Genomic DNA, 71669 nt, shown 5'->3' on the forward strand with positions numbered 1-71669 from the left:
GGTTGTCGAGATCTCGGTTGCAGAAACCGAGATATCGGTAACCGGGCTGGTCCACCTTCTCATATGAACACTTCCAAAATTTTACAAGAAAATAGGAGTGAGCCGAGATCTCGGTAACTGGGCCAGCCCGGTTAACCGGGATCATATGAAGAGGCCCTTAGATTCTATAAATTTTACTTTACATAAGTTGAGACTGTATTGACATTACTTCGCTTCACTTCAGTCCTTTCCTCCGATTTGGGAAATGGACCGGCAATGAATCTTTGTTATGCCAACCGGTCACGTGCAACCTCTGCTGCTTTACTCCGGGTTTAAAACCCAAGACTGTCCTTCCTTCTCTGCATTTTTGCGCCAGGTCTCTCTTGGTCTACCACGTCTTCTCCTTTCCTAAGGATCCCAGGTTAATGCCGTTTTTAAGGTGTTGGAATTGGTTGGCATCCATTCTGAGGATATGGCCAATGAACTTCCAGCGCCGCCGATTGATTTGCTTGTTGATGGTGCTGATGTTAGCCTACGGATCTCTTCGTCAGATACTTTCATAGGCCAGTAAATCTTCATAATCGTCCTCAAACTCTTATGTAGAAACACGTCCAGTTTTTTTATTTTTTTTTATTTTTTTTTTATTGAGAACAACAAATTTTCTTACAATACTAACATTACTTACAATACCACAAATTACTTAAACAAAACTAACATTACTTACAATACTAACATTAACTACATTACTTACAGTTACTTACAGTACAAGAAAACATTGTTAACAATACTAACAATTCCTTATATCCTAATAAAACACTGGTGTTACCTACCATATTAACATTACTTAACTTACAATACTATCTTTGCTTATTACTTATTTAAATCTATATATATTTCTCTCTTTTTCTTTTCTTTTCTTTTTTTTCTTTCTTTTTTTTTAATTGCTTTCAGTGATGCTAACAATGCCTCATGCCACAATTACAGTGCAAAAAAAGGAAAAAAAAAAATACGGCAGAAAAACTATGCATGTATACAAATAACAATGACGCTACAGCAACTACTTAGTAAAGAAAAAAAACTATATAATGGCTGGATTGATCTATAAATAAATTTCACATTTGAAAAAAAAACTAGATCAACACATGGTTTACAGAAACGAGATTGGTGGATAAATCAAACGGAAAACATGGAGATAATTTATAGGGAAAAAATGTGTAGAGGAGATTAACAGAGAAACATCTTCCACTTGTTCGTGAAGGCGGTCAAACGATTACTATGCAAAGCAATTTGTTTTTTAATTTGAATAATGGAATTCAACTTACTCAAGAAAACAGACAAACAAGGAGGCGCTCCGCCTAATTTCCGGGAGTAAATGATATCTCGCAATTAGAAGCACAAGATCAACGGCTGTGTTAGTCGGGATTCTTGAAAGCCCCATCAAATGGAGATCTGTGAGAACAAACTCAGTCCCAAAGCCCTTTTGAAAGAGAAATTGTTTAATATCTTCCCAAAAACATTGCGTTATGGGACAGTTCAAGAAAAGATGGACGATAGTCTCTGTTTCTTTTGCACAGAAGAAACATTTATTTGAAGGTATAAGATTGATTCTTTGCAGAAAATCATTCGTGGCAATCCTCCGATGTAAGAATTTAAAATGGAAGGTTCTTAATTTGGTGGACGCCGTACAATTAAAAGCAATTGTGTAAGCTACTTTCCAGTCTACCTCACAGTCGTTCTGAACATGAAGGTCTCTCAGCCATTTTACTTGGCTTCCAATGGGTGGGATTTTTTCTCTCTTTAAAAGAGAGGTATACACAAAATGATTGATCTTACTCTTAGAGGTAAGATCAGCTAAAGATACTCCTTTCATAATGTTCTTGTCTGGCGTCTGAGGATTATGTAGCTTCCTTATAAAGGACCTTATAGCTGAAAGAACGGCAAACAATTCAAACCATTTTAGCTCGGGGAACTTAATCCTCAGCTCGTCGTACCTAAGCAGGGTGCCATTCTCGTCCAATAAGTGGGAAATTTTGCAAATTCTGTGGTTCAACCAATGTTTATGGAAAACGGGTCGGTCGTTTATTCGAATAAGAGAGTTGTACCAGATGATCTGGTCACCAACATTTACATCAGTGATGTCAGTGACATCCGTAAAATGTAACTCTGCCCAGGCTTCCAGTACCTCTTGGACGAAGGGGTTACAGACCCCTAATGTGGGGGTGTCGTCTTTGTGAAGATTGCAGGTGAAAATATCCCTTCCTCCATGCTTTTTAAGACTGTCCTCGAAAACAAATTTCCATTTCCCATCATTTGTCGGATCCAGGTATTTTTGGATCCAGGAGACTTTGAGAGATTGATTGAACTTGTTTATATCAATCATTTTTAGGCCGCCTTCCTTGTAATCTTTGGTTATAAATATCCTTTTAACCTTATCTCCTTTCCCATCCCAGAGAAAATCAAAAAACATTTTATTGACTTTTTTTAATGCTTCTACGGAGGTGGTTAGCGGCGTTAAAATATAGACCAGTTGGGAAACCAGGAGACTTTTAATGATAGTAATTTTTCCGATTAAACTGAGCCTCCTAAACTTCCATGATTCAATTACACTTTCTATCTTTTTTATTCTTTCCTCGTAATTGCAGCGGAGCATTGTCTTCCTGTCTGTTGCAAACCAAATTCTAAGTGCAAATACTTTTCCTTTTACCCAGGAAATTTCCGATTTGTCACATTTTATTGGTTCTCTCTCTTTTGCTGAACCCACCCATAGCACTTTTGTTTTCTCATAATTCACCTTGAGCCCAGAGCAGGGGGGGGGGGGGGGGGAAGAAACGAGGTCTGGGACCGAGTAGCGATGCTCTCACAACTTGCAAAGCGATCAATTCACGATGTAGTCAGCGGTTTTTGGACGATGATGCAACACGCAATCTTTTCCCGCGAAATGGAAGCTGCTGTCGTGGAATCACTTATTATAAAGGGGTTCAATTCTCTTAACTAAAAATCTAAAAGCAGCGTGTTTAAATCCGAAAATTTCGTCATCGTCGTGTAGTTTTAAGAACGCAGAATTTTGTGATGCCGTGCTACTTTTCAGTGCTGAAATGCAAATGTTTGACATGTTTGTACCACGATTTTCAACTGGCCCACATGGGGATTGTAAATGAAGTAAAACAAAGAAAGACCAAGTCAACAAACAACCTCAAACAATAGAGCAAGAACAATAGCTCCGACCAGCGCGGGAATATTCGGTCGACACGTTTTCATTACCATTCCCGTGATGGTTTTATTTCATAACAAACACCACATATTGACACCAAGAACCTTTCCGGAGAAATTTTCGCTGCTTTAAAGACAAAACTTAGAAATTCTTTTTTATTACTACATATATAAAAAAATCGAACTCTCTCACTGGTCCCATGTTGTTTTTGTTTTGGCAAGTTCACAAAGAAAGGAGCCGCTCATGCGCCTTAGAGACATCCGCTGACTACCGCCCCGATGATTGCTTTGCAAGTTGTGAGAGCATCGCTCAGATTTCATATAAGAGAATGTATGGGAAGTTGCTTCTCGCCTTCGTTGTACCACCGAGTTTTAGACCGCAAGATGGATCCCTTAGTTTTATATTCATAGATTTTTTCTAGGCTTTCTTTTGCCTCACTCAACTGTTGACTAAGTTCTTCTTTCAGTTGAGGGGGAATGGGTTCTTCAACTTTTTTCTCCAAGTATGCCACCTTCGCATGCAGATCGCTCTCGTCCTTACGTCTAGAAATAGCTTTCTCCTTTCCATAAAAAATTGAAGCTTCTCTTACCTTAAGTTTAATCATCTCCCATAACAAAGCATCATCGACATTGTTGTCATCTTTGTAATCTTCACATGTCTGGGAGATAACTGTTTTGACCCGGTGTGTAAAATCTACATCTCCCAGGAAGGAGGTGTTCAGTTTCCATAAGCCGGGACCTTTGGGATTTTCAGTGACACTTAGGCTCAGGGTAATCATAGAATGGTCAGTTTTGTATCCAGGAGTAATGTCAGAATTCGTTACTTTGCCATATAGCCCGCAGCTGATCAGGAAAAAATCAAGACGGCAAGATATTTCGGGGTTACGTCTTCTCCAGGTGTATCGCGTCGTGAGCGGATTTCGGTCCCGCCAGATATCGCCTACGTCGAGATTTATTAGAGCTTTTCTAATTTCAGCCAAAGCTCTTTTATGATAGGTGTTGGAGTTGCCCCCTTGTTTGTCTAACTCTACATTTAACACCAAATTAAAGTCTCCGCCTATGACAATATTGTCGCAATCAAAATCACGCATTCGATTTGTAATATTTTGAAAGAAACTAGGGTCATCCTTGTTTGGAGCGTACAGATTAACTAACGTGAAACACAGGCTGGCGGCTTTAATATCTAAGATAATGAAGCGGCCTCCTGGATCAATATACTCCTTGTTTAATATAAAATCGAAATTTTTTTTAAATAGAATAGCCACGCCGGCTTTTCGACTACTGTCGCACCCGAAGAGTGCTTTATAGCCCCACTCGTTTTGCCACAGTTCTCGTTTTTCATTTGTGCAATGCACTTCTTGCAAAAAGAAAACTTGGAAATTTTTCTCTCTTAGCCATTTGAAAGTTTCTCGCCGTTTGGCTTCCCCTGATAAACCTCTAACGTTCAAAGAACATATATTTAAGAAGTGTGATGGTGAAAACAATTATCCTGCTTTAGAATCCACTCAATCAAAACATAGCAGCCATCATATAGAGACACTGATAATACACCTAATATGAACAATATAAACAACTTGTACGAAAAGAACAGGAACAAATAATAAAGTGGACAATAGCCATTGATAATTAACACGTATACCTGAACCTTACGCAGGACTAACATAATTACTGCAGTAATTAAAACAGAACTTTAGAGTAATGGGCGTGCGGAATGATCGTAACTTTAAGCGCGAAGCGGAAAGCAAGTTTAATATGCTAATTCGAGACTCCGCAACAAAAATAAGAAAATAATCTAATGTCCAAAGGATACGAGACGAAATTAGCAAGTTTGTAAGGACTGATCCTGTAAAGGACTGTTCGTATAGTACCTACTTGTCTTGATGTTGAGCAACATTCGATCGCCATTTCTTAGGAATCTTGTCAAACGTGTCATTTTCCAGGCCTGGAAATCATGGAATAATGGTCAAAGTTTGATCATGGAAAACTTTAAAAAGTTATAGATAACATGAGACATCCTGAAGGCCAGTCGTTGCATTACTGTAGATCTTCTGCCTCAGATTTAAATAAACACGTTGCTGTTTATTCCTTGGGCCTCTCCTAACCGGTTGCACTCTTCCATTCCACAAATCTGAAATTATCCTGCCAAGAACTTTGCTGTCAAGGGGACTGGGTATGTTTTCCATGTACGAATAACAAAAGAGAATATCAAAAGCTCAAAAGAGTGCGAACCCTAATTAATGTGTATTTTATTTACCCAAAGAAAACCTGGGAAATGTCGCGTGAGTTTTGAACTTACCCTATCATGAGATGGATCTGGCCGAGCCACCAGGTATTACTTCCCTAATCACTCCCATTAGGCTATTGGGGAACAGATGTATTGGTTTCCCCAGATGACCCCCAAGTGTCTTCTTGCTTCCAAGCTAGATAACACTAGAAGTAGTTCTCACTAACATTGCCCCCGCTTTTGGCTAATCCTGCTTTGAATTTTATTTTGCAAATGCCGATTATCTTTTTGCGGCTGAATTTTGCAGGGAAACTTATCATTATCCATCCGTCTTCGGGCTCATTTGTGAATTTATTTTGGGTGTTCCTGAAAAGGGCTTTTCACCTTAATTAAGACAATTAATCTTACAGATCTTACTGTAGGGTGCATTAGCCGTGAGACAACATTTTAGATAAACATGTAAAATTTTCGTTTTCAATGTGACTCGTAGGCTATGCTGTCGACAAGAACCAAACACACTTGTTTGTGGGGGTATTTTAAATTACCAGGGACAAAATTGATCATTGTATATCTCTAGTTGACTAGTCTTGAAAGTGGGCCAATTTTGGTATAAATGCTAAAGGAAAATATTTATTAAATCACATACTTTGGGTATCATCTGTAGCCTTGAGGACCATTTGATTGTAAAATTTGTGCCTGCTGTTCCCACAGACATACCATATCGCCAGGTACATCCTCACTTTCCACCATTGTGAAAATCTTTTTTAGGTCAGTTTAATCTTCATTGGTCAGTTCCAGGGCCTCTGATGCAAACTATTCTTTCCAATAACTTTCTCTGCTCTCAGCATTTCTTCTCTTCCTGGTTTCCTCTTTCAATTTTCTCCACTACCTCGTCTTTGGATAGGAATCTCTTATTGCAGTTGGTTGCAGGTAGAGGGGGCCGCTTTTCCTTTCTTGACTTCCTTTGGTTGTTTACCTTTTTCAACACTTTACAATGTTTGCACTGAGAGTCAGTACCAGTTGAAATGACTTGGCATTTCATAGAAAATGCTTGTCTCCGTTTTGAGAGTTGAATCTGACAAGTCAGTGAACTGACCGGTCAGGTTTGGATTTATGGTAATGATGAATTCATCTTCTTTGAGTGGGATTCCACGACATATGAAAGAACTCTCCAAATACTGGATCACCTATGTTGTCATATTTCACACTCAATGTACTTGTATAACAAGAAAAAAATTCCAACCATTTCAAAGAAATTATTAAAAAGGTTTTCTAACCTTATTCAAAAAAATTCAGGTATAAACATAGACATTTCTCTAAGTCAGTAAGGATTTTTATGAGAAATGTAGTGTGTACATACATTCAAATGACCAATCAACCAGAGTGCATGCCTACAAGAGGCTCTAAAAAACCTAATGACCCAGACAAAAAAGAAAAAACTTGTGCCATCCCGCATGTTTACTGGAACAATAACGTATTTGACTGCCGCAGGCAACCGATTTAGTATACCTATCCTTTTTATTTTGTACATTTTGACATTCATACAGGTGTTTTTAGTCAGACACTGATATGTTGGTAAGCAAAAGCTCATACATGTAGATCACAATTCTTACAAATAAAGTTCTTGATTAGTACCAGAAAAGCTACATGTAAGCTCATGGTGCTTTGCGTCCAATCTGAAGCTCATACTTGTGCCTATTTATCCATTTGCACATCTAACCTATCTCCAAAACCACGCAGGGGTGACCTTGAAAATTTGTTGAAATGTTTGTACTGCCTGTCTGGTGTTTCCTGGAATGCATCTGCTTGGACAAGCAGATTCAAAATTTTTAATAGATCATTTCTTGTGGTTTTAACAAAATGCTTCCCAGACCTTGTCATCAAATTGCATTCTTTTGACGCATTGTTTACTGTTGCTTCTGCAACAGGTAACATGCGAACTACCCTTGTTACAGCTTCATGCGTTAGATTAGGGCCAAGCTTCCTAAGTCCTTCTTTGATGGAGTTATTGTCCTGTTCAACCTCAAGGTCCAAGGAAACGTTGTTTCCATTACCCCCATGATTATTGACGCTACGGTTCCAGCGTTGTTGATAGGCCTGTCGCAGACTCAAAATGGCCCGCTGCTGCAGCTGCAGGTATAACGCTTCCAGAGCATATTTGGTGGTTCCTGTGTCAGAATAGAAATAAAGTAGTAGAAACTTCCAGCAGTGCATGATGCGGTCCCCATCTCCTTCGGCTACAGCGTCAGTGAAGTTCATGTATAGTAAGTAGGCTATGGTCCATAAGACTACACTGTCAACAGTTGAAGTCTGCACACAGCTTACACATCAATGAAAAGCCCATGTTAACTCTCATGTTTGCGTCGATGCTGTCCATCATATCTACAAAATTAGACATGGGAAAATCAATCATACCAAAAAATTCTCCAAATTGTACAACAATTAAATTTAATATATGAAAGAGTTATTAAGAAAGGAAAGGGGCAATGCAAGTTCTCATATTTAAAGCCTATGTGTTAAACAAAAAGGTTTCAAAAAATATAGGGGTGGTCAATCAAGTTACAAATACAGGGAAATACAATTTTGTGCTTTCCAATTACAGATCATTCAAAGACAAAAATTTAAATAACTCGACATAACTTGGTTATGTCATAGTGTCATAACCAAGTTATGGGGTTATGTTTACTTGGCACTCTTAGGAGTTGAATCAAGGGATTGAACCTGAACCATTCTATTCCAAAGTCTAATGCACTAATGATTAGGGTGCCAGGCTTTCCCTGACATTTAAACTGAAGTTTATCATAATGTTGACAAAAAATTGTTTACCGAAATGTCTTGTTGCATTATATGATGTACATGTATGTTGCAGAAATATTTTTAACCTTTTAAAAAATATATTTTATGAAAAGATTAAATATTACCGGGTATGTAAAATAATAATCTTTCACAATAATATTATTCTAGTCAAATCAATATAGCTTACTTCTCCATTATACAAATTAATTCTGAAAAATATAATGTAATTAATTACTCATTGAAGTCATTTTTAAAGGTCTGAAACTTTTTTAAATTAAGTCTTTATTTTCAACACATAAGACCCTTCCTCGCATTAACATAGTTAAGTGCAGAATATTATACTGGCACTAACTTGTTGGTGTCTTTCCTTTTTGGCCACCTGTATTTGCCATCCTTTGATCTTCTTAAGTAAGTTATACTGACTGCGTCCTCCTGCGAGTCCAGTATGCAAAATTCTATATCAATATAATTCTTATCAATTTAGAGTCTGGTAAAATAATCAGCGTCCACCTACTGGCCTACACTTAAAAATCCTCCATCATAGCCCTGCAAATCACCTAAGTGTAAGGAAATACATGTATTGCAATTATCTCTCAATCAATTTAATAAACAATCAAGGACAGATCTTTTACTTCAATGGGGTTAAAAGATTTTTTTTGCACAATAAACGAAAAAACCTAATTAGGTCATTACCTTGACAAGGGACACAATCTTTCTCTGCATTGGTAGCCTTTATTAGTTTTTACAAAAGAAAAATAAGTTCTAATTATCACAAAAGAAGTCATAAACTGTACACGTTTGCAAAAAGCCATGATATCAGCGAGCAATCCAGCTATATTTGACAGCTCAATGGCGGCGCGCGATGCTGTTTTGGGCTCAAAGGAACTAAAGTTATCCAAGGATTCAGCCATGTCTGGTATCAAAATCTTTGTTGACAATTCGGCTATGAATTCTGGGATATATGCAGTGTTTTTAGTAGCAAAAACACACCAGCAATTGCCGCCCAGTTTGCGCGCATTTTGAAATTTATTCCAAATATCTCGGGTTTGCTTTTCATCGTTTTATAAAAGGCTTTTAAAAAGCAAAGCGCAGTGCCAAGGCAAGGCTTTCAAGACTCAAAACTATTTCACAATTGTTCTCCACATTTTGCTTGGATTTCGTATCATTTCGAGACTTGTTCTCAAACATTCAATCCTAACAAACGATTTAGAAGAACATGAACACGAGGGACTTGTGGTTGGTGATGACCTTGAACTCCTTACCATTAACGAACAGGTGGAAGCATTTGATTGCCCAGTACATTGAGTGGGAGTAAGCGGCCAACTGGCATAGTGCAGCGGTATCACTTCTTTGGTAGATTCATCTTTTTGGGTCAAAAACATCAACAAAGATGGAAGTAGGTTTCTTGGGGTTGAAGTATCCCAGTGTCATCTTGGTAGATAATGCTGCTTGGAGGCCTTTAAAGGATAACTGTTCCTCTTGTGTCCACCACCACTTGATGCCGTCACATGTCAGCTGCCTGAGAGGCCTGGTTATTAGAGCAAAGTACTTAATGAACCTTGAGCAAGATGCCGCAGAGCTGAGGAGGCTTTGCACTTCTGATACATTAGTTGGTGGGGCGACGCTTGAAGTGCTTCGACTTTTCTTGGGTCAGGTGACATGCCCTTTTCAGAGAATACATGGCCGAAAAAGAGCATGCTTGGAACGCAGAACTGACACTTAGGTAAATTAATGGTTAGTCCATTCTCATGGAGTTGATGAAATACTTGCTGTAGATGCTGGTCGTGAGTGTCCTTGTCAATACCGCCAGCATAGATGTCATCGCTGATATTCTCTTTACACAGGGTATGCCTTGGATTGCATCACTCACTTTCTTCTGGAATATTTCTGCTGGGCATGAGATACCGAATTGGAGGCGCCAAGAGCAAAACAGGCCGACATGGTTGGAGAAGGTAGTTATCGGCCTGGAGTCAGGGTGAAGTGGGTTCTGGTTATCATTGGTTGAGATCAATTTTTGCTGAATACGTTGCACCCATAAGGTCGGCCACTTCATCGTCGATGGTGGGAATGAAGTCTTTGATCCTTAATTTATTAGAATAAAACCACTTAACAAAGCAAAAGTAGAATGATATTCTAGAGAAATAAATCGAAAATATTGTGTTCATGTACATGTTTGACACTGATAATTTTCCATTTTTAATAGCTTTTGACTGTAATATTTTTATATCATTACAAATTTCATAATCTTGTGAAGGCGATCTGACATCAATGCAGGTCATTTCTCTCAACATTTTTCAGACACCTTGGATTTGTGTATTTTCCTATGACGGTTAGTTTTCTTTTTTCTCCTGTTGCAGAGACTAGCAAGCCACAGTTAAGCACTCCTATCATTTTTTGCCACCTTTGCAATTTTTCGCTTTTTCTTACAGGCTCTTGTCAGGTAACACATGGAACAAAAAGCCAGTTGCATCTTGGTTCCAGATGTCTTTCATTTCATATTCAGATATTATAAACCCCAGGCACTCCTTCCATTATGCCACTGTAGCCTCTGGGACTTCTGCTGATTCTCCACAATCTGTGCTGAGAAAGGATATGTCTCTCTTTAAACCTGGTAAGCCAGGCACTGGAAGCCTTGAAATCGGCATTGCCCAGTTTCACAGCTGCTTTTTGTTCAAATTCTTGGCTCATCAGCCCATCAACTGGTACAAGCTGGTTGATTAATTTTTTATACCATTCACAAACAGAATCATTTAGGCTGGAGTACTGGGGAGTATTAAAAATATATAAAAGTTGACACTGGCTAAAATATTTACAGGACGTTTCGGCTACTGCTGTAGCCTTCTTCAGCAATATGTAAATTTAAAACGGCGTCCCTGGTGTTATAGGAATAAAAAAACTAAAAAATGCAGAAAAAGGTGATAGGGAATGTACTGAATAAAAAGGGGGTGGAATTCTAAAAGCGTGACTAAAAAGGAAGAATAGGGGGTGGTATGCAATTAAAAATTGTTAAGTTTCTTATAAATGTTCGGGAATGCTACGTGTTCATTAATAGCGTTTCCATCTCGGACTGAGTGCCACGCTTCGAGGAAAAGTCTTTGTCTCCAAACTGAAGACCAGTCGATAATGTCAACATTTTCCAGATCAATTTCATGATCGTTGAGCAAATGGTGTTCGGCCAATAGGGAATTTCTGTCCATTGTTGTTATCGCTTTAGCATGTTCTTTGATACGTGTTTTTAGTGCGCGTGAGGTCTGGCCAATGTAAACACACGCACAGTCTTTGCATTTGATTTTATAAACAACACCTTTCAACGACTCTTCGCTGATTTTATCTTTGGGTTTTTTCAAAATATTGGCGATGGAGCGAATGGGCTTGTGAGCCACTTTGACGTTGAAACCTTTGAGAACTCTTGAGATTCTTTCAGAAAAACCCTTGGCGTACTGTAGAACAACCAAGCCTCGCTGTTCAGCAACGTTGTCACCACTTTTTTGTTCGGCATTAGATTGACGACCATTACGAATAAAATTGATAGGATAATTATTCGCTGCCAGCCCTTTCAATACACGTTTAGATTCAGATGACACTTCCTCCTCAGTGGATGGGATGTTCTTAGCCCGATCCATGAGAGTGCGTACAACGGAGTGTTTATGTTGCGTATGGTGGTGTGAATTGAAGTCTAGATAGCGGTCGGTATGGGTGGCTTTTCTGTAAACAGAAACGGCTATCGAACCATCCACTTGCCTCGTTGTCTTAGTGTCCAAGAAAGCGATTGAACCTTCTGTTTCCACTTCGATGGTGGATTTGATGTGCTGGTTAATCGAATTTAGGTGCGAATGAAATTCATCTACAAATTCTTTTTTCAGACACACATGACTGTCGTCGACATATCTAAACCACCATTTAGGTGGGTGTGGAGCCGAAGAGAGGGCCTTATCCTCAACGTATTCCATGACCAGATTGGCTAAAATGGCGCTGACTGGTGATCCCATAGGGCAGCCAAAAATCTGTTTGTAGTTTGTTCCTTGGAAAACGAAGAAGTTACTGTCAAGAACGAATTCTAAGAGTTTGATGATGTTCTCTATGGATAAATTTGTTCTTTCAGATAATGAAGAGTCGGAAAATAGTCTCTCTTTGACGACTTCCACGGCTAGATTGGACGGGATACAGGTAAACAGAGATACAACGTCGAAAGATACAAAGATCTCGTCAGGATTCACTGTCAAGGTGCGAATCTTCTCCACAAAAAACACACCGTTCTTAACTGTGTATTTGTTGTTCTGAAGCGGTGACAAGACGTTGGCGAGGTGTTTGGATAATTGATAGGTGGGGGACCCAATGGCGCTAGTGATAGGTCTGAGAGGGACGTCTGCCTTGTGGATTTTAGGAAGCCCGTAAAACGAGGCTGGTATGGCATCGGTACTGTGGAGTTTGTAGTAAAGTTTGGGGTCCAGTTGTTTCTTGCTGCTGTCATGTGGAGCTGGTTGATCCTTGATCTGCAGTAGGAGTTTGTTTAGGGATTTCTCAGTGCTCGATGTAGGGTTTCTTCTTTTGTCTGTTATCTTCTGGTAAGTGTTTTCATCATTTAGAAGGCTTTATATTTTATCCGAGTAATCGCTTGTGTTCATAACGACTACGGCTCGGCCCTTGTCAGCTGGTAAGATTGTGACAGAGGTGTCATTGGCGAGGTTGTTAAGCGCTTTTTCCTCTTTGTTGGTAATGTTACTGGGGAGTATGGATTTGCTTTCTTTCTTTTTTTTGGCAATCCCTCTTCACACTCTTTTCTTATTTTTTCTTTATTCCTTAAAATGTTGCTCACTTGGGTCTTATCACACACATACTTTTCAGCAAGTTGACGCACTGGCACTGAGCTATTTTCTCCTTTGTGTCCTTCTATGATTCTTAAACGCTATTCTAGTGACAGCTCATTCCTCTATTTCTTTAAGTACTTAGTGGATTTTTCTGCTGTCATGGTATTGGTAAAAGCTAGAAAACGATAAATGTTGTACTCAATCGAAAGATGCAAGCACACAGCAATTATCTGTACAGGCTAAGTAAAGAAGTTGTCAGAAATACCGAAAATAGAGATTACTCCATGAAAAAATGCGCATGTACGATTTTTATTCATGATTTAAGTAGTATCAGAAAACAAACGAGTGAAGTAGTGAGTTTTCTGATACAACTCAACAAGGGAATAAAAATCGTAGAAAGCATTTTTCATGGTGTAATTTGTTTATTTTATAGATACTAAGATTTTTGAAAAGCAAAATTTCTCAATCTTACCTGCGTGTTTAGGGAACCCATCGAAGTGCATGTATACGTGTTAAACTACAGTTGAACCCCTATTAAGCGGCCACCCTCGGGGAAATGTCAACTGGCCGTTTAATAGAGGTTGGCCGCTTAATAGGGGTTTGTCAGAAATTAGCATAAGGTCTTTTTAAAAGGTTACATTATTTCAATACAAAATAAGGTGAAGAGAAATAACGGAATCACAAGAAGACTACAATAAACCTGTGTTTAAATGATTTTATCGGCCTTCACGGTCTGAGCTTGTTGGAAATTAATTTAAATATCGTATATTACATTCTTATTGGCCGCTAAATAGAGGTAAAAACAATAGAAGAACGCTCATCGGGACGGCAGAAAGGTGGCCGCGGCCGCTTAATAGGGGTGGCCGCTTAAAAGGGGTTATATTTACAGTATTATACTAATAATATTTTCGGGACTTTAGTTACTGGCCGCTTAATAGGGGGTGGCCGTTTAATGGGTGGCCGCTTAATAGGGGTTCGACTGTAGTTTCTCTTTCAAAATCAAATATTTAATGAAGTATCAGAAGACATAAAACGTCAGTTTGTACTTTCACTACTTTTATAAACATTTTTCAGTTGAAAAATAAACCTGACTGAGGCTAATAAGTTCGAATTTAATGTTTTAAATCAGATATTATAAAACAGGTATATGCTGAAAAACATAACGCAAACGCGTGCAACTTATTACCAAATCATTACATTACAACAAAGTCTAGAAAACTGTATGCAAAGCCTACAGTGTCTTAGTCATCATCTGAATCGCTAGAGACTGATTCTTTTCCATTGTCTCTTTTTCGAGGTAGGAGGATGTGGTGGCGATTGATTCACAGTGTTTTTAGTCACAGAAAACTGTCCTCTATGAATGACTGCACCTGATGCCGAGGCAAAATATCTTGAGGGACTGGATGAGCTTATTAACATTTAAGAAATTCTAAAATGAAAAAAAATTACACCAGACCTTGTTTGCAAGTTGTCAGTACAGGATATGAATTTTTTTTATTTAGTTCTGCTTCTCTTTAGCAACTTGCTGCACAACATCGTCAAGGTCAGTGCTTCTCATATTCTGGCTGGTTTCGTCATTGCCGTTGTCATCTATGCCACTGGTTTGAGGGGATGTCTGCACATTTACTCCCAGTTGTTAATTGGCTGCTTGATTGTTCTGAGGTAAAGAAGTTGAAGTTTAGTGGGCTGTAGATGCTGAAGATGCGATTCTGGGAACCAGGAGGGGGAGCCCCCCTGGGGGAATACAGATCTGGTGGTACGGGGGGCAGCCACCCTGGAATGGATATTTCTCCGGACCTGTCTCCAGTTGGCAAGGCGTCATCTGGGAGAGACGGAATGGGGAGGAGAATAGCAAAGTCCACGTACTCTCCCTTTGCGATGACTGTCGTTGTGGTCTTCGTCAGGTGGCTTGCCATCGACGGTTGACAAAAAATCCAGAAGAAGGGCAGCAATGGTGACTGGATCGGATGGATTGAATAATGCGCCAGGTTGTGGCAGAGCAGGGAAGGTTGATTTAGGCGTGGTGAGGCTTTGTTGTTGTTTTGTTGATGGCCATTTTGAAGCGGCAAGGGACTGGGTTCGGCAGCATGGCCTGCATGGTGCGTTGCGTGTGTCGTCGCCCGTGGGGTTTGTGGATGACCACCATCTTACCAGGAAGCTAGTTTTTCATTGATGATGGACGAGATTAACTGTGCCAGTTCAACTTATGGGGCTAAGTTGCTATCTTGCACCATATGATTTAAAGAAACATCTGAGCCACTTTGTCGGTTAGGGACATCCTTGTTGGCATGGAGATGGGCTATGAGTTGTTGGCGAGTACCCGTCTGTGTCAGATTGTGTTGAGCCAGCGGGAGGCAAAGGGCCTTTGTGGCCATCGACTGAAAGTTGGTCTGTTCAGGTGTCTGTGCGGCTGCTGCGGGACCTCGGCGGGTCCTGGTTGATTTCCAAGTGGTGGGTCTTCCTCGGTTTGGCATGATGATAAAGACAACAAAAAGTTGAGCTTGGATTATTTTCCAATAAGAGCTTTGGTGCGAACGGAAAAAAGCAAACAATGATTGCAAGTGGCGTGTGTGTTCGAACTAAAGGTAAGGGGCATGCGAAGGGCATGTGAGAGAGCTGATTAGAACCATTGTTAGGCCTGCATTTACAGATATGAATCTACGTTGGATTATCTAAAAGATTAAAGGATGCATAGAGTTCTAAAGTGTGACGTCACATTGCCATGACGCTAAAAAATTCAGTTCTGAACAAACGATTCTCAACGACGCGTCCCTTTTGTGACCTGTCGTAGCCTTTGTGTTTAGGAGGTCAAGTGTGTAATAACTGTTAAGAAAAGCTCAAGAATACATAGATTAAGGTTTATTCAAGTCATGTTAGCGTTTTAAAGTCGAAAGAAAGCGATCGAAAGCTGATTCATTAATGGTGCACTGCTTCGCGCCCGAATGTGACAATCACTCGAAAAGCCATAAGTGCAGCTTTTTCGGATTTCCTAGCAAAGAGAAGAAACGGGATGAATACAGAAGATGGATTCGCCTACTGAGGTTAGTAAAGGGTCTGAGTTTTAACCTTTCAAATATCATGAGACTTCTGATGAAAACAAAAAAAGCTTTGCACGATCGTGGTGATGTCGTCGCCATCTTTGTTTTGAAACTACATACAGCTTATTCAACTTTACGACTTTAAAACATCATATTGTCGGCTGTCATGCAGCCGTTTTCTAAACTCATTTTTCTATATATGAGTGAAAAATGTAACTTTTCACTCAGATAAAATCAATTTCAAGTGCTGTCGATGTGTAACGGCAATACAACAAAGCACGTTCAATCATTTTTCTCAGCGAACAAATGTTGTTTTAGTTCTTTTGTACGATCAGTAATTTAACAGCCAGGTCAGGGATCGTATTATTTATATTTTTTTAAATTATTATTGCCGTTTGCTTCAGGAAAGACAGGGAGCCGGGAAAACACGCCAGAGTCTGCAGTTGCCACTTCAGAAATGGAAACAAAAGTAATGGTCCTGAGATTTTCAAGAGAAATGAAGACAAAATTTTCCCTGTAGAAGAAGGAGAGTCAAAAAAGAAGAAAAAATTCGAGCCAGCAAACAAGGAGGCTAGTCTAAAAGAAATGATAGAAGCTGCAAGGACAAGCGAACAAAAATCACAAGAAGACAGTTTGGGAAATTGTGATAGACCTGTATCAACAACTCAAGAAATTATCCTGGAAGCAGAATTGTAACAAGCAAAAAGGGAAATGACTGACCTACAAGAAAAACATGACTACTTGCAAAAACATTACACCGTGACAACATGTAGTGAAGATGTTTTAAAAATGGAAACTGGGTCTCCAACAAGGGAGGTGTTTCATATTGTTGTGAATTATACAAATAGATTTAAGCAAAGCAGTCCATCAATTACTCTAATGGCTGGAAAGTTAAATCAAACACTTTTGAAGATCAAATATTTATTACCTTGATGAAAGTAAGACAAAATTATACAAATCTTCATCTTGCACAGTTATTTAATTGCAGTGTAGCTACAATAGCTAATATTGTAACAACTTTTATTCATGTGCTTCACTCATATTTATTTTCTGATCTCAATTCCATCCAGGGATAAGAACAAGCTGTCAGCCCCATCATCTTTTAGCCAGTTTGGTTCTTGTAGGGTAGTAATAGGCTGTACAGATGTTGAGATTGCCACACCCGGGCTCATGAGCATTTCAAATGCTACGTATTCTAGCTACAGGGAAATGCATTCCTTTCAGGTAATTGTTGGTGTAGCCCCAAATGGTGTTATTACTTACGTAAGCAAACTTTACCCAGGTTCAATATCTGATAAGGCAATTGTGCAGCAGTCAGGATTGTTAAACCACCTAACTGCTGGAGATATGGTCCTCGCAGACAAAGGTTTTCTTATACAGGATCTTCTGCCAAATGGTGTTTTTGTAAATATTCCACCCTTTTTAAACAATGGTAAATTCACTGAGAGTGAAGCAAGAGCAACAAAGGAAATAGCAAAGTGCAGAATCCATGTCGAGAGAGCAAATGCTAGACTCAAGGACTTTAAGATCTTAAGTTTTATCCCTTCATATTTACGCTGTCATGCAGACGTCATATTTCAACTGTGTGCATCACTTGTCAATTTACAGTTTCCTCTCATAAAAGAGGGATGCCAGGGTTACGAATTTGATTAAATTAATCAAATTTGTATCCCTCTTTTATGAGAGGAAACTAAATTGACAAGTTAATCAAATTCGTTACCCTCGCATCCCTCTTATATTAGAGAAAACTGTTAATTGACAAGTGATGCAAAATATTGTTGAAAATTATGTAATCAAGTATTTATTGTTAACTTTGAGCAAAAGAGAAAATAAATCTGTTGTCATTATTGTATTTACAGTTGTACCTGTATGAATTTTTTCATCTCCATAGATGGTGGATAACTCAACCTTAACAGTAACCTATTAATAGTATGCCTACAGTGACTTATGATTGCTGTAGTATATCGCCCTACCCCCCTACCCCCCTCACAACATTATTACTAGTTGTGCAATGTCCCAAATGGAAAATTTCTTCTTACAAACCATTACAACTATAAGCTCATCTGCTAATGGTTTGTATATACCTATGTACACTTAGATTATACAGTCAGAAACAAAAACGGAGGAGCCTATTCGCCTTTCCCGTCGTCCCCGTGCTCGCCCTATTTTTTTCCCATTCCCATCCACTGAAGGAGCCTCTGTAGAGGAGAGAAGAAGAGAGGGTGTACTCCTACTCCAACTTGGGTAAAGTCCCCATCCCCCACCCACAAGCACACACACCCCTTCTTATAACTGCCCCTCAACAACCTTTGGGAAGAGGTGTTCAAAACAAAATTGTGTGAGCTTTGGAACATTTTCACTGCAAGCTTCATCCCTTGCTAAATACACACATCTTTTGTCGTCCACACAACAAAATAACAAAACTTCCTGCGAGAAAAATATATCTCCCCTTGCACGTGGTGCCAATAGACATGTGACTTTTTCAAAGCATATTGACCATGCTCATTTTTCTCCAGGCAGAAATTTGGGGAGGTATTGACTGGCTCTTCAATGGTCATGTTTCTTGCCATATAGGGACACTTGACCTCCAAAACAGAATCTTCATCCACAATACCATCGGGGGAGGCACCCAGAATTCCAGGACCATCCAGCCATAATCCAGTTTCCGTAACAGTTATCCCAGTTAAATTAGTAAATGCTTTAAGAGCTTCTTCTTCATTGTTTAACCCCCATTGTACTGCCTTAACTCTAGTCAAGTCATATTCGCCAAGCAGTCGTTTCAGGAGGGAAGGGGTCACTCTTTTTGCCTGCAAAACAGAGCCAAAATTGCTTGCAGTCAGTCGCCCTTTTCTTGCAAGATGCCAGGCTGGATTATCTCTTTGTCCAACAGTTATCTTACTGACCAAGATAACAACGTGTTCTTGTACCTTGGCATTACGCACCAAACAGTCTAGCTGTTGTTGTGACCCTCTGGTTTGCATAAATTCCTCTGAAAGAATAATTTCCTCAATTGTAGGAATGGGCAATTTGGCTTGAGGTTGTGGTTCTGGGCTCATAAGCCAAGACCAGTGAATCTCCCATACTCTTTTAAGTCTTCATAGAGTGCAGACCGGCCTGATGCGTTGGGGTTTCTAGAAATCGCCACATAATTCTTTTGAATTTGAAACATTTCCTCTACTGACATCAATGAAAGTGAGCTGGTTGACTTCCTCTTCTTCCACTGACATTCAATATCTGTGCGACTTAAATTGTGTATGCCATGGATAAAAAGTGCAGCGGCATGACTGCATTTGAATTTACCCTTTGAGCATTCACATTCTGTCGATTTAATGTTACAATGTTCGTCCAAGTATATCTAAAAGAGTAAACAAGAAAGCTACGTCATTCCAATTTTCTCTTAACAACACATCTTAGCTGTTCGAATGAATTGTGCCTCTTTACTCGTTGAAAGGAACTGTTAAAGTTTTAATCAATAGACGTATTCTATTGTATCCCGGCGTACCCAATCGATGAAATTCGATAATCGATAAAATCGATTGTAATCGATAATAATCGATAGCAATTAATCGATTGATATCGGAAATCGATGAAAATCGATGACCCAAAGAGTTGTGAGTATCGATTTTCATCGATTGTCATCGATTTCTATCGATTATATTGATTGTCAGTTGCAATCGTTTAATAATGATTTCAGATACGTTTGCGCTACGCATTGAGTCTTACCTATTGAATTTTTTTCTCAAGGGGAAAAGACTCGCCTGTCTTTACTGAAAATGGGCACTCGTGGTTAAGCCCTTCACAATAGCCCGGCTGTATTATTATTACGTTCATTTCGTTCTTTTGCTTGACTCGCAGAACTTCGACTACACTCTTTTTTTATAAGAATATAGTTTTTCCGACCCAGCCTGAATATTCTTATTTTTCTGCCGATTTTAGGCTAAAAATATTCTTATGAAAATTCTTAGAAAATACCGTTTGACATTTCCGTTTTAGCAAGTATTAGCAAGTATTCCTCACAGAGATAAAGTGACGGAAATGAAAATACCTGATTTTGTTTCAACTATAAAAAACTATATTCTTTTCAAAATCTCAACCTCCGGTTTAGTCTAAAATATTCTTAAAAATTCGCAAATTTCAGCCTCGATATTCTCATAAACTAGATTCTTATAAAATAAAAAGAGTGTAGACTAACTTAGTGAAAGGATGCGTAACGTATCGCCTTACAAATGTTGCAAGAAGTGAAAAATGGTTCATTTATTATAACCGATAATAATCGATAAAAATCGATACAATTAAGAGGACATGAGTTGTGAGTATCGATTTTCATCGATTAATGAAACCAATCGATATTTATCGATTGATTTTTATCGATTATATTGATTATATCGATTGGTTTCCGATGATCGATTTTCATCGATTGGGCACGCCGGGATTGTATATTGTGCCAGTGATTGAGGAAACAAGAAGTTACGTGTTGGATATACGCAAGTATTACTTCGGCTTCTGTTCAGTACGACTGGGTACGATCGCTTTAATAGACTCACCGTAACTTTGTAGACTTTTTTTGCATACTTGCATGTACCTCTCCTTGCAAAACACCCTGTTGGTAACTAAATGATTCAATGTGGTCTGATTTGAAGTGATTTTCACCTCGTTCGATCGATTTTCTTTCTTCAGTAAAGAAAGATAACAGCGCAGCGATTGAAAGCGACGCCATTTTGCATGCCGAACACGTTTGTAAATGCGCTCCCATGACAACGTGACGTAAGCATTTTAGAACTCTATTGTTAAACAAGGAAATTGTTGTTGTCGCCCATACTTGGACTTTGGGATCGAATGATACTAGAGAGTTCAGAGTATGATGAGATTCCTAGGTATGCGAGACATTAGAGCTATGGGATTACACATCAGATAACATAAAAGTAGTCTATGTATAAAGTGTTACTAAACCAAATGTGCCTAGCTGTCTTGAGTGGTTTCTCTTAGGTCTCATTGAACAAAACTTGGACCCCAGCTCTGTTAATATTTCTTTCACCCCGTCATTGATTGGCATAAAGGAGGATGGGATGCTTGACCAAGTAAGGAAGGTCTGCATGGGACAGCCTGCCTGTGCACCTTAGAACATCATGATGCCAATTCTCAAATTTCTTGTTTAGATTGAATGCTTTCTTTATATCCAGGATGGAATACCGTTCTACTTCCTCCATTTCCTTTACTTTGATGTCAAAACTGAATACTAGACCTTTACCGCCTTACCCATAGTAGGCGCTGAACGTTGCTGAACTGGCTAATGTGTAAATGCTAGAACTATTTGTGTTCACAAGAAGGGTGAAAGTTTTCAGGTTCTAGACTCTTTGCTGTCATTTCTGTTAAACATTTTTCAGGGATGTGTTCAGCGATTCCAATATTATTTGACTTTTCTTCCTGATGGCTCAGCTACTCAGGACCAGTTACCCAGAGTGCCCTTGCTGTGAGCTAAAATGAATTCATTCGTCTTGATGGGATGTCTGCAGAATTACTGTCAGTGGAGCAGAGTTCCCTCAACAGGTGAAACTAATCATGCAAGTATGACTGCGCCTAAAAGTTCAAATCTGGGGAGTAGTAGCACTTTATTTAAACACATGTCACCAATGAGCCAGGGGCTCGTTTAAAAGTGAACGTGTATTCAAAAAATTACAATGTAAAAAATTTAAAGATGATTATCTATTCAATAAAAATACAAAAATTAGACTATAAAATTTAAAAACTAGACTGTAAAAATTTAAAAACTACGTAGACAATAAAATTAAAAAATGTAAACTAAACGATACAAAGATTACAGCAGCAGTTGGCCTTGGTGGTCAGGTTAACATTGTTCAGTAAGAGGACGCTCCTCTTATATTGTCAGGTAGGTTGTTCCATAAACATGAAGTTATGTAGCGATAAGATTTATGTAAAAACTTTGATTTAAGAGCAGGCTGATTAAGCTTACAATAGCCTCTTAGGTCATAATTGCTAGAACGCAATGAGAACAATTCCTTGATGTAGCTTGGCCCCGTAATAAATAAAGATTTATAGGAGAATTAGGGCTTGCGTGTATCTGCGATTCTCCAGGAACTTAATGTTTACCATCTTAAGTAGATCGCCATATGGAGTTGTCTTGGGCAAATTCATTAGTGTTCTGATAGCAAACTGATTAGTAAATTCTAGCTTGTTAGAAAGTCCAGATGAAAGTCCCACTACCTTATTATAGGAATATAACGAGTCATTTTAATAACGCGAACAAAATGTACGCGTAATAAAATTAACGCGAATTTAGGAAAAGTTCTGGTCAAATGGTTATAGTAAAAAAGTTAACATACATAAAATTAACGCGAATTTTTGAAATTGGCGTTAATAACATTTATCGTTAATTTCCTATAATAAGGTAAAACAGGTGCGCAGTATTCCAAATGTGGTAAGATGAAGGCCTTGTAAATATTGATCATCACATCAGCAGGTATAAACTTTCGTACCCTCCTAAGAGCAGCCACTTTAGCATTGACTTTATCACATACAGATTTAACATGGGCCTTGTAAGTTAATGAGCTATCTATAGTTAAGCCCAAGAGTTTAAATTCTTTAACTACATCCAAGGGTGGCTTGGTACGATCTGTTTGAAAAGCTAGTTGCAGCATAAACTCTGCAGGATCCCTTTGAAGAACTAAGCTAGTTCGAGGTAGGGTAGCTGCATGGTCAAAACCAAATTAAAAAAAGAAAGTCTTCCATGCCATTGTTAATTGACGTGTAGTCGTTTTTCGAACTACTCTGACTACCTTGTCATTTTTTCCTGAAGTAATGTCACAATTATTAGTGGGTTGCGACTTTGCCTTGTAACGAAACTTTTTCGGAGCCAACGAAACTCACTGTGTCGATTCCCCAAGGCGAAATTATCGTCTTTAAACAGCATGTAACTTAGGCTGGCCAACGGGACGGTGAGTAGTGGCCGCCTGTTTGCCCAACAGTAGTCAATTCCAAGCGGCAAAATGCACAGCTATTTACAGAATATATAAAAAATACTACTGGAGAATTGACAAATATGTACAGGATTGCTTGTGAAAAAGTAGATTGTTAAGGCGTTTAAATATCTCACTAGTTTCTAGCAATTAATTGTCTTTTTCTTTAAGTAGTTCAGAAAGTTGCTCTTTTCGTATGGTCAAAAGTTTGCTAAGGGCACCAAGGGCCTTGGCCAATTTCCTACAATGGCATTTGTGAGCCTCTTTTTGCTCTTCCATTTCTTTCTTCAACGATTCTCTTTCTCTTTTTTCTGTGCTTTGAAGTTGAAGACTAAACTGCTTCAGTGTTTCACTGCTGCTTTCCACTGTGGTCTTGGCAATCTCCAAACATTTCAGATCGTGCTCAATGGTGTCCTGCTTCGCTTTGCTTTGTGCCGCAAGATGCTCTACCATATCTGGATTTTTTTAGGAAATTTTGCGGTTTTGTTTGTTTCGTCCTGCTCTTCGAGCATTTTCGTTGCCCTGTTCAGCCTCCACTTTTCGTGTAATAGTTGATCGAGCTCTTCCCCCTTCAACATGTGGTATGCTGAATCTTCACACACCTCCTTCGCTTTTTCGTACCACCAAGTCTTCCTGACCTTCTCATTTTCCGACAATCTTGAGATGTCTTGTTGGGAAAACTGGTTCACTCATTTTCTTACCACTGCACTTGCAAGTTGGGCTGTTGGTGAACTTTTCGCACCAAATAGTTTAGTAAGAGTAGACTGCACTGTACACTTACCACGTACTGCCACTTCAGGGGACGATATCTCACCTTTCTCGACCTTTTTGTCTTCTGCTTCTTTTGTGGGCGGGTCTCGCTTTCCTCAGCCTTTAGCTTCAGACATTTCTTTGCTGTCTTGTGTGTTGCCTGATTCTTTTCTTGGTTGGGGCTCTGAATAGCTTCGTTTAACACACTTTTCGCCCCCTGCTTATCGGTTGCCCCCTTATTTTTTTGGACCAACTCAATGACCTCTTCTTCTATCTGCTCCCTTATTTTCGTTGAGCTTGGAGCTCACATCGAGTAACAAGAAAACTGCAAAACCGGCCCTGCTTTCTTATTTGATTGTAATCGGTGTCATTTTCACGAGATTTGCCTAGAAAGACTAACAGCACAGATTTTTGCCAACCGCTATGCAACAAATAGAAGTTGTGACAGGTTTAGCCTGCATGACTTCCGCTAATTTTCCCACACTTCATGACAAAGAAATGGCTGCTGAGTGAGCATGCAGGTTCTATTTTGCCACGTGACGTCCTATAATTTTGAGCTTTAAATTCGCTGAGCCTGCTTAAATTTGATTGTCTCCATACATTTCTTTTAAAAAGTTTTCATGCAGATCATGTATTTTGTTATTGAAAAAGTTTCTAGATTTCCATGGTATGTGACATCATGATGTCTGCGTGACAGGGCTGTCAGTAGTGGAAAACAGGAAACAGAAATTGTCTTTAAAAAAGTGACTGCTAGATATTTCCTTTTTTTCAGTCTTTCATTTTCAACATATCATCTTTTTACCCAGCTCTATAAATTTTGCATGAAATGTTCCGGTGTACCATGCAGATGCTGTTTATTTATTGATGTAATATTATTTTGTATAACATTTGATTTTTTTAGCTTTCCCTATGGAATGGTATAATACAGATGTTTGAAAGGCGTGACAGTGAAAATCAAAATGGTACAAATTTTAACTGCTATCAGTGGTATAACACCCAAACACCCATAGGCTGTGTAGCGAGTGGCAACCGGAAATCTCGTATTTTCCCAATTGCCTTAAGTTAATAGAGTCCGTAAACTTCAATAGAATTTTCATTAAATTTAATTTAGGTGTGACGTCTCGTCACAATTGCAAGTAAAAAATAACACTCATTCAATTTAATTGGGACTCGTTCATTATAATTGGGACTAATTGGTGTTAGCTGTTATTTCCTGTTATCAGGTATTAGAGCCAATCAGGGTCAGGTTTATCTTTGGCTAAAAGTTGACCTAATGTTATCTGCTAACAAAGCCATTATATCCAATAACAAGCTTGTTTTTGAATAACAAGTTAACAGGCTATAATACCTCAGTTTTCGTCGGCTAATGTTAGACATTTTAGCCAATGAAGTTCTTAGGAGCAAAAACCAAAATTCCTGTTTGCTAAGAAAAGACTGGAACACATGCATTTACATACCTTGAATTAACTAAAACACACGTCATTCGAATTTCGTTTCAGACTTAAATGGTTTTCTCTTTCATTAAGATCAGATGATAAAAAGTGAAATTTTTATCGAATTTGTTGTAAGGCCCGTGCTACTGAACCAAAAACTTGAATGTTATGTGAATGTTCTGTAAACCTTCGTTGCTATAAAAACACAATTCATTACAAATAGTTTTAATATCTTCAGTGAGTTGGTAATACAATTTGCTTTGTTTCATCAAAGCACTCTATAACAGAGAGTTTCAGTTTGCGAACAAAAAAAGTTGAAATCGTTATAAAAGACCGCCAAAGACCGCCGCCGGAAATAGCAGTTCTCAAATGGCAACTGTTGACATTCCACTGCTTTCCAGCAGGCAATGACTTGTCATGTCAGACGTTCAGTTGCTTCTTTCTTGTCCCAAACTGACTTTAGGAAACTAGTCACATTGTTTCACTCCACTATGAATAAAAGGATTTCATCTGTTCATAAAATAATAGAGAGGACATTCAATTAGAGTCTTGATCAAGAGTACTTCGCCGTTATTTCTATGCCCGCATCGCGCGCAAAATAACGGCTCAACAAAGCCACACCGTGACAATGCTAGCACATTTTGTTTGCTTATCGTTTGAAAGTTGATAGATATTACCCACACACGGCGAAAAATTCATCACATAATACGCATAAGCGTCGCTTTCATAAAAATTACGGTATTAGGTGAAACAGTATTTTATTTCTCAAAATTTATGTGATGATCGCGTTAGACACCCAAGTGTTTTTGCTTCGGTCTATTGACCTTTGCTGACTGATACTGCAGGTCACCAAAGTCGTCTCACATTTGTATAATCGAAAAAATGTCGATGGAATAGTGTCAATGGTTTTGAATAAATTGTAAAATACATCGCCTTGATTTCAAAACTGGAGTTAATCCTTCATCGGTTCCAATAAAATAGACGCGATTCTTTGAAGTTTTACTACAAGGGTCTATAAGATTTTAGAAAGATGCAACTTTGGCAACCGCAGAATATGTTGGTTATTAGTCTAAAACTTTAGAATGGCTTTCTAAGCGCTATCCTATTTCTTTATGCAAACACCAAAACGAATACTTAAGAGTTTAGATATTAAAACGGCGGAAGTCACGAACGCGGCAAACACAGTATAGTTATTTAATTTACTTCATTCATCTATTTTGGCGCCAAAGTGTGCAATTTATACCGCCAAAATGGTTGCAAAAATGTTATTGAGATTTTACGGCCACTAGTAAGCGCATTTTAGTGTGCACGCCAAAATGTTTTCGAAATGGCAGTAAAGAGTAACAATCAGAACTAACCGGGATTAAGCTCACCTTAGAAAGAAAGCCCACTTTCATTTTCATTTGTTCACCATATGTTCGTCGTGTTTTACCATCTAGCTCCCTATACAAGCCCTGTCAGACCTTTATAACAAGGAGACGTGACTGATTTTGCTGCCCGTTTCAAGCAAAACAGCTCGAGCATTAAAAACTACATTACAGATCAGAGCCCATAACATAACAGAGGCTCGGCGATCGTCACCGTAGGCGTACGTCACTGAATAGAACACGTGTAAGACAACTGATATCCCAGGGGGTTGGTGTGCGTACACAGAACTTGAAACGAACTTTTCATTTGCGTGACCATTTATTAAACGCAATATAGACTTTTTTATAGACTAGATGGCGGTATGTTGTTTTCATCCATCAACTAATTATAAACTGCAACATACACTAATTACAATTTTAAGGCTCTTGATATAATTATAACGTCTTTTCTACAATGTATGTTGCAGATGTATGTTGTGTATGTATGTATGTTACAATGTTACAATGTATGTTGCTGGGCAGCGTTTAGGTGTCTGTAGTTAGGTACACTTGGAAATACAAATGACTCAAAGGTTATGGCCCAAGCTTGCTAGACTTTTGTGCATGTCATGCATCATGCATGCATTACCATGGCATGACAGAAGCAGCTTGTAATTTTGATTTTCAACTTGTAATCAGTGTTGTTCTTTCTTTCGTCTTTTCTCTGTCAGGAAAAAATGTTATTGGTTCCAACCTCGCACGTTCATAAATTAAAGGTTGCGTTAGACTTTACCAAAAACTCTATTTCAGCTAATCTATTTGGCTAGCAAATTCTTAGAAAAAAAAACCATCAAAATATTATTGCGCTTGCCGTAAGTTGCACAAGCAGGTACAAGCATGAAATGTTAAATCACTTAATATAGTTCCTGAAGTAGCGCCTGTCATTGCTTGAATCAACCATTCATGACATTGTTATCAGAGGCATCATTCCTGCAGACGTTTTGGAGAAATCTACTTGTTGGTCGTTTTTCTTCTTTTCCTTTGAACAGTTTCTCCGTTTTTTCTTTTTTCCTGCACTATGACCTGTAAGTAAAAGCATGGAAAACGTAAGGAAGTGAAATACAAAACTACTGACTCGTTGCGAAATGCAGTCATACTAGTACAGGTGACTCCCGATAACTCGAAACCTCGCGCTAACTCGAACCGACATTAATTTCTCAAGGATTTCTTTCATACATTTACTGTAAGTTTACCGTCAGTAACTCGAACCCTCGATAGATTGAACCTCCCGCTAACTCGAACCAATCTTTATTTCCCTTCAGGTCACTTTCTATACAATTTTACCCTCGATAACTCGAACCACGTTTGCAAGATGTGATAAGACAAAAATATAGTACTGTAGTCTTAAACATTAAATTTATTTTGGGGCAGACTAGTGTTCTTTCTTTTCGCGTTACAGAAAATGTGTCAGTGCAGTTCAGGGCCGTTCAGGTTTTAAAATGAAGCTTTGCCTCCTTCTTTAAAAATAATGTCAATAATTTTGTGTGTGTATCATTTGTTCTCAACTCCCAGTAACTCGAACTCCCGATAACTCGAACATCTTCACATAACGTTTGTGTTATATTGAGATTTTGGTTAATAACATTTTATACACAGCTTACATCAGGGAAGTGATTCGCCTTTTGTAGGAGATTTTCCAGGGTTTCTTCCCGCTGCTGTTGGTCAGGATCAGTTTCAGACGGTGCCTTAACCGGACGGTGATTTTTTAGTTTGTCCAACTGCCACTCTGACCGTTTCTCCTTTGCCAGCATGTCCGCAGAGGCAGTTGCCCATTTCGCACGGAACGCCTTCTCCTTATTAACAAATGACGACCACCACATTTGGTCTTCGTTAGTCAGCCGTGAACACTTCTTAACGGACTCTTGGAGATCTTTGATGTCCATCAGCTTCTTGGTTTCGGGCCTAACAAGGACGGGAATTCCCCTTGGTTTGCCGTTGAGCATATGTAGGCTAGGACCATCCGGCAGCCAAGTCTTGTCGTTCGCCCACTTCTTGTACCTCATAGTGACTCGGCCATCCCTCTTAAAAAATTTGTACGCGTGGGGGTACACATGGCGTTTGACGCTGTTGAGGTATGGCTCGAGCCAGGCCTTGATATCGAAAACGTACTTCAACACATGGACGTCTGGAGCAGGGGTATGGGCCTTGTGGATGTTTCTGACTAATGCCGGCAACGTCATCGAATCCTTCTTGTGTAGTCGTCTTGAAATTCTACTAAAAAACTGAAGTTAAAAAGAGAAGAAGATACTTGGTCAGACACGTTTCACCATAGGTACTTTGAAACTCTCTGAATACGTAATAGCATTGAGTATTTCGGTGTCTATTTGGTTGAGAAACGTAGAGGGACCTTTCTGTGTTCGTTTGCGGAATTTTTTGACCAAGTACACGATGTGTATAGCGAAATTAAACTTGACGTGATTCACATTCAATACCTGGTCTACATCTTCGTGCGTGTGTCCAACCATAAGAAATGATAAACGAACCTGCCAAGATGAAAAGACAACAAAAAAAGAAAAGAAAAGATAGTTAAAAGACTCAGCACAGGAAATAATGCTAGGAATCGAAAACGACATAATTTGGAACGATGACTGTTTACTGCTTGTAATCAAAGATAATGGTCGACCTACCTCCTTAAAAATGCCTTTCTCTACAAGAAGTGAACAGAAACCGAGAATGTATCGATTCTTGCACTCCCTGTAACAGTTGTCCATTTGCAGGAAAAGGTACGGAGGCAAGCGTCCTTCCTAAAGAAGAGACAAAGACTTTATCTATGGTATGATGCTGCAATATCCCCAATTTCTCAGTACTTGTGTGCCGAGTTTTAATCTTTGTCCAAAAAATGGTGCACGCTCATAAGCATAAAGTAATCTAAACATGTTTCAATACCTCGGAGAGCTCCACAAAAATCTGTAGTAGGACATTCAGCGTAAGGTTGGAATCATGTGGCCATCTCATTAGATCGATGTAGCTGAAGATCCTGCCGTGTCCGTGCGAAATTGCTCCAGTTACATGAGTTCTTAAAAAGTGGTATGTTTCATCCTAAAGCACGAAGAAACATGGACAAAAGAAGGATGAATATAGATTTGATAATAAAATCAATTAGTCATACAGTCCTTTTTAATGGGAGGAAACATTTTGGAATGAAAACATGAAAACTGCGAATAAATGTTATTTCCATTTCGCTGACACAGCAACATACTTGATTTTGAACACCTTGTTTTGCAGAAACAGCTCTAGACTGAATAATTAAATTGTTCTCATAACAATTTTAACAAATCCTTAAAACAAATAGTGTACGAATATTTCATTGCTTACCTTGGAAAGGCAATTTGCGTGTGGAAGATTTGTTTTTGACTGATCCATGCCGTCAATTATTAAGGATAAATACTGGTCTGGATTGAGTTCTGCTTTTAAACAGTTGGCGTAATACGCTCTCCTTTCAGCCCTTAAACGAGATAACCTTGGCATTAGTTCGATCCCTAACCAGATTTAATAATAAATAAAGCAGCTCAAATATTTCATGATCATGACCTACATTTGTTGTTCATTGTGTATTTTTCTTTTGTACGCGAGAGACCTCCTCTTGTCTTTGTTGTTTGTTCCTTGAAGACATAACTTCAAGGCCACGCAAACCCCGCATTTGGTGAACTTGTTTTCCTATGTAAAGATAGTCGGTATAAAAACAGAAAAAATGGTAGCCTTCAGTTTTGATGGGCCTGTCATAATTTTACATTGTAATCGATTTGAGAATTACATGAGTTTATACAAGTCCACGTGGTAAGGTACAACGTGTGAAACAAATAGGAAATTAAAGAAGACACACAGAGAGAAACTAAGTTGAAACTGAATGTTTTTTAAGTTGATGTATACCACAGTTTAGGTGACATTTTTAACTTGGAAAATGGCAAAGCCATTTTTCGGGTTGTAGTGTTTTGAAGCAGATTCACTCCTGCGTCCCCCTTAAGCTTTTTGACCCCGTAAGCTTTTTAACCGCATGTGGTTTACAGTAAATAAATGACCTTTTGTTATTGTAGGTCAGCGATACTTCTTATTCAACTTTCATCCATACCTTAGGAATGATGACATTTCGGAACCTTTTTTTCCACATTCGGGAGAAGGTTGCCCAGGATACTGTGCGCACGCCAGCACTCTTCAAATCATCTCTATAGGTTAGGTAAACCTCTCGTTTGGTAAGGCACGTTGGAAGACAGTACTTGTCTTCGTTTGGTATTCGATCTGCACAGCTTGCAATGTAATCTTTTGAAAAAAATAAGCAAATAATATAAGCCGTAGGCTATGGTTCAAACAGGTGGTTATTTAAGTTCGACGTTTTCGGCGCTTGAATGCAAAGACGTTGGTGCCGTTTCTATTGAATAAGTTTATTATGATCATTGAACAATCCAAAATATATCTTTGTATGTACTAAGAACCATACAGTTACCAACCATTAAACCAAGATTCAGCCTTAAGAGTGCTCGGCTTTGTCATATTCCTCCCCTTTCTGGCTCCCTCTGGCGAATAACGACCATCGCGTTCGAATTCTTTCTGTAGGCGGTAAAACCTATACGCAGAGAAACACCTTATTTTCAGCATGTCCCCTCTAGTCTGCAGCATTACTTAATCTACATCATTATAAATTTGTAACACAATTTTACATGTTAAAAAACATTTTGTACTATAATTCATGACAGCGAAAACATAAACGGAAACGGATTTAACTAAAAATACACAAAAATACACAAGCTACTGTAACTTACGTAGTTCGTGAAATACTGTGAGCAGCCAGCCAAGCTTTTCTGCATACCTCCTTCCCATTTGCCCGAAAAGTATAATGCCTTTTTCCTTAAAAATTCAAGAAACAAATTTATAAATCTTATTAATAACGACAATACAAAAATACCAGCCGAGGACATGTTTATTTCAAGTCCAACTCTAGTTAAGGCCCAGCCGGTGAGGTGTCTAGCCGGGAAAGTAAGTAGGAATAACACTCATATATCAATTTGCTCCGTTGTTTCGAGTTAAGACATTCAAAAAGAAAAAAGAAAGCAGCGAAATTACCTTGGTGGTGATAGGCAGATAACGTAAAGAAACTCATAATGAATGATCTTTGTTCTTCTTCTGAAAGCGCGCGATAAGTTTTCCTGCACTTCAAGACATCGCCTTTATTTAAGATTTTCATTGTGCACCTCTTTTTGCAGCATTTTGTGTTGATTACTTTGTCTACTCCGACAGCAGATAATGCTTTTTCTTTCCTCACTGAAGTACGAGCTGAAGACTGCTTTTCCTTCTGCAACGGAAAACAAGAAATTGATCATAACGACCGGTCAAAATAGGCGCGCAGGAAAGTTTGGATACGCGTGGCTCATCAAACTTGGCCGGTGACAAAGAAATAATCATGGGAGCATGTTCAAAAAAAAGGGACAAATAAAAGGCATATTCAGAAAAAATCGGTACCTGGTTTAGAGTGCTTTTTCTTTTTCTTGAAGTGTTCACAATCGCACGCCGGGATCCCATCGTATCTTGTTCATTCTCTCTTTCATTTGCCGGAACCAGCTCTTCCACTAGGGCAGGCTCGTTTACAGGGGATTGCAACGAAAGCTGGATACATGCACACAGCAAAACCCCAAGGAACGCCATGTTACTTGTAACAATCAATTCCGATCAAACTATCGTCGTTGATACGAATGTTCGTATTTAGGTTTGAAAGGATGTCGTTGCTGCTCCGCTTTTTATAGATATTTTCCCGCCTCATTTATAATTGCATATGAAATGCGCGCCCTTTTAGCTTAACCAATGATTGGTTAAGCTAAAAGGGCGCGCATTCCATATCAAACTGTTTTGATTGAATCAAAACAGTTTGATATGGAAATAATTTTTAGGGCAAATCGATGAAGATAGATTTAATAGTGGAAAAATACCTCGAAATGTTTGAAGTGGGGCATTTCTTTAATTGGGATACAACGATGACACAGATTTTAAGAGAAATTCAGATTAACTGTTTTGAAAAAAGGCTAAGAGTCGTGTGACACTTGGACCAAACGTTGCTTAAGATCACCGGAAACCTAAGTGGTTCGTACCAATAGTTATCTTCGTGACGTGAACATGCACTTGTCAGATTTTTTCACAAAATTTGGACACGTTCTTTTGTGATCGATGTTTTTGAAGTTTATTTTCATTTCTGCTTTGTTTTTCTTTACTAAAACGCGCAAATTATGTTTGTTTCAAGACTGTCCAGAATGGACATTCTATTCTATTCATGACGCTTATGCAAGTGTTCAAAGCGTGTACGCAAAGAGTCACGGCATATATTTTCGTGCTGCTTCCGATCGGCTTGATGATAAAGTACATCGTACTTGTGAGCACGAACACGATTAAATTTAGCGAGTACTAAGATTTGACCCAAAACTTTATTCAGGCATGAATGTTCGCGAAGTACCTTATAATGAACAAAGTGGCGAAGCAGCTGAAACAATCCGCGGAAACACTAGACCAGAAATGCCTCAACATTCTACTCCAGTGGTACCGACCGATCAACCAGCGCTGCCTCAGCAGCAGCAAACTTCGATTGCGACTGCCAGATCAATCCCCCTGAACACAGTTAATCCTCCTCAGGGGTACGTAATGCCGCCAAATTCGCAGGAACAGGTCTTTCCATTCCATTATGGTGTGCCGCCATACGCGCTTATGACATTCCCGGCCCACCAGCTGCACTACTCTCCGAGCCTGAGGCAGATAGCACCGAAGCCTCAAGGGGACATAAGCCAAACGCCTGCTGGAAGGATTTCCAGCCGACCGCCGGATTTCATAGATACGGTGAAAAAAATTAGAAAGCAATTGTACGCCCGTTGCGGAATTGATGAATTGCAAGAACCACCTGAGGGAGAAGTGTATTCGAAGTGGAGGAAGTCAGTTATGGAAGAATGGAAACCAGTAAGTTTTCTACATAACTAAGACTCCTGAGATATCGTTACTTCAAACTTTGCCAATATTCATCTCAGTTAGCTGTGCGTGATACTTCGAAATGGCATAGTGTGATGTCTAAACTACCTCTGAAACATCACGACTGAACTACATCCCAGTGAAATGATTGTTGGTGTACGTTTTTACCCTCAGAAGTTATCTTGCTAATGCCCTTTGTAATTTTTTTCCGCAGCATAATATGGGTCACTACTTGATGGTTGCCAGATTGTCAAACAGATGCTTCCGACTTGTTATAGAGATTCCAGAGTGCCTGAACGTACGGGTAACTCAGAGCGATTTTATTGACTTGTACGGAAAAAGTGAGGAGCAACAGTACAAGCTACTTTGTGACTTATTAAACGGACAAACTTCCTTCCAAGATCTTAAACGACGTAGAGTGAGTTTTTATAGTTATTCACATGATAGAACTTTTGATTTGTTTTACACTGTCAAAGTGGACTAATTTGATTTAATCTTCCCATAGCGTGCAAAGGATGCCCCACAAAAAACATCTGGCGCCGGAAATACCAAAGAGGCAAGTACCGCGCTAGCAGCAGTTCGTGATATATAAAAATTACATCTGACTTTAGCCGCACATGTCTGACTCTGTGCATTGTCTCCTTGTCTGAATGAATTTGTTGACTTGTTCAACTTTTGCATGAAACTTCGTGGGATTACGATGTTTACCTACATATTAATTTGACTTTTTAGGCCACGCGCAAATTAACCGGCCGACTCACGCTCAAGGCGTCAAATACGTATTTTTCTTTCCAGCTTAAAATCAATCCACGGAATAGCGTCTAGTTAATAAAAATCTCATATTTGAATTTATTTATTATTAAGCTAACCTATTATCGTTCGCTTTAGCTGGAGGAGGAAATTGCAAGGTTAAAGAGCCAAAATATGGATCTGCGTTCAAAATTGGAGGAGGTACAAATATATAAGTTTTTGATTGTCATTACTCATTGTGTGCTGATAATTCGATTGTAAAAAGTGAGCACAACTTTCATTCATTACGAGCCATCTTATCAGTTACATGCTACGCACCTATGCCAGTGCATAGGTGAATGCTGACATGCAAACCGTAACACAGGCTAAACACACATTATGCGCGTGTGTGTTTTCTGATCTTATTTCTGTTTCAATATCTTCTTTGTTCCCGTTGGGATCAGTTTACCGTATTTTGTTTTCTAACATGTTAACAGAGGCACCAACCAACTACCTGAGTTGATTTCTTTTTCTTGGCAGGCCACTGAAGAGCGAAATGAACAGAGGAGGAGAGCAGGGAATTTGCAGAGAAGATTAAATATACTTGAAAAAGAAAATGAAGAGGTAGGTTTGGCTGCAATTTTATACACACTGCTTGTTCCTGTTTGCCTAATGAAATATAGTGCTTTTACCTCTTCCTCCAACAGGAATTGGAACAGTACCGACGCGACGTCGATCTGCTTTTAGAAGAAAAACATGACCTGGGAGAGAGTTTCCTCAGCCACCAGAGTAGCTTGAGTGATACATACTCAGACACAGAGGAGCCACCAAATATGGTAATTTACACGAGTCCTTAATGAATTTCACGCACAGCACTGAAGACACGCACTACAGCCATGTGACCTCTTTTGTGCAGGGAGATGCCTTATAGTATGGCTTGTACATCACACACCTTCATTGGTAGTTGTCTCATTGTTTTATTTTATGACAGTCATAAATGAGAATTTCTATAGACATGCGAATTAAGATAGCCAGCTTAGAAGGTAGTTTCAGTTCGTAAACAAATTTAGTTGGAAAGAATCATTCCACTTTTTAACGTATCAGTCTAATAATTACAACATCATCTCTACAGCCTTTATTCTCAGACATGGAACAGAACAATGGTTCTGAGATGGGCAGTGAGGCTGGTTTCGAGATGGGTAGTGACTCAGACTCGGAGGGCAGTGAAGACCGAATTCCTCTCGCACAAGTCAAGGTAACTATTGCCCTCCTAACCAAAAACCATAGTTAGCATAAATGGAAAAATTATTAATTGATTATTTCTTTGCCATCCCGGCAACGTTTACTTGCAGAAAAATATGTCAACTGTAACTACAAGTACACCCAAGGTGAGTGCCTTGCCTTCATGCCTTTCTCAGGTTAACCAATAGATACGTGTTTCTATATATTTTGCTATATTTAGAACATTTTAAAATCGAACACTGTCATCTTTTTAAGCTTTTTTTCAATGGATCGTGTGTTTCTGAGACTGCGGTTGAAAACAATGTTGGATAGTCTACATACTAAAGGCAATAACAATTTTGTAAATTAACAGTGGTGGCACCAAAACCTAATGCAATGCAATATTTGCCTTTTGTAGGTTAAAAACTCTGCGCGAAGAAAAGCACAAGATGACGAAACTGACTCGAGCACGTCTTCCAGTGAACTGGTAATACAGTCTCACAAGTCTTGTGAAAGCCAAACCTGCACTTGAAAAAAATTTAATTATTTAAAAAAAGGCGCGTGGAAATCTTGAATTGATTTTGTTTTTCTCAAAGAATTCTGAGACTTCTGATTCAGAAAGGAGTACACCCCAGAGACCAACTGAAACAGAAAGGCTCAGAATGGAAGCTAAAGGCATAAAAAAGAAGGTAATAATGAGGAATTAAGAAGGTGCTAATACAATAATTAATTCTTTGACCTTTTATCGTCCCTAAACAAAATTAGTTTGTTCATTGGGAGTGTTTTGGATAGTCTTTACTCATATATAATATCAGTAATTTTTTAGTTTTATTTACTTTCAGTTTTAACTGCAATACAGTACGAGACCAAACAGAAATATGTAATTCACATACCGGTATGTTTCAGACGTTCATTCGTGCCGCAATAACAATACACAATGAGCAACGGCCGGCGTGTGCGGTTTCTATGCTACATACATGAATCCAAACGATGGCTGAAGCAGCTGAAGGACATTGGGTGACAAGCTATCGTGAACAAATCCATGACTGTTACAGAACAAATTAGAATGTTTGCAACGAAGTGCAGTCATAAATATTCGGACAATAACTTATTTCTATTGCTTTCCAGCTTATGAAAGACAAAACATCACGTCCGGAGGGAGAGCCGATTAGTTCAAAGGTATATTAAACTCGAAATAACTCAACCGCTTAGAGTTGACTGCTTTCTAGAATTGTTTTAAAAGCTGACAGTTTGCCGTACCAGTTTTCCCACACGCAGTTCTCTTTTTGTTGCAGTCAAATGATCCACAAACTACAGCGGCCCAAAAAAGAAAAAGAGGTAACAATGAGACTTTATAGTCTTCAATGTCATGAAATGTGTTGCAGTGTTGCGGTTCGATTTGTGTACCAACCTTGTGTGCTGTTTTTTGATCTGACTGAATTCTTATCTTTTCAGTCCCAGAAAGTAAAACCGTATTGTCACAGCCTTTCCATGACGAATGGGTAGGTACTTTTATAATAATGCTCTTTTGCTATTGGTTTCTGATGAAAAGCAACGAAATATGGAGATTCTGAGCTGGCGCGCAACCTCAATCAACATTGCAATGTTTACAATACAAAGGCACAATTGGAGTAAGTGAAAAGCAGGCGCACAGTTGCCTTCTCTTTCACCCGCCCTTTTTTTATTGCTGCGTTTGGTTTGTCTATTCCTTAAAAAAATATCCTGTATCCCAAGATTTTGATCCTCAATCTGTATGTATTTTCTACTGATCATACATAAATGTAAACTACAAAAAATATCTGTCAACGTAAGGCTATTTTTCTCTTCTAGGATTATGACATCAAACAGCTAGATGTTGACGAGTGGGTGGCTGTTGCCTATGAACAAGACTTGTACTTCTTTGGAAAAATAGAAAAGAAATCTAAAAAAAAAGGTGTCTGTAACGTTTTTGACAAAGGGTGATGATGGCGTATTTTACTGGCCTCAGAAGAAAGACAGAGCTCAAATAGAGCCAAAATTTATTTTTTGTCGTAACTTGGAAGTCACGAAAGACCCTTCAAAAGAATTTTACCATGTAAAAAATTTTGAGGATCTTCAAAATAAGTTTGAAGCTTTTTCGCTCAAATACTTTTGACCACTTTTAGCCTCCAGTAGAGAAACTGTCATAAAGATCCAGACATAGCCGCTACGTAAAGTTCAGGGTGCAAAGTAAAAGGAGGATACAGAGTTTCTAACACTGATGCCGATGGATAAGAAAATATACCGAAATATACAAATACACTAATAGAATTACCACATTAATATTGTCAGATTGTGTGTACACGAAATACGCTTGTGCTGAAGTTTAATAAAAGATCACGCAAATGAAGCTAGCCATTTCCTTTCGAGTTCTGTCTACACACACCAGCCCCCTTGAATATCAGTTATCTTGCTGAGCACGTGTTCCATTCAGTGACGTTCGGTGACGATCGCCGCGCCGAGGCTTTATCATGTTATGGGCTCAGAGTGTGAGCTGTCACGTAGTTCTGAGCCAAAGTCCACAACACGCAAAGAAATTCTCGAGCTGTTTCGCTTGAAATGGGCAGCAAAATCAAAGTCTCCTTGCTGTGCCTTGACAGGGCTTGTATAGGGAGCTAGATGGTAAAACACGACGAACATATTGTGAACAGATGAAAGTGGGCTTTCTTTATACTAAGGTGAGCTTATATCCCGGTTCGTTCTTATTCTTAACTACCATTTCATTGATCCTCGGAAAACATTTTGGCATGCACACTGAAATGCGCTTTGTAGTCGCCATAAAATGAATCGCGATGGAAATTTTTGAACACATTTTGGCGGTAAAAATATTCCGCACTTTGGCGCCATAATAGCGCCGTTCCATCGTAGGAGTGAATAGATAGAGTTGATCTGAGGATCTTACTTGTTTTACACTAATGACACTAAGTTGTATCTCGCTGAAATCTCACATTAACAGTCATTGACTGAGAAAACCAGGTAATTTTACAAAAAACCGAAAGATGGGGGTCGGCCAATTTGCTTCATACTAACACGATAAATAGGTTAGGTGGACTTATGAATAAATATACTAAACTTGGCTCCTCAATCGTTTTTGTATAGGAGATATGAGGTCCACTATTTATCACCCCCATCAGGGCCTAGATTTACCAGTAAATTTGACCCAAATTTGAAAACCACTATAATCTACAAAATTAAACGAACAGAATTTTTATTTTCTGTGTGGCATAAACAGACATAGAACTACTTGTAAAAATCCAGAAATGTACGAAATAATTACAGGTAAGTCTACACCGTTCACGTTTTGAACACCTACTTTTTACATTTTCGAATGAGCAAGATTTTGCCCATTTTCGAGTTCCCGTAGAACACACAACTATAACTGCAGAAATCATTGGATACCACAGATAAGTGCTCTTACCTTTCCTCTATCATAAACAGCAATAATCTTTTTGGGCCATTGAAACAGCAAGATTTTAGAGCACCTCAATGTAGTTCATGTAGGCGATATCGTCTTCAACAACACACGAAGCAACCAATGTGTTTTTAAACCACTCCTCGAGTCCACTTTGAGTTTTTCCGAGGTTAAATAAATGCAATTGACTGAATTCCTTCCGAAATATATCTCAACCCGTCGATTATTCGTTAAACAGTGAAGAAAACGTGAAAAACACGAAAATAACAGAGCGACGCCATTTTGAATTTGACAACTCCCAGGGGCCTGGAATCCAGCTTTTCTCCAGGAGGGTAGGGTGGGTGACATTTTTATTGTAAATACCTTCAACAAGCGTTTCACAATGCAATACAATACAAAAATGTATTTTTTATTATTATTTTACGTTAACTTCCTTACGATAATGCTTGTAATAACAACAGTTGCATACCCAATAACCCCGCCGTACAAAACTGAAGAACAAACAAAGCTTATTACCGTAATTCCGCCCTTTTAGATTGCTTTCATGTAGTTAACTGCTCCTACATAAATACTTTGATCGATCTTTTCGTAGACTGCAGTCAAAGTAAATGAACAAGCATGAAGTAAGGGCAATCGACAATTATGCTACGTTTTTACCGGCGCAAATTTAATAATTAGAATTTAACTTTGACTGACTGAAGCTTAAATAATTCTACAGTCAAAACGTGCTCTTTATCAGACCTAATCAAGCAATTTATATCGTATATATATCCCAAAAGGTTGGGACAGTCCGTTCAGTATTAATTAAAATTAGTTTAGTTTGTTTAAATTGGTTTTCCACCTCAGCTCATCTGTTTATGAGTAAATCGCATAAAAATAAAGTATTGCAAGAAAAGTACCCCCCCCCCCCCAAAAAAAAAAAAATCATCACTTTTAATTTGCTTTGACTGCTTGATCTTTTATGTACACGATAAAAAGCACTGCCGTTCTGCTCCATTTTCAATTTTTCATGTTGTTGATATTAAACGCATGCGCTCGAAGAAGGTGGTCTTCGACCGTCCATTTTATTTACTGATCTGTAACGTTAGAGAAAGTCATTCCTTGGAACAACTGCAGGTTTTTACGAGATGTTCGATTGGTCTCACATAGGAGTCCTTTCGGGCAATGGACCCATCAATCTCTATTCCATAGAGGTCACAAAGTTCTTTTAACTGTGCAATCTTAAACTTTGACTTTAACATGCCACGTTTAACTAGACCACAGATATCCTGACCTTTATATTCGATTGGATGTCGCAGGTCGACCTCTTCGTACACTGCTGTCTGCAATTCTTGCAGATGTTTCTCTGCCTCCCAGGCTTCAAGATCATTCTCATCGATATTTTCAGCTTCTTCAATTAGCGCGGTGGGTGCTTTATTCTGACGCTGCGCTGCTGCCAGTCTTGAGAAATAACTGCTTATTTGTTTGGCAGTTCGCCATTCTTCTGGAGCAAAGCGAAGTTTGCCATCACCGTCCCTTGCAATTCTCATTTCTTTTGCCACCTTTGTTGGATCTTCTTTGTTCCCTATATCAAATAAAACATATCGTAATGACATAGTACAAACACAGTCATTTACAGTGTGATAAAAAAGAAGGTCACGGTAGTATTGTAAAGTCGTCGGCCTTCAGTGAGTGTGAGCAGCTGACAAAACGTCAAAAAGCAATTGATCTTTCTTTCACTTGAAAATAAACTTTTAAATAGTGTTGAAAAGATAGGAAAAGCAGGATAATTAGGGGGTTTAGGAATAAGGGATAATTCACCAAATTATTTTAGGCATTTAATAATTAGATAAGGTATTACAACATAATTTTGCGGGTAATGAAAATCAAAAAAATCAAATAAAAAAAAAAAAAAAAAGAAGAAGAAAAAAAAAGCCTCGGTTATTTCATGGTTAATAAAAAATTAAACTGCCCCTTGACAAGAAATGTGCGAGGCGATTTGAACTACTCTATAAATCATGGAACTTTCTTCCTTTTACGCCCGGAATGAAGTAATCGCTTCAGCTACTCAAGATCGCTGCAAAGATCACTCATTACTGTTAATTGCTAACTAGACATACCTAGTTGTGAACTTATTACCTGTTTCGACCCCTCTATTGAACTTTTCCACTAGAAACGTCTTAACGCCTTCGGTTGCTCTCTGACCCTTTCGTTGGGCTTTCAAAGCCCAACCCTGGAGTGGTTCTTTTCTTGTTGTTACGTGGGTACTTGCTCGTAGGTGCACTGCCTCTCTGGCGACGTGGGACGACTGTATTCCTGTGACCTTTTCTGCCCACTCTTTCCGTGCCAAGTCGTAAACAGTCTCCCTCTCAGTTACCCTTATATGCCGCCCAGTATCCATGTGTGCATAAAGATCCGCCTGTGTCTGAAATGTGGCCACGCAACCTTCCTCTTCGCACACAAAAATGTCTTGGAAACTGTTAGAAGGCTGCTTTTTTACCATAAGTCCTGGCTTTGACAATGGCGTTAGAGACGTAAGTGGCATGACAATACAGAGATCTGTCGGACCTTGGAGGGATAGACCCAATTCATCGTATAGAAACATCTGACCTTCCCCCACAGCATAAGCTTTCCAAGCCCTTATCCCGGAGACAAGAAACTCAAAACTGAACAGAGCGCTAATTCCTTTCCATTCCATCGTTTTAGCCGCCTTTGCTAAATCCACTTCAGCAACTGCGTTCCTACACCCACGTACACCACCGTACGATTCCAAAGCCTCTTTCATGTCAGCTGCTGTGACAACATCGTGCTTTTCGTTTACCCATCTTTGTATGTGACCTTTCATTGGCGCGATCTTTCTATCACATACGTCCTTCCCTGACTGTGGATCTGAGAAGTCATACCTTCGAATGCTGATGCCTGTCCTCTCTCCAATGGACTTCAGCGAAAGAAGCAGCGAGGCGTTATGGTAACATCCAGCATTGTCAGATTTTAGATAAGCCGTCTCTACATCAGGGTGCTCTTGTTTGACTGAAACAAGAAGGTGCTCTAGAATGGATGCCACGGAAAACCAATCCTGTGTGCAGCTGTCAAATATGTGCACAACTGTTTCCACGTTGTATTCGTTCTCATCAGATTTGAGTATAACACAAGCAACATGCCAGCTCTTGCCTCGTTTTCCGTAAAAGTCACTCATTTGCTCTCTATATCGCTGGGGCAGATATTTCATTGCCCAGTCCATCGTTACGAGAACGCTTTTATCGTTGAGTGCACCAAGAGCGTCTTCCTTGGCTTGCTCTTGGTTCACAGTGCGAAGCATATGGGCTTTCCAACTAGCGATTGCATGCACGGCATGAGCCATATCAAACTTGACTTGACTTTGCTGTAGGTCGGTAAGAGTCAGGTTTGGAGAATTGATCTTGTTTGTGATGTCAGATAAAACTTCATCTAGTTGACAGCATGAGATACAAGATGTATCATGAGTGTGATCACATTGATGGGCGAAGACGTCGTTTTGAGGATCGCTAAGACTGTACCTAGTGCAGTGGTCTGCACATCTTTCATCGGGTCCGACGTGGCTCTTAAAGTCCGTTTTGAGGTAGCGCTTGGCTTCTTTCAAGATACCCTTCGCCTCTTTTCCCCATATCGGGGAGGCACCACCTTCTTCAAGTGTGGTAACTACACTATGGAGAATTTCGAATGCTTGTGCCCCTTCCGTTAAGAAATAATCTAATCCCTGTAGCGACTTCTGCGTTGACGCAGCACACACTTCGATGATCCTATATAGTGTTCTTTCGCTGGCTGGCTCAAACACTGTTTCTTGACAATAAGCAATGTATTGCTTGATTATTCTTGAGGGCACCATTGTTCTTATCACATTTGGAATGGTGATTTTCTCACCAGAGTCAAGCTTCAGCACCTTAGTTCCGTACGCTACGTCCTGTAAAAAGTTTGGTCTTGCAATAAAGTTGACGAAGTGGCTTGTTTTGGCTGGATCAAGGCGTGTCCTTTTAATAGGTACTGGTACCACTGGTTGACCTGGTCCTTTTTCAGTAGCATGGCTGCGGGCTTGATCTATTTGCCAATTACTTAGACCAGGAATCATCTCTCTGAGCTCCTTCTTTGAAAAATGCTTAGCAAACATCGACAGAATTTGCAATCGAGTTTGACGACTTTCCGCTTCATTATATACCCCCAGCAAAATTGACAGTTCGACTTTGCTTACTTCTTTTCTGTCGTCATATTTGCCGTTTTCGTCCCGGTCTGAAGAATACTTCAGTGCATCAAATACTTTCTCTTCTTGATCTGGTGCAATGGTTGTCAAAACAGCACTGAGAACTTGACGGACTTTCCGCAAATAGTAGGCTTTTTGTGTACTTGATATACTTTCCCAATTCGAATTGAGTGTCGATGCTATCGGACTAACCCTTCCATCTGATATATTTCCTACTGCTTCATTTAAGACTGCGCGTCTTTCATGCTGACGCTGTTCTTCATCGATCCAAAAACTGACATCTTCATCGTCTCCTTCATTGTCGGCAACAGTACTGTCCAATGTGTATTCAAACTCGGAGGGGTTAGGAAATGACAAGTTAATGTTCTCTTCAAAGTCCAAATCATTTGAGTCGAACACACTATATACCTTTACCGGAGTCTCGTCTTTCTTCACTGTACTGCCTTCATTTCTAGCGTTCTCTTCTTTACCCTGGATAGACACGAATAAATAAATGTAATATTCAATTGAAAGTATAAACAGTGTGCGCGGCGCGCGTTACTAGAAAACGTTTTATACGGGGAGGCACCACGCCCTGAAATCCAACCCCTTACCCTAGCGGGGAGCAAGGGTGGCGCAGTGGTGAGAGCACTCGCCTCCCACCAATGTGGCCCGGGTTCGATTCCGGCCCGGTACCATATGTGGGTTGAGTTTGTTGTTGGTTCTCGTCCTTGCTCCGAGGGTTTTTCTCCGGGTTCTCCGGTTTTCCTCCCTCCACAAAAACCAACACTTCCAAATTCCAATTCGATCTGGAATCAGTGGGATCAAGAAGAGCCACCTAGTGGAAGATCCCACTGTAAATTCCCATTTTTTTTTTTATTTTTTATTTTATTTATATAACATTTTGAAAGAAAAGGCACCTCTTTCGTAAACCTTTTTATTGAAAAAATGTACCCGTTCTATATACCTACATGACATGACATATAATTAAAACAGGGAGTTTTCGTGTCATTTTCATATAGCGCATAGTAAATACAGCCAGTTGCGTATGTTCGAAATATTTTATAAAAGGCAAATTTTAATGCCTAAACGTCAGATTTCCCTACCCTTTCAGACTTTTCAGGCGGAGTCTCGCCGTATAGGTCTTAACAGGAAGTACCCCCATTCCCCCGGGGACTGAACGCTCGATTTTATTCTTTTCCTTATTTAGTCTTCAAAGTCTAAATCAGTTGATATGAAACTTCTATACTAAACTACAAAACTAGAAAACGTTTTATACGGGGAGGCACCGCGCCCTGAAATCCAACCTCTTACCCTTTTATATACCGTTTTGAAAGAAAAGGCACCTCTTTCGTAAACCTTTTATTGAAAAACGTACCCGTTCTATATACCTACATGACATGACATATAATAAAAGCCGGGAGTTTTCGTGTCATTTTCATACAGCGCTTAGTAAATTAAAATGATACAGCCAGTTGCGTCAGTTCGAAATATTTTATAAAAGGCAAATTTTAATGCCTTAACGTCAGATTTCCCTACCCTTTCAGACCTTCGGGCGGAGCCTCGCCGTATAGGTCTTAACAGGAAGTACCCCCATTCCCCCGGGGACAAGACGCTCGATTTAATTCATTTCCTTATTTACTCTTTAAAGTCTTAATCAGTAGAGATGAAACTACCATTAACCTTTATTGAAAACTCATTTTTCCTTAGAGCACTGCCTTCATTTTCATCGTTCTCCACTTTACCCTGAAAGAAACGAATAGCAATGTAATATTCAGATTATTTTAACTATTTATGCGTGCAGTTCGGCATCGAATGCACTCTTATCCATAAATACTCTGCTGTTTTTTGCAAGTGAAGAATTATAAAGGATTAGGTATGAAGGGCGTGGCATTTTCGATCGCCGGCAACTAAAATATTAGTAGTGTAAGAGTCATTGTCGACGAGACCTCCCAAACAACTCTAGATGTTACTTACCAAGCTTTAGGAAAAAATGTAAAACATGCGCACATTGACACAGCATTTTTTGCTTCTGTTGGCGAAGAAGAAACCTGGAGGCTTGTGTTACTAAAAGGGGAATAATTACCCACTCCTCTATTCTGACTGAGGGAGGGAAGCAGCAAAACCCACCCTGACCACAAATTAATTCAGTTAAAGGCTAAGTGGATAGCCGAGGAGCTTCGCTTTTATGTTTGGCAAAATCTATTTATATTGCCGAGTGCTATCAAACTTTATATATTATGCAGGGGAATTAGCGATGTCATTTTAATTCAAAATATTCACCTTGGTCTCTTCATCACTTTTTGAATGGCCTTTTCGGCATGTGTTACATAGGGCTGAAACAAGAAAGATGTAAAGGTATTGATAAGGTTTTCTGAAAAACACGACGGCAAGCTAAACGTGTTGGTTTCAATTGGAATGCTACACTTTCCACACTGTAATTAGCAAAGATTTTCAAACTGATAAACAGCTAAATATGGAAACACACTAAAAGAATGAAATAATTAGCACGAATATAATAATAGTATTCATTATTTCTCTTGTGAATCTTTCATGAAAAATCCAACATGTGAAAAGCTGTACTAAATAATAATTTTATTGTACTGTTGTACTTACCGGAACCGATTGGCACTGAAACATGATACACCTCATAGATTTCCTCTGACACCTGCTTGTTTACCCGACGAGGATTTTTCAATTTTTTCGCTTCGCCTCTATGAGATGGGTAACAGCAACTGGATGACAACTTTTGGTAATGTGTTGTCAGTTCGTATCGGTGCTTTGGACACACGGTAATCCTTCCTCTCTCTTCCTTTGACAGGGAATGTAATCCAGCGCGATTGAGAATAACTTCACTCTCTGTGATCTGTGTACCAACACCACGGCTTCCACTGACACCCAATTTAGTTAGATATTCGGTTAAATCCTTGCTACATGCTTCTAAAGGAATTACATGAAGCTCGGTTGGAGCGTATGGTGTTGCACCGCACACACTGTTTTCATTTGAGAATGAGCAACTCATTTTCCATCGTACATTATATTTCAAGCCGGCTATGTAGATAACATCGCAAAACCTGGTGCCTGTATGACGCGTTGATATATGCATAAAAAAAATGTACACGGTATATATAAAGGCCGAAACAGTACTGTCTGCAGTTAAATATAAATATATATATTTATTTAACCGGCTTTATCAATATAAAATAAGTAGCTGTAAAAAAAATATAATTGGCACTGGAGAATCTGCAGAGCAGACGGATGGAGTGATGGACAGAAAAAAAACAAAAAACAAAAAGGCAACATATACTTTATTCAAACTCGTTCGTAATTTTATTATTTTATTAAAATATATTTTTTAATTGCTGTCATAGTATAAAACTAAATAAACAAGCTACTACCTTTGTAAATAGCATAAACATTGATTCGGCCCAATGCTAGCCCCTCTAACCTACCTGTGATACACCTGTTGAAACAATCACCCACCCTACCCTCCTTGGGAAAAGCTGAATTCCAGGCCCCTGCGAGTTGTCAAATTCAAAATGGCGTCGCTCTGTTATTTTCGTGTTTTCCACGTTTTCTTCACTGTTTAATGAATTATCGACGGGTTGAGATATATTTCGGAAGGAATTCAGTCAATTGCATTTATTTAACCTCGGAAAAACTCAAAGTGGACTCGAGGAGTGGTTTAAAAACACATTGGTTGCTTCGTGTGTTGTTGAAGACGATATCGCCTACATGAACTACATTGAGGTGCTCTAAAATCTTGCTGTTTCAATGGCCCAAAAAGATTATTGCTGTTTATGATAGAGGAAAGGTAAGAGCACTTATCTGTGGTATTCAATGATTTCTGCAGTTATAGTTGTGTGTTCTACGGGAACTCGAAAATGGGCAAAATCTTGCTCATTCGAAAATGTAAAAAGTAGGTGTTCAAAACGTGAACGGTGTAGACTTACCTGTAATTATTTCGTACATTTCTGGATTTTTACAAGTAGTTCTATGTCTGTTTATGCCGCACAGAAAATACAAATTCCGTTCGTTTAATTTTGTAGTTTATAGTGGTTTTCAAATTTGGGTCAAATTTACTGGTAAATCTAGGCCCTGATGGGGGTGATAAATAGTGGACCTCATATCTCCTATACAAAAACGATTGAGGAGCCAAGTTTAGTATATTTATTCATAAGTCCACCTAACCTATTTATGGTGTTAGTATGAAGCAAATCGGCCGACCCCCATCTTTGACTGCCTGCCTGGATTTCTCAGTCAGTGACTGTTAAAACTTCAGAAATCAGGGTTATTGTATTGGAACCGAAGTTAGGTAGTATTTTACTCCATGAAATAAAAGCGATGTAATTTACGATTTGTTCGAAATTTTCACTCGTAGTTATTTTCCTCATATAAATATTAGACGACTTCAGGGATCCACAGTATCGATCGGTCTCGTTGATAACGCTTTATAAGCAATGGTCGGTACACGGCAGCAAAAGCACTTGGGTGTGTGAGAAATAAAATACTGTACCATTAATTTTACATCACCAAATTTTTGAATAAACATTACACACATCTATTGGCGGCTTTTACCGTAACAATACTGAAGTGAAAAAAGAATTTCCAAAGTTCAAATCAATTCCCTGGTTTTTAGTAGTAATGCAAAACATTTTTTGCAACAACCGTGTCGTTCTTTTCTCATACAAATTCGTCGCTCCGTCGTCTTCTCTTTGACTCGTTGTTGTATTACATCAGGGAGAGTTATTCGCTGTGTGTGGGTAATACCTGTCAACTTTGAAACGAAAAGCAAACAAAATGTGCTACTCGTGTCACGGTGTGGCTCGTGTTAATTTTAAAGCCATTGGTTTGCTGTTATGTAAAAAAACAGAAAGCGCGCGATGTAAAAATAGAAATAACGGCGACGTACTCTTGATCGGGGCTCTAATTGAATATCCTCTCTATTTACTTACAGAGGAAAACCTTTAAGTTACAGTGCAGTGAAACAATGTGACTAGTTTCCTAAAGTCAGTTTGGGACAAGAAAGAAGCAACTGAACGTCTGACATGACAAGTCATTGCCTGCTGGAAAGCAGTGGAATGTCAACAGTTGCCATTTGAGAACTGCTATTTCCGGCGGCGGTCTTTGGCGGTCTTTTATAACGAATTCAACTTTTTTTGTTCGCAAACTGAAACTCTCTTTTATCATAGAGTGCTTTGACGAAACAAAGCAAATTGTATTACCAACTCACTGAAGATATTAAAACTATTTGTAATGAATTGTGTTTTTATAGCAACGAAGGTTTACAGAACATTCACATAACATTCGAGTTTTTGGTTCAGTAGCACGGGCCTTACAACAAATTCGATAAAAATTTCACTTTTTATCATCTGATCTTAATGAAAGAGAAAACCATTTAAGTCTGAAACGAAAATTCGAATGACGTGTGTTTTAGTTAATTCAAGGTATGTGAATGCATGTGTTCCAGTCTTTTCTTAGCAAACAGGAATTTTGGTTTTTGCTCCTAAGAACTTCATTGGCTAAAATGTCTAACATTAGCCGACGAAAACTGAGGTATTATAGCCTGTTAACTTGTTATTCAATAACAAGCTTGTTATTGGATATAATGGCTTTGTTAGCAGATAACATTAGGTCAACTTTTAGCCAAAGATAAACCTGACCCTGATTGGCTCTAATACCTGATAACAGGAAATAACAGCTAACACCAATTAGTCCCAATTATAATGAACGAGTCCCAATTAAATTGAATGAGTGTTAAATGCATTTTGCATTTTCCGTGAAAATTAGGTTGAAAATGGATCATCCTTATAACAGAAACGTATCTACTCCGAACGAGTACAAGGAATATTTGAACCAGCTTTCCTAACCATACGCAGCTTTTGTCTGCGACCTTCATGGTCTTCATGCGTACCTAATTGCGCTTGGTTCTGTTCACTTCCTACCACTTAAGTTGAAATTATTTTTTTGGCGGAGTAGAACCAATTGCATAAACATATATAGCACTTCAGGAATGTTACATGTACATGTAAGCGAGACAAGTTGCATCGTGGAAACAAGGCCATGAAAAAGTAGTTACTCACCACTGAAAGTAATCCTCAGACACCAACGGTAATGATTTTAATGACCTTTTTGTTCTCTCAAAAAAAGCAGACAGCATTTCATACAATCAATTCCTAGTGTTTGGTATTATTTTATTTTTTAAAGAGTGTAATAAGAATGGCTCTCCGGGTACCGAGTTTTTTTGTATTCGTAAAGCGCCACAAGTTTCATGTCCCTATGCCCAGGTATTTGCTGATGATTAAGGGTGTCAATAATATAGACCCTTTGTCCCCGCTGTCAAACTTACAAACCATTCATTAACCAACTTGTTGGCTTCTTGTAAATTTTGAATCAAAAAATCACCCCACATAGAAAACAGAAACGGATTAATAAGCTACCATTGGCAAATTTATTCAGTAAACAATGTGACTGTTCACAAGCAAAGCCTGACTTGCCGTTACGTACATACTTTTTTAGCTGAAATAACAGCGAAATCAAAACAGAAACAAAAAATGGTTAACTCTGTTTGTGTATTTCTGCACTAAAATTTCAATTTGAATTATTTTTATGCCAGTTCTAAATTTTTGTCAATATTTCCTATCTTCAGCCATTTTACAAGAATATTTACAATGACTGAAACGTAAAACAGTTCAATTTCCCTCTATTTCGCGAATCCTCTTCTGTTCTTTGACCCAGTCATCAAAATTAAGTGCTTCACTGGCATCTTCCACAGGGCGTTCGCCTCCCTCCACCACTTTTTTAATTTCAATGCTGTCATGTGAGATGTTTGATTGATCGCAATCTTGTCCAACTGACAAGCCTAACTGACTTTTGGTATTGATGTCATCTAGTGCCATGTTTTCTTTCTTTTGAGTTTCAATATTCTGTCCAATTTCACCCATTTGGACTTCTTCACGTACCTGCTTTGATTTGCAAGCTATTTCCTCCTTTTTGGACTTTTTGAATGTGTTCTTTGATAGACTTCCTCTTCAGGATCGCCACCAGTCTCTTGATGCTTGCGCCGAACCGTCTTTTGTTGGGAGGTTGTTCCATGCTCAAAAAGCTTATATCAAAACGATCTGATTAGACGTCAGTAGTTAAGATAAGGCACATGCAATCACACCTTTAAAGTACCAATTAAAGTATGTGATCTACGCACACGACAGGGGTCGGCATTGAATGACATTTTTGACACCTTTTCTTTTGGTTTTCTTTGTTTATAATGAACCTGAACTGTGGAACCACACTTTGCTTACCATATTAACGAAATTTGGGTTGTCGTTTCGCTCTTTTTCTAAAATTGGTGAAGAAAACTGTTTAGTTTGGAAACTGTTATTGATCAAGAACAATGTCATTGAGAACTGGGAACCATTCAGAGCAATTCCCCCCTCTCTGGTGGGAAAGTGGGAAAAATCTGGGTCTTTCAGCGAGCTTGGACGGATTCCTTGCTATTCCTGTTTATACACATCCTCGGAGACCCAGGGGCAGTTAGTGGGGGCGACGGGCAGCTTATCGGGACAACGGGATTTTCGGGCGAAAGTTTACAACATAGAGCGTAACAACCCCTGGGCACTTTGTCTTACCAAACCAGTTCCAGAAGCGTTTGAACTCCTTCCTCCTGATTGGCCACAAAAATATTTTTGTGGTCAATCAGCGACGAGGACCGGCCAGGAGACTCTGATGTCTTCTTACACGAAGTTGTTTTCCTCATAGACTCGTCGTGGATGCTCTGCCCATCAATCGGATGCTATTACATGGAGAGTCTAAGAAAAAAATAAGCCTTAGACGACTGCCAGTTCTACACTGTTAGTTGCGCGCTTTTTAATAGTTATTCGAGTAAACAACAATTCTTATTATTTTTCTCGGTCGTTGCCCGACTTCTGGAACTTGCCACGGTCTGGGTACTTCACTGCACGGGCCACGCGTTAGCGAAGATATCGCTGTCGTCACCTATTGTTATTTTGTTGCCAGCTTGACAGTTAAAACAAAGGGTTTTTGTTTAATTTGTTGGATATTTAAATAACAAAAAGAAAACTTATAAACAAGAGGTGCTCGCGTATAGCTTTAAAAACTTTTGGTTTCCTTGCGCTATGCTACATTTAACAAGTGACCATTTAACATATTCCCAGGCCTCGCTGTTTTGTTTTTGTTTTGCTTTTTTATCTGAGACCCACGTAGTATCATCCGATGGACGGGCTTAACAACAACGACGAGTCTATGAGGAAAACAACTTCGTGTAAGAAGACGTCAGAGTCACTCTTCTGGTCAACCTCGCTGATTGGCCACAAAAATATTTTTGTGGCCAATCAAGAGGAAGGAGTTCAAACGCTTCTGGAACTGGTTCGGTAAGACAAAGTGCCCAGGGGCTGTTACGCTCTATGTTGTAAACTTTCGCCCGAAAATCCCGTTGTCCCGATAAGCTGCACGTCGCCCCCACTAACTGCCCCTGGGTCTCCGAGGATGGTTTATACACGCCTTTATTGTGTAAGATAATTTATCACACAGATTTTTAGATTTCAGCTGGCACAAATTCGAATAGCACGCTTATATTTCCAAAAAACATTATCATATGATGCTGAATAAGTTTCTGGATGATCCTATATGAACCGTCTCAAAGATAGATAGAGGCTTTATTAAAACTAAATTGCAACCCGAGGATTGAATAATATTTTTTTTACAAAAAAATTACAATGGTTAAAAAAAGTTGGAATTCCTTATATATACAAAATGAAATATACAGCTATGAAATGTCAAATATTTAAAATTTGAGCGCATTGTTAAGAATGAATGAATGAGTTCTTTAATCTATTTGTCTTAAAATTAGCATTGAAGGTCATTTGGGAATACATGTACATCTTTTTGATCTTCATCACTGACATCAGACTCACTTTCTTCCATCTTCGTTATGGCATTCATTTCAGCTTTGGCTAGGGCTAACTTCTTCGAAAGTTGAAACTTGCGAAGCTCGTTCTTCTGTCTTTTTAATGCGGCCGTTCTCTCGACTTCAGCATCAACAAACAACTGTTTTCAATTTCGCGACCTTTGCAGCAGATTCCACTTTCCTTTCCATTGTTGACAATTTTAACGATCTTGTATCTTGTGATGATCTACGACTGGAACAGGATGATTTTGTTGCAGTTGACCGTGTGCTTTCCTCTTCTTGTTTAAGCTCGGTAACCCTGGTATTTACTTTTTTCAACGCGTCCGAGTGATCGTGTTCCCATGTCTCGTATTTCTCTTGTACCACGCACTTTGTTTCGTAATCTTCTTTGAGTGCATTGTCAAGATGTTCGTGCACTTCGGACAATATTTCCATTTTAGTCTCTAGAAGATTTTGTTCGCTTAGCAGAGGGGTAACTTTGTCCGAATCGGTTTGAAGGTTTTCCATCTTGTTTAGTTGTTTTTGCCACGCTCTTTGTGCGGCTGCCCATTGATCCTTCGTTAGCTGAATGTGAAATTCCCTCCCCTTAGCTGTTTTTTTTTTTCTCAATCTACTTTCTTCGTAATTGTGTACACTGTCTACCATCTTGTGAGACGCGAGATCCTGTACTTAATTGGTACAATCTTGTATTGGTTTATCTAAAGAGTTTTTTACTGTAGTAGATGCCATTCTTTCTTTCTTAAAATGCCGGAGAAAGCCATAACTGAGATACCAAGCAAGTCTTTCTTTCTTTGTTTAATTACTGGGAATCATGTATAAACTGAAAATATAATTATAGCAAAAACCTAATTGAAAATACAATTCTTTACGTACATTATTACATAATCACTCGTGTATCGCATCCTAACACGAAACTATGCTATTCGGATCACACAATAGGGAAATTACTTGATTCAATGTTACTTATAAATTACAAATATGCGTAATCATACCTCTTTCCCCGATTCTGTCCTTGAATAAATGTAATAAAGGCTTCTATCTTAAATCACTCTCTCTTACTTGACAAACACTGACTGGACGCAACAGGATTAACTCTGATTGTTGCATAATTCGAACTGCTCTTAAATCACGAGACAGAAAATTACATAACAACTTGCTAATCATTAAAAGTGGCCCTGTTGTCTATTGTTAAACATTGCTCTATCGACAAAGCATAGTTTGGACTTAATAAGGTTTTCTCATTTTCAAGATAAATGAATTTGAAATAAAAAGATTTTGGTGACTGCCACGACTGACATAAGAGGTATTTTGAAACATAAGGCCTCGGGTCAAATGTTAATAACCCTGTAAAGGTTTTTTGTCGCAATCAAGTTAAAAGAAGAAAACTTCTAAATGAACACGTAACAAACACAATTGGGGATTGCTTCAAGGAAGCCTTAAATTACATGGACTCCAAACGAGACCTAGATACAGTCACTGCCCTTATTGAACGTTTCACTAGTGTAAAGTTTGTTGCAGGAAAACTGTTAAATGTTCAAAACAAACGAGCTGTTCAAGGATGTCGTGACTCATTAAAGGAAAATCTGTGCGCATTAAAAGACATAAGAAAAACATCACAAGTTGTCAGGAACGACATGCTAGAAGAATGGCAAATAAAAGGAAACTGAAAGAAATTCTCCACATAGCTGCAGGTCGTGGTCGTAAGCTGAAAAGTGATGCGAACTGGCAAAGGAGTGTATTTGACGTATCTATCGTACTATGAGCCTAAAACTGTATTGCACTGTATGAACGAAGTTTTCTTTCTTATGGTCCAGCCTTCTCTTGACCTTTTCTTCTGAAATCCAGAATCTGGAAGATTAAAAGAGAATTTTGTTTTTGTATCTGACAATGGACCTGCTGAGCATGCAGCCATCAAGCCCTGCAGTACAGATGTGCTTGGCCAGACTGCAACTTTCTAGATTTAGACAAGGTCATACAAATTTCTTTTGCAGAGTACCATAGCGAAAGGAACTCTGTTGAAAGGGTACATCCACAAGCAAACAAAGCTCTTACAGCTCATGGTTCATTCTCGAGTCATGAGAAGATAAATACAAACATTTAGATATTTTTTTTTTTTTTTTTTTTTTTTTTTTTTTTTTTTTTTTTTTTTTTTTTTTTTTTTTTTTTTTTTTTTTTTTTTTTTTTTTTTTTTTTTTTTTTTTTTTTTTTTTTTGGCTTTTTTTTTTTTTTTTTTCCCCAAAAAAATAAATATTATTTTAGACTGATGTTAGAGGACCTGGAACACAGAAACATCTGGAAAACATGGAGCAAATGGCTGTTGCTGTAAACGAATGACAGAAAGGAGCGTCTTTTGGAGGAAGATACATTGCTGTGCACAGAGGTCGAAGAGAAGATCAGTGGATTTTTGATGACGACACTCAATTGAGTACATTTCTGTCTATGGCAGAATACAGCAAGGAAGTTTCTGGAATGTATCAAAGGAATACTCCACTTTTGCAAAGTCTTCATGATGTCTGGGGTATCAATACCAACTTTACAAGAGATTATTGGGACGATTACAACATGGTGAAATGTGAAGAATGTTTACGGTCTTCATGGTGTGAAAAATACACAACAGTGATTTTTCGAAATGGAGATGACTAGAGAGGAACTCCACAGGAGCGAATGCATTACCAGCCCCTTCCAGACTTCATGAGATGGCTTCAAAGTGAAGGAGAGCTGCACTATTTACCATATGAAGCAAGAAAGTCATTAACAAATTGAAGGTGGGATGAAATACCGGATTGTTTCCTCCCAAGTCATTGCTTAGATTTGGCGTATGTACTGATGCCCAAGCCTACAGGATTCTTGCTTCAAAGTTAAGTGTTATGTTGGGTTTCCGAAAATGAAGTTCAGCAGTTCTTCGACGAAAAGGGAAGTGAAATACCGAGAGGGATACAGAGTTGCTTCAAGAGGGAGAAGTGGAAAACACACAAACTCTACAGGGAAAAGAAGGATGCGCTGCATGGTCACCATATGCAGAACTAAAACAGGGGGCTCTGAACTTAAAATGGTTATCATTTTTAGCTTTTTATCCCTAAATAGGGTAATCCCTAGCACAAATTTACACTTGCCGCGAGGTGGAGTTAGAGAATGAAATTGAAAATGGATTGATTGATTGATTGATTGATAGTGAAGGTGGCGAGTTGGCAGGGGAAAAAAGTGGTCATTCTGCCGAGAGACCCACATCTCAAGCACAGTATACAAATACAAATCTCATCCTAGAGAAGCAAGACGAAATAAAGGAGATTATGCAAAGAAACCAAGGCTCCGGGTGCTGTTAAAGACTACATGACCTGCATAACGCCTTGACGGCCACTTACACGTAAGTGCACCATCTGGCTGTTGCGATCCTCTGGTTGCATATGCAGAATGTGCTGACTAGTGGTACCCAAACAGCACAGCATGTCCTCATTGGAGAGACGAAGAAGGCCGTACTGAGAGGAAACGGGCACATGGCTTCAAAATCCTTGATAAGCTTATCCAAAACTAACACTTACAGTCTTTTTACTTTGGCATCTTTTCTTGGTTTGTTTAAGTTTAAAAAATGTTAACAAGTGATTTAAACTCCACTTTTCCAAAGGAAAACTATTTTTCAGTAATGGAAGTTGGATGGTTTCTTTTTTGCAAAAAATTGTAGTTGGCCAAAGGAAATTATTGTCCACGTTCAATGGCTGCAGTTAGAGAATAAATGCAAGACATAAAATTGAACTTAAAGTTCCTAACTAACAAGTAAATTCCCGCACATTAAAATCTGCAGAAAAGTGTGTTACTTCCAGAGGAGCAAATAATTAACAATTATCCCGCGGAATATCACTAAGGCCTCGTCGGCTAAAATCAGACAATATTATGAAAGATTGAGCAGGATAATTGTTTTATTATAGAACAAATTGTCAACAAAACACATTAACTTTTGCAGATAGAAAAACTGTAATTATGCAGCGCGTTGCAAGACTTGGGATGGATCTTCACAACCTCGGTATATCGCAGGATATCTGTTATGTACGGCTAACAGATAACATCAACATTTGGACCATATTTAGGCAGCGCGCACATTAATTTTGTTGAATAATAATAACTATTACGTTACTACTATACTATTATAACATTATGTATGTATGCATAATTTTTTACATACATACATACATACATACATACATACATACATACATACATACATACATACATACATACATACATACATACATACATACATACATACATACATACATACATACATACATACATACATACATACATACATACATACATACATACATACATACATACATACATACATACATACATACATACATACATACATACATACATACATACATACATACATACATACATACATACATACATACATACATACATACATACATACATACATACATACATACATACATACATACATACATACATACATACATACATACATACATACATACATACATACATACATACATACATACATACATACATACATACATACATACATACATACATACATACATACATACATACATACATACATACATACATACATACATACATACATACATACATACATACATACATACATACATACATACATACATACATACATACATACATACAATACATACACACACATACATTATTCGTCCCAAATGGGCTTTTCACAATAAAGAGATACACAAGTAACATTTTTCAACAAATGTGCACTGCCCATATATGGTCAAAATGTTAATGTTATCTGTCAGCCGTACATAACAGATATCCTGCGATATACCAAGGTTGCGAGGATTTGTCCAAAATCTTGTGACGCGCTGCATAATTACTATTCTATCAGAACACAGAAGAAACTAACATAGGAGAACAAGGCCTAAAAGACACTTCACTGAAATGTGATGTTCTGTTACGTTTGCATTGAAAATCATTGACGAGAAGGATACTTTGTTAGCTCTATGTAATAGAAGATGACATTGCTAAAATATTCATCATTTGTGTTTGCAATTGCCTGATAGATGACATCAAAAGTGGGGAAATGCTTATTTAGCTCCGTTTCTCTGGCATCTTTCTTTGCTGGCTGTTGTTCAAGGGGATCTATTCTAAAGGATCGTTCTGTTGTCAAGTTTTCTTGGTACATCTGAACAACTGCTTGACTTGTCGGTACAGAAAGTGGGTTAATACAAACAGCCCCAATGCAACATTGTTCCAGCGGAACACCTTTACCTGTATGATTAAATGCATTTCAATCAGATATACATGTAACCTTAATCTTTTTTTTTAATTCTAGGAGACCATTCTGTCAGGTTTATTAAACTGAACTGAGGTTGCACTGTAATGCTTGAAAAAATGTGCAACAGATATTGAAAGGGCATGCCTTTGTAAGCATCTACACTTACTAGTGAGTTTGTCCCTCTCGTTTCAGGCATTTTATGGCGGCAGGCACTCAGTGCAGTTTTTGAGTATTTTCTCGAAATAAAAAAGATTTAAACTAAAAAAAATATACCACGTTTATTGACTCACCATAAGGCATCTCTGAGCAAAAAGTTAAGGTAGTCGATTTTCTAAGCATGTGCGACATTTTTCTGTTTTCACACGGTCTACAAAAAAATTCACTCGTAATGCGTAGCACCTGGGCTTCAAAACATTATTAACATTATCGTAGCAGTAGTAGCTCTTAGTTCCTTTCCCCCTGGTGGGGGATAGGGCCGGACACCAATGCTCGCCATCTGTCCCTATTCTTGGCCACAGCTGCTGCTGCAGCCCACGTTTCCAGATCCTCGACATACAAATTAAAGATCAGTGGTCCCATAATCGAGCCTTGTGGTACTCCGAAGTTAATTTTACACATATCAGAAACTTTGTCATCAACTTGAACAAAGTGCTTTCTCCCAGTTAAGTAGTTGATGGTCCATACAAGATAATCATTAGAGAAACCGATTGTTCAGTTTTCTTAGTTTCCTTGGCAGCAGAAGTAGTATTCTTAGTAAATTTATTCAGTTAAAACCGTAGAATACGTTAAACTTGACATACACTCCAACAACCCATAGAAAGTTGACATCGTAGTTAGTAGTAAATTAATTCAGTTAAAACTGCGGTATACGCTAAATTCCACATACACTTTAATAGCACAAGCAAGTTGCAGCAGTTGATTAAAACAGTCCATATCTTGAGGATACGCTTAACCCTCTATGCACTTTACAAATAGAAAGAAAGTTGACAAGAGAAGAGAATACCGGTAATATGCTCAAGGCAGCACGTTTTTTAGTAATTAGGTATCTATGCTGCAGTATTCCTTTACTCATTGAGTGTAAAGCAATTTTAGCGGTTACAGCGGGTATCCTCTTAAACATGTTATGTGTAAAACGGAATAAATTTTGTCTCAAGTCTATTGAAAGATTACTTAGCTGTTATGTGATTGCAGCACGTTATTTTGAAATTCAGTGTCTATGGCTACTACTTTTTCGATGAAATGAGAATCTTTTTTTACCCATTAAGTGTAAAGCAATTTAAGCAGTTACAGCGGGTATGCTTTCAAACATGTCATGTTTTAAATGGAATATATTTTGTGTCGGGTCTGTCGTTGACAGATCACATAACCGTTACGTAATTGTTTTTGTCTAAGTGAAAAACGCATTGGTTAATTTCACACGACAAATCACCAATCGAACTGCAAGGTCTTATTGCCTTAGGGCGTTTAAGGCCGCTTATTGGTCAAAATTTCTCTTGAAGCAATACTTAAATAGAACAGCAACTAAAGAGCCTCAGCTCACAACTAAGATGATAAAGCCGTGTTCGCAACTGCACAGTAAATTGATACGTGATAAAGCCGAGTGCAATGTCATCGCGAAGGTGGAAAGGCAGTGTTCTATTGTCGGCTTCAAGTTCGTATGGCGCGTACGAGACAAAGAGATTGAAAGAGCCTGGAACTGGATTTGCGAAAAAAGAGACGAATGTGTCTTGCAGTTTGTTTTTTCTTTTCTGCAATTAGTACGTCGAAATTAGCCACTAAAAAGCGAAAATCAACACAGAGACAACAAGCACCAAGAGAAAGTGACCAGTCAACAATCAGTGCGTCTCAACTTTCATCGCCTGGGAAGCAAGTTTTCCTGGCAATTTCATATTGGGTCGTTTGCCAGACGCAAAATGGGTCAGCGAAAAATCCATTAAAGATTCAAAGCGCACTCGGGAGTTATGGCTTGGAAATTTATCTAGAGAGCATCAAGGAAGAAAGGAAGTCATGACCTAAACACTCTGTGCCAAGTTCTGAAAGATCACAAAAACCCGTGCCTAATGGAACTGGTACAAAAATCGTATCAGCATTGCTTTAGGTGAGTAGAAGAACATTGTGTGTTATTTCCTTTTTAAATAGTTCTTGATAAAGATTTTTTGATACACATTTATCACCAAGCTTAAAAAATTCACCATCATTTATTTCATTTATCATTTAAATAATTCTTGTCATATTAATAAAAATAATAGCGCATTCACATAATAAAAGCTTAGAATTTTTGCTTCTTATGTTGTTTTCTGAAACATAAATAACAGTTTAAATAATAACGACTATGAAACTTGAGCGTATTTTGTTCAGTACATGCAAGTTTTAAACATCTGGAAATATAAACCTTTTTTCTATTAATATTACAGTGCTCTGCAAGAGGAACTGGACTTCAGTGATGGCGAATTTTCCCAAGCGTCACAGCTGACCGAAAACGTTGTTCGATTACGCGTTGTGCAGGACACCTTCAAGCACATGATGACAGAATCTGCTTTAGAGTTACACAGAGCGGGCCTAAAAACGGCACCTTTGGCTTAGATGACAACACTGCAGCCATTGCAACGGAAACAAGAAACATTGTTAAACAAACCACTTTCCTGCCCAATAACGGTTCTCTGTAATGACATTCAGCTGGCATTGAAAAAGCTTAACTATATCACGTATCGCGGAGACGTGTACAAGAAGGTAGCAAAAGCGCAATTCACCTTCCAATATTTATGTTCGATGAAGACCTTCTTGCACAATCTTATGGGAAACAAAGCTTTAAAAGATCGACTGGTACAACACATCCAAGGCCTGCTGCCCATACTCAGTGAACCAGACAGCTCCCTTATGCACCGACTCAAGATTGACAAAGATCTGATTGAAGTGAATGACGGTTGGTTTTGGAGCTTTTCAGCTGGACATTTCGTTACAGACATGACATCAGAATCCCAGGTGAATTAAGCTAGATTTACATGAATCAGAAAGTCTAGTTTGGATATAGTCACTGTGACTTAGCTCATTATAGCTCGCATCTCTCTTATTTGACCTGAATCGAAGCGATTTCAACGTCATTTTTTTGTGAGATGGATTATAGTAAACGAATTGCTAATCGACTCTATTTTGCCATTTTGCCACTAAGATCATCCGTTGATAACAGGAAAATGAGACTTGCTACAGTAAATGATATCTAGAGTACGCCTATACTATACTTATTTACTATGGTAAATAATTGCCATTGTTTTCAATACTTTACAGAAAGGTGTCGTATCACCACGCGCGTTTGTGAACTATGACCCCAGCAAAGTTCCAGAACCCAAATACTTTGAGGAGATTCTGAGAAACAGCCTGTCCGAAGAAGACTTAAAAAAGTTCTGCGCTGATTTCCTTGCTTAATTCAGGCCGAAACAGCTGAAACAGCCCGTGCCTTGTGCGATTGGCGCCGCAGACAGTGGTAAAACCAGTTTGTTTTCTCCAGTTTTCCAAATAGTTCCGCTTAATCGTATTGCTCAAGTGACCAAGCAGAAACACTCCAACAAAGCGATAATCGACAGCCTTATGGAAGTAATCTTTTTGGACAAGGCGTTCGTGGGAGGACTACTTGACGCCGATGACTGGAAACTGATTTGTCAAGGTGGGTTTACGTCCCATGACTCAAAATGGAAAAAATCCCAGGGATTTCACTGCTCCACTACAATGTACATTACATGCTAAGTTGACATGGACTTTGGTTCCGACCACAACGACGCGATGGCCAAACGCTTGCATAAGTATAACTTTAAGAGTCTTCCAAAAGTGAAACCAGAAGCCAACCAGTGGCTCAGAGAGAACGCCATGGACTGCATTGCATGGGCACAGTACATTGTGGGCGACAACCCAAGCAGTGAAATCACAGCACCAGCCTTGCACAAGGAAGGCTTATCTGAAGAAGAGTTGAAAAACATACTCAGCGTTTCTCTCGTGGAAGAAAGTACGCGGTTGCAGTAGAGAAGGTGACGACCAAGACAGAGATTCAACCTCGGACGTGTCCTCAAAGTCTGACACAGAGGAAAGCAGTGAGTTGGAAAAACTGCGTCGGGAACTCCTCAAGACCAACAATAACGACATGAGAAGACGGCAGTTAACGGTCATGCTACAGAATGTCGAAAGCACCAACAAAGCCGCGCATGGGCGCCGTTTAGCAAATTGACGAAGTTTTCTTGTAGACCTTGTAGTATTTGACCAGACAGAGGCCAACAATGCTATAACAGATCCTGACGCCCCCCCTGCCGGAACACATAGAGCAAGTTAAAGAGAAGAAAATCCAGGAGGGAAAAACCAACGTGAATCACGACAACGGCGCAAACAGGAAGAGAAGATAAAACAAGCTTTTGGAAATCCTTGGCTTGCCCAATTCGAGAAAGAGATGGCAGAAGAGAGCAAGCAAATGTAAGATCCTACGGACGAAGAAGAGCGGAAGGTCATGAAGAGTTTATTGGAAATTAACTGTGAGAAGCTACGCAGTTATCACGAGCGTCAGGGAACACTAAGTCTGGCGGCTGCAGTAGAGCAACGCAAAAGGTTGTGCCTTAGCAACGGACTGGTGGACCTGTCATGCATACATCTTATCCGAGATCTGTACTCCCCTGTACCGGTTTTTACATGTCCCGCAGAGTCAATATCACGCTAACACGGCCCAAAGCAGTGGAAGTTACTGCGACGACAACGACGAAGAATGTGGGTTGGCGGCACCAAAGACACCAACGTACATTCCGCATCACGACGTGGAAGCTATCTGTCCACCTTCCCCAGGCATTGCTCACAACCCTCCAGCAGTTAAGTCAGCGAAGAGACCGCACGTTCAGAGCCAGGCATATTCATCAAAGAAGCAAATGACCCTGACTGGTTTTATGCCGACTGGTACACAACCGTAGATTGGTAGTTTTGTGGCTTGTAATAAGACAGCTTGCGTGCGACTTATTCTCTCTATGTTCATTTTTTGCAAATGTAATAGTGTGTACATTGTTAAGGAACACTACGTTGCTCTTATGCTACGTTTGACTATTTTGCACACGATGTGAATTAAAGGAAAAAATATTATGGCTATAAGTTACATTAAGAGATTATAGTTCTTGAGAGCACTGTGAACTAGACAATCATTATACAAGAGTGACATTCACTGTGGTGATAGGCTAATTCCAAAAGAAAATAACATGTTTGTTGAGTTATCACGAACTACTTTTTTAGACAGCAATAGACATTGAAACTCTTTTTCAGTGAGGCTATAGTAATTAAAAAAATTAGATTGATTTGAAAGAAAGCGGTTTAGCCGAGCCCATTCCTGTTACTACTAGCGTGCATTATTTGTTGTTAAAGAAATAGATTGTTGATCGTGAGAAGTAGTTTAATAACTCACGATACATTAAAATGACGTTCTGGCTTCATACAAGTTGAAAATGTTAGTGTTGTTCTTGCCTCGGTAATTAACTAGCTGCATTTTCATCCCAGCCCTTTTCTTAAAAGAGTCTACCGTTCTTCCGTCTTGGAATTTGAAATCAGGATCCCTCAAAATTGCCGTCCACTGCCCAAATATGTGCTTATCAATGCCCTTCTTGAGAAAATTATCCTCATCTGCCGTGAATTTCAACACCCGATGATAAGTTCTTTGAACTCGCAATTGCTTTGTGGGAGGGGAATTTTTTTTCAGGGGAGGCACTCTTCGATTATGTTGTTTCGACTGGTAGCCTTTCGTGCCTTGTAGCTTTTGTAGACACTCGTGAGCTTTGACAGCAACTTCTCGCGATCTTTGCTTTTGATCGTGAACTTTTGCAACGGCAGAACTGTGTTTTTGGTCTTCTGATAAAATACGTTGCTCCTTGCTTGTGAGCACATCTAGGCTTTGCGTTTCGACAATTTGACAATAGCGCGTTGGATGAATTACTTTCCAATTGCATCAAACACTACTTTACTCATAACGTTGCCCAATTTGCTGTGCTGTCCGTCATTTCTAGTGAGAAGTACGTAGTCGCACTGTGTTTCATCAATGGCCTTACGAAATTGATGTAGCTTTCGAGCACCTGCATGCTTGCATCGGTCAGAATCAATGAATCAAATCCATACTGGTGCTTATTAAATTAAAAAGAATGCACAATTCCATTGTGACCTATGTGGTCACTATGGAAGAATTTTGTAGAGCAATGGAGATGAAAAACACTGAAGAGCGAAATAATTAAAGAGTCATGGGATGTGATTTTATCTTGTAAAATCAAACAGCCTGTATGACTTTGCGTAGAGAACTGGATGCTTTGAGTTCAAATAAGTAAATAAATTAATTTAAATACCTTTTAGTGTTTTGATTTTTTTTGCTAAAGATATAGACCAGTATAATAATTACTAACAATTACGTGTACCTTTTGACATGCCACAGATGTCTTGGGGAGGGATGGTTTTGGTGGCAACTCGGGAAAGCATTGGGTAAATTTCCATTTTTTAACATTATAATCCTGTTTTCCTACCTAGAAGGGATGATTGCTGAATAAAAAGCAAAAAACTTATTACATCCATATTTTAGCATAAACAGCGGTACAATGTTGGGAGAAGTGAGAAGTGCTTCTTGTACGCCTTATACCAGAACAAGGGCGACATAGGTGGTCTGAAACAAGCACTAGAAGCCATTGTCCCTCACGCCTTTGGAGACCACTCACACTGTACGGAGACATGGTGCGGTTATCACAAAGATCCTACGGCTTACAGACATTCGGAACTTCCAAATGGAAAAAGCCTACAAGGAGACGGGCTAAGAAGCTGTTTAAATGAAATAATGAGAAAATACTTAACACAGGAAATGCTAAAGAAAATAGCTCCTTTAACATCATCGCAGAAGAACGAATGTGCCAACAGCATTATTGGAACGAAGTCCCTTAAAATACGGTACTACGGCGGAAGCAAAAGCAATGACATTAGAGTTGCAGCTGGTGTGGCTCACGTCAACAAAGGTAAGTATAGTGTAAGTGTTAGCATCGTAAACAAAATGCTACGTTATTACAATAAGTGAGGTCTAAAAAGCAATCTCCACTCAAATACAGTAAGCCGTCAATGAAACTCCCATGAGCTGCTGATGCGTTGTCGTTATTTGATCCCTACCAATTTTGAAAAGAAAAAATCTCCTTCAATAAAAGACACCGTTCCCCAAAGACAAGTTCTCGTTAAAAAACAATAATAAAACGAAGTGTTAAACGAAAATCAGGGCAGGGTTTATATTGAAGCTTTACGCGATTGTTGCAAAAATAAAAAGGCTTCTTTGAATGCTTTTCTTCTTTCAGGTTGTGGATACATCGCAGATGTTATGTCGGACATGGGCCTTGACACTGGCAATGCTGGCTGGGATGGATACTGGTTGGGATGGATGATGACCAAATGATGGTAGGCATGGTTACAACATCCAAAGTGCGTCAAACAGCACTACCTGCGCCATCACCGAACGCCGGCGAAATCTTCTATGACATGGAAACTACAAGTCGTGCAAAGGACTGTGAGATCCTTCAACTTGCAGTGTCATCAAGAACTCGTCACTTTCATTTAATATGGTCCCATCAGAAGGCATAGCTCCCAGCGCCTCTGCGGTTCATGGTATTACCTGTGAATATAATGTCGTCCATCCTGATAGGCCATAATTCTCGCACCTTTGACACCCCAAGGCTGTTCTTTCAGATGTCGCAATTTGAAGACATGAGGAGGAAGTAATGGGGAAGCCTATTTATTTTGGAGAAAGTCTTCCACTATTGAGAAAGGAAGCTTGGCTTCCAAAGTCGAAATCTTTTGGAGCTGTTTATCAGCATATTACAGGGAAAACTTTCAACGCCCATGATGCATTGGCGGATACACTAGCACTGCAAGAAATCCTAACCGACGACAGGTTGGAAAATTGTCTTGCCGCCACAAAAAAAAATGCAGATCACATTCACACCGCCCTCCACATGCAAAGAGAGAAAGCTGCAATTTCAGAAAGATTACTGACATACAAAGGCAACTTGGAGACTGTTGAAACATGGCCCAAGCCAGTCTAACATTCGGGTGCATAAAGAATGCTTATGAAAAAGCTGACACTAAGGGTCTCATCACCTTGCTCGCCGGCAGCTCAAAACCTGTAATAAAGAGCATCTCCATTCTGGCAAAGATCGTGTTTTTTGTCAAAAATAGACATAAAGTTTTAAATCAAAATGGTAATGTATTCGTATAACGACAGTGAACAACCTTTGAAAGTACCTAAATGAAATTCTTGTTTGGTAAGTGAAGTGGTATACGTATTCCAACCAAAAACTTCCTGCTGATCGGTTAATTTTGTTTGCAAGTGAGCCTTGCAGTTAGCAGGACATGTGTCACTCATAAGAACCTAGAATATGACCCCGCTCACCACGAGTCTCACATAGCTCAGTGGTTAGAGCGTCCAACCGGTAATCTTGGAAGGTCATGGGTTCGACTCCTGTTGGGGGAACTCGGAAAAACTTTTTTCCGAGAATTCAACTTGAGAACGCGAGTTGCCATTTCACTTAAAAAAAAACTTGTTTCAATTATTCAAGAAAGTCCCTTTTATTCTACTATGGCTGATGAATCTGTTGATAGATCGAACAAAGAGCAACTTGTAACTTGTTTGCAGTGGGTAGACGACAATTTCAATGCTCATGAGGATATCTCAGGTCTTTATGAAGTGCCAAATACAGAGGCAGGGACAATATTAAAAGCTATCGAAAGCATTTTCAAACAACTTAATCTCTCATTCTCAAAAATAAGAGGAAAATGTTATGATATGGCTGGGTCTAAACATGGTATAGCTGCTAAGATCTGTTGCGAAGAGCACAGAGCTGTGTATACAAACTGCTATACACTGCTATAAATCTGGCTCGTTCAGATGTGATTAAGAGCTGTTCACGTCAACAGGATGCACTAGATGTTTCAAAAGAAATAAGAATCACCTTGCCATGATGCTCTTTTTCAAAGCATAAAAGAAAGACTTGGAAACTCTGGCGCTCCAGGAATAAGGGTCCTGTGCCCAACCAGATAGAATTCACTTTCTGGACAAGTTAAAGTATATGGTAAGCTAATAGAGCGGCCCTTTGCCTCTTCACCTAGAATGAAAAAGAATTTAAAAAAATCTCACAGAAGCCTCTTTTAGCTTGAAACGAGGTCCTTGAGGATAATCCTTATCTCCCTTTGCTCGGATTACTGGATACAAGAGATGCAATGCAAGGAATTTATTCCAGTTTTGTGCTTCAAGCAACAAGGCAAAAAGTCCAATTACAATGGTGTGGATGAAAAGACTAAAAATAAACAATATGATACATGTACTTTGCTCTTTTAGTATGGCCTTAAGGAACTGTAACCAAGAAAGGAGTGATAACTGGAGAGACGATTGAACTGATTATTGACATTTTCGGACTTGTTTGTAAAATTGTTACTGTCGTGACTGTTGTAAAGCCCTAGGCCCGCCGCCGCAAATTTCCCTTTCGTAAACGGTCGTTGCCATTTGAAACGGTCAATGCCATTTCTCAGAACGGTCGTTGCCATTGAAAATGGTTGATGCCATTTCTCACGACGGTCGATGCCATCATTAAGGTCGATGCCAAGAAGAAACCGATATTTCCGACTCTCTCTGACGACATGCGTGACAATCAGAGCAATGCATGACTAGCTTTCCCACAAACCATAGCAATTTTTATTAAATCAAAATGGCGGACAAACCCGACAATTTTCTCAAAGATCTAATATCTTCAGCTATAAAAGAAGTCGAATCGAAAAGAAAATCTTTTGAATCGACCCAAATTACAAAGGAGAGTTTTCTGGCTTCGCCTCCAGATGATTCATTTTACTACCTGAAGGCAACTTCAGGAAATGGAGATATAACAAAGATATAACGAAAGAAAACCTAGAGCAATGGATATTCGAACATGAAGTGATAAACAGCATCTCAGTGAAGACAAAGAAGGCACCAACAAGCGGCTATGTGTTGCAAAACTACTATCGATGCCAACACAACACTCGCAACTGGAGTCCAATTAAAGATCCACAGCAGAAATTGTACTTGAATCCATCTGCCAGAGTAAAGAACACCAATTGCCCCTTTCAGATGATAGTCAAAATAGACAGCGAGGGATGTTGTTCTGTAGACATAGAGTGGGACCACAACCATTTGCTTGAAACTCTGGAGTCCTCTTTTTTCCGTGACCTTTCTCCTCAGTGCACAGAAATGGTTTTGAAGCTGTTTGAAAGTGGGCATGCACTGTTTCGTGATTTATTATGCGCCTCGCCCCAGGCCATCATGTATGCATAAATTAGCATAAATTAAAGTTGTTGTTTTGTGCTCCAAAATGGCGTGTTGATGAATCATGGTGTCAGAAGTGCGTACATCTCTCGTTGAGTAAGAAAGCCTCCGCGAGTTTTGTGACTGACAACACATCCCTGAACATCCAGTATACAGTAAAGAAAGCTACAAAGCCTGGATGGTTCTGTGAATAATGGCCGCGAGCAACTTCCCGGCTCCAGCACCAATGGACATGAAGGGGGACCTCGCGCACAATTGGTTGTTTTTCCAATCCCAGTTTGAGAATTACGAGATTGCTATTGGTCTGGATAAAAAAGATGAAGCAATCCGAGTCGCTACGTTGTTATCCGCCATGGGCAAAGAGTGTTTTGGAGTATTTAAACACATCGAAATGGCGGATGGTGACAGAAAAAAGGTCGACCCAATTTTGCAAGCACAACAGGCGCATTTCAAACCAACCCGAAATGTCATTTACGAGCACTGCAAGTTCAACACTTGTGAAAAGAGCCAAGGTGAAACATTCGCACAGTACATCACAAAACTTCCGCAGTTGGCATCAACATGCGAGTTTGGTACTCGAAAACGACTTGATTCAATCACAATCACAGCACGATGAAGCCATGGAAAGCATCAAGAAGTTAGTGGCGACCCAGCCTATACTCCGGTACTACGATGTCAAAGAAGAGGTGACCATACAATGTGATGCCAGTGAAGTTTTTTTTTTTTTTTATTTTTATTTTAATTCATTGCTTACAAACTCCCCCCCCCCCCAAAAAAAAAATAAACTACTTACAACGCTTACAAAAAAAACTACTTACAAAGCTTACGAATAGAAAACTACTTACAATGCTAAAAAGAAAAGAAAAACTTACGTTACAAAAGTTGCACTAAGTACGCTATAACTTTACTTACAAAACCATTACACAATTCTTTTATTTAATTACATTACAATACAATACAACGCATGCCACAGTACTACCACTACTTTCCCTAACATTTAAGGTTACACGCTCAAGGGCTCAGGAGACTTGATCCAGCGAGGATAGAAAAGGCTTCCATTTTTTTGTGTTACTTGGTATATTTTTTTCTAATTGATGTATATGTTTTAGATAAAACAAGAAATTGTTTTGGGTTGGGTGGCGTTCTTTCGATCGACATGTCCAAATGTAGTGTTTAGCGATGAGGCAACAAAAATTTATTTGGAGTTTAAAATTAGAGCTGTCAGGGATAAGACCTAAAGCGGTTTCCATACATAGATGATTGTCAGGTGAAAGTATCTGACACGACTGCAGCCATACGGAAAGATTCTGCCAAAACGTTTTTGTTTTTTCACATTGCCAGAAAAGGTGCATGGTTGCGTGCTGTTTCGCCAATGTCACTCATACATTTTTTTTTCGCCAATGTATGTTACTCCACAATTACACTTGCCTTTGTAGATGACGTGTGACAAGTTCACGTGGAATGTTTTAACCACTGCCCACTCATGGTTAAAAAGAAGAATAAAAGAAGCATTCTGTTACATTGCACGCTACCACCCTGAACTAAACAAACAAGTTCAATCACTGGACCTCACCTTGTTCCCAGTGGGAACAGGTATTACATAACTGGTGTTATCTGAACTATAAGAATGATGAGCGTATGCAGATTTTTTCACTCTGATGATGATCGAACAGATCGAAAACGTTTAACATCAATTTTAACAGCTTTTACCTTAAGTTTTATTTTTAACCTTTTATCGGCGAAATGTATATATTTATTGAAGAGACTTTCGTATTTTAAATGTGTTTCTGGGATTTGTCTCTGTAAAAAGTTTTACTGCGGAGATTATTCTAAAAAAAGTTAGTGGTTTAACTTGAAGTTCGTATTTACTTTGAAAATTGACGAGCGAAATTAAGTTATGAGAATCATCCATTAAATGCTTTATTTGTGTTACACCTTTTGAAAGCCAATTTTTACATAGTACTGGTGCATTGTTTATTCTTATTAGCGAGTTTTGCCAAAGAGGCATGGAAAAAAAGTGATCTTTAGACATAATTTTTCCTTCAAAGAAAGTCTCTGACAATATTTCCATAACTTCTTTAACAAATGGATCCTCAATTCGTAAGTTATTTATATCTTTTTTGCTAAGATTTCCTTTAAAAATAGCACCGCCTCCATACTTTCCGAGCTCTAAATTAAAGATGTTTTTCCATTCGCTATTCTTTTTGGGAATCCAGATATTTTTTAATCTATGTGGCTTTTAATGATTTGTTAAAAGATGCAATATCAGTCATTTTGAGTCCTCCGTCTGAATAGTCGTTGATCATGACAGCGCGCTTAATTTTATCGCCTTTATCGTTCCATAAAAAACTGAAAAAAAGCTTGTTGATTTCCTTGATTGCTTGGTGGTTTGTTTGCAAAGGTGATAGGACGTAAACAAGTTGAGATACTACTAGGCTTTTCAAAACTGCTATCTTCCCTAATAAACTAAGTCGTCGGAATTTCCAACATCCTAAGATAGATCTAATTTTCTTCAGTTTATCCTTATAATTTAGGGAGATCGTCATATCAATAATCGTCATATCAATAATCGTCATATCGTCATATCATATCTTGATCCGTAGTAAACCAAACACCTAATGCTTTAACTTTTTCATTTTTCCATTGGAAATTTTTTTCGGGACATAAATTTAACTTGCAGTTTCTTTGGGAGCCTATCCATAGAGCTTCTGTTTTCCTGTCATATAGCTTGAGCCCAGATATTTTACCAAAAGCCTCTATCAAAGACAATGAGATTTTAAGAGATTGTTCGGAGCCATCTAAAATGAGTGTCGTATCATCTGCATATTGGCTTAGTTTGAGTTCAGTATCATGTATTTTGATGCCCCTAATTTCTCTTTTGTTGCGTATGGCTTCAGCGAGTATTTCTACAGATAGTATAAAAAGATAGGGTGACAAAGGGCAACCCTGCCTTACTCCTCGACTTAGTTCAAAGAAATTGCTCGCCCATCCATTGTTTAAGATACAGCTTTCAGTACTACAGTAAAAAAGTCTAACCCAGTTTAACAATGAGGGACCGAAGCCGAAATGCAGAAGGGTTTTATTGATAAATGACCATTCCAGAGTATCGAAGGCTTTTTCAAAATCTAGAAAAAGAAGAAGCCCAGGGATTTTTTTTGTTCGCTGTATAGTTAATGACGCTATCTATCGTGCGTATGCTATCGCTAATACATCTGCCCTTAATGAAACTCGACTGATCGTCTGATATAAGCTCAGGTAACACTGTTTTAATGCGGTTTGCAACTGCTTTTGATGCGATCTTATAATCACAGTTTAATACTGTTAGTAGGCGCCAATTTTTAATCAAGTTGGGATCAGCATCTTTCTTTGGTATAAGTTTAATAATTCCACGCCTTTGTGATATAGTGAGTTTTCCTGTTTCATAGGAGAAGTTTAAAGCATTTATAAGGCTTTCTTCTGTCTTCCCAGAAGAATTTGTAAAATTCACATGGTAGTCCGTCTGTACCAGGTGACTTTTCTGAGGCCATAGCTTTTAATGCTTCTAAGCATTCTTTAGAGCTTAGGAGGCCCTTGCAAAAGAGTTGTTTTTTCGTATTTAATACTTCTCGTGCTTGTGAAAAAACTCTACCGGGTAATCGTTAACTTGTATTTTTGAGCTATAGAGATTTTTATAAAAACCCTCGCACTCATGTAAGATGTCCCTGTCTGATTGAATATAGTCTTGATCATTTATTTTCAATTGAGTAATTGTTCCTTGTTTAAAATGTCTCTTTTCTAGGTTGAGAAAATATTTAGAATTTTTTTCACCTTCGTTGTACCATTGAGACTTGGATCTTAAAATCGCCCCTTTTGTTTGGTATTCAATTAAAGTTTCTAGTTCACGTCTTTTCTTTTCTAATTCTGACCACAAATGTTGGCTGTCGTCCACACGTGTATTAGCAAACTGTTCCTCCAGGTTTTTAATTGATTTTTCAATATCCTCTTATTTTTGCACAAGCCTTCTCTTTTTAGTTTTTCCATAATTAAT

At 38.8% G+C, this 71669-nt stretch overlaps 4 protein-coding genes and 2 pseudogenes across 6 annotated transcripts; 2 read left to right on the forward strand and 4 right to left on the reverse strand.

Moving 5' to 3' along the window:
- The first annotated feature begins 15082 nt into the window (after positions 1-15082).
- On the forward strand, positions 15083-17905 carry LOC144650117 (uncharacterized; annotated as a pseudogene).
- A 315-nt stretch (positions 17906-18220) lies between these two features.
- Positions 18221-20813, reverse strand: LOC144650116 (uncharacterized; annotated as a pseudogene). Its single transcript, XR_013570018.1, has 2 exons — positions 20600-20813; positions 18221-19410 (listed from the first exon to the last, which is right to left on the reverse strand). The product of XR_013570018.1 is annotated as an uncharacterized LOC144650116 (transcript).
- Positions 20814-25192: 4379 nt separating this feature from the next.
- LOC144647723 (uncharacterized) lies at positions 25193-28701 on the reverse strand. Of its 2 annotated transcripts, XR_013569614.1 has the most exons (3): positions 28220-28701; positions 26586-27641; positions 25193-25722 (listed from the first exon to the last, which is right to left on the reverse strand). XR_013569614.1 is itself a non-coding variant. In XM_078507401.1 (2 exons), the coding sequence occupies exons 1-2, from the start codon at positions 28619-28621 to the stop codon at positions 27570-27572; spliced, it is 474 nt and encodes a 157-aa protein (XP_078363527.1). In that variant the 5' UTR covers positions 28622-28701; the 3' UTR covers positions 26491-27569. The 2 variants fall into 2 exon arrangements, 1 of the variants encoding a protein (XP_078363527.1); XM_078507401.1 differs by lacking the exon at positions 25193-25722 and having other exon boundaries at positions 26491-27641.
- A 169-nt stretch (positions 28702-28870) lies between these two features.
- Positions 28871-32045, reverse strand: LOC144652111 (uncharacterized). The gene is made up of 9 exons (XM_078512142.1): positions 31677-32045; positions 31376-31460; positions 31064-31179; positions 30688-30875; positions 30154-30275; positions 29934-30063; positions 29505-29657; positions 29246-29362; positions 28871-29101 (listed from the first exon to the last, which is right to left on the reverse strand). Exons 1-9 carry the CDS (start codon positions 31795-31797, stop codon positions 28871-28873), a joined length of 1263 nt encoding a protein of 420 aa, XP_078368268.1. The 5' UTR covers positions 31798-32045.
- An 875-nt stretch (positions 32046-32920) lies between these two features.
- LOC144650123 (uncharacterized) lies at positions 32921-38242 on the forward strand. The gene is made up of 14 exons (XM_078509782.1): positions 32921-33548; positions 33772-33975; positions 34063-34113; positions 34446-34508; positions 34827-34910; positions 34994-35122; positions 35419-35541; positions 35639-35674; positions 35926-35994; positions 36104-36196; positions 36636-36686; positions 36803-36845; positions 36963-37009; positions 37338-38242. The coding sequence occupies exons 1-14, from the start codon at positions 33036-33038 to the stop codon at positions 37467-37469; spliced, it is 1638 nt and encodes a 545-aa protein (XP_078365908.1). The 5' UTR covers positions 32921-33035; the 3' UTR covers positions 37470-38242.
- Positions 38243-38531: 289 nt separating this feature from the next.
- Positions 38532-46151, reverse strand: LOC144652113 (uncharacterized). Its single transcript, XM_078512144.1, has 5 exons — positions 45746-46151; positions 45413-45465; positions 44813-44875; positions 41056-43621; positions 38532-40501 (listed from the first exon to the last, which is right to left on the reverse strand). Exons 1-5 carry the CDS (start codon positions 46149-46151, stop codon positions 40032-40034), a joined length of 3558 nt encoding a protein of 1185 aa, XP_078368270.1. The 3' UTR covers positions 38532-40031.
- Between the last annotated feature and the right edge of the window lie 25518 nt (positions 46152-71669).

This window comes from Oculina patagonica, chromosome 4 (assembly GCF_052425735.1).
Source record: "Oculina patagonica isolate OP01 chromosome 4, crgOcupat, whole genome shotgun sequence".
NCBI lineage: Eukaryota > Metazoa > Cnidaria > Anthozoa > Scleractinia > Oculinidae > Oculina > Oculina patagonica.

Bases quoted from the DNA above. Each gene is read 5' to 3' on its own strand.
- LOC144650123 (XM_078509782.1), top strand. From the start codon at position 33,036: ATGAATGTTCGCGAAGTACCTTATAATGAACAAAGTGGCGAAGCAGCT. The intron at 35,542-35,638 runs GTAACTATTGCC...GTTTACTTGCAG, and splicing joins TTCCTCTCGCACAAGTCAAG to AAAAATATGTCAACTGTAAC. The intron at 35,675-35,925 runs GTGAGTGCCTTG...TGCCTTTTGTAG, and splicing joins TAACTACAAGTACACCCAAG to GTTAAAAACTCTGCGCGAAG.
- LOC144652113 (XM_078512144.1), bottom strand. From the start codon at position 46,151: ATGAGTTGCTCATTCTCAAATGAAAACAGTGTGTGCGGTGCAACACCA. The intron at 44,876-45,412 runs GTGAATATTTTG...CGTTTCTTTCAG, and splicing joins AAAGTGATGAAGAGACCAAG to GGTAAAGTGGAGAACGATGA. The intron at 40,502-41,055 runs GTAATAAGTTCA...TATTTGATATAG, and splicing joins CAATAGAGGGGTCGAAACAG to GGAACAAAGAAGATCCAACA.
- LOC144652111 (XM_078512142.1), bottom strand. From the start codon at position 31,797: ATGAAAATCTTAAATAAAGGCGATGTCTTGAAGTGCAGGAAAACTTAT. The intron at 30,876-31,063 runs GTTGGTAACTGT...TTTTTTCAAAAG, and splicing joins GGCTGAATCTTGGTTTAATG to ATTACATTGCAAGCTGTGCA. The intron at 30,064-30,153 runs GTAGGTCATGAT...ATCTCGTTTAAG, and splicing joins ATACACAATGAACAACAAAT to GGCTGAAAGGAGAGCGTATT.
- LOC144647723 (XM_078507401.1), bottom strand. From the start codon at position 28,621: ATGAGGTACAAGAAGTGGGCGAACGACAAGACTTGGCTGCCGGATGGT. The intron at 27,642-28,219 runs GTAAGCTGTGTA...TTTTACTTACAG, and splicing joins AGGCGAATCACTTCCCTGAT to GTCATAGTGCAGGAAAAAAG.